At 44.7% G+C, this 72,089-nt stretch overlaps 1 protein-coding gene across 2 annotated transcripts; it reads left to right on the forward strand.

Moving 5' to 3' along the window:
- Positions 1–7,547: 7,547 nt before the first annotated feature.
- On the forward strand, positions 7,548–46,568 carry bcl11ba (BCL11 transcription factor B a). Of its 2 annotated transcripts, XM_072365055.1 has the most exons (4): positions 7,548–8,438; positions 15,009–15,488; positions 42,203–44,062; positions 44,897–46,568. In XM_072365055.1, the coding sequence occupies exons 1-4, from the start codon at positions 8,384–8,386 to the stop codon at positions 44,941–44,943; spliced, it is 2,442 nt and encodes an 813-aa protein (XP_072221156.1). In that variant the 5' UTR covers positions 7,548–8,383; the 3' UTR covers positions 44,944–46,568. The 2 variants fall into 2 exon arrangements, with proteins under 2 accessions (XP_072221156.1, XP_072221155.1); XM_072365054.1 differs by having other exon boundaries at positions 42,203–46,568.
- Positions 46,569–72,089: the final 25,521 nt, after the last annotated feature.

Below are 72,089 nucleotides of genomic sequence, written 5' to 3' on the forward strand. Positions count from 1 at the left end.
GTCTGGAGCTGCCTTCAGGTCTGGAGCTGCCTTCGGGCCTGGAGCTGCCTTCGGGCCTGGAGCTGCCTTCGGGTCTGGAGCTGCCTTCGGGTCTGGAGCTGCCTTCGGGTCTGGAGCTGCCTTCGGGTCTGGAGCTGCCTTCGGGTCTGGAGCTGCCTTCGGGTCTGGAGCTGCCTTCGGGTCTGGAGCTGCCTTCAGATCTGGAGCTGCCTTCGGGTCTGGAGCTGCCTTCGGGTCTGGAGCTGCCTTCGGGTCTGGAGCTGCCTTCGGGTCTGGAGCTGCCTTCGGGTCTGGAGCTGCCTTCGGGTCTGGAGCTGCCTTCAGATCTGGAGCTGCCTTTGGTTCTGGAGCTGCCTTCGGGTCTGGAGCTGCCTTCGGGTCTGGAGCTGCCTTCGGGCCTGGAGCTGCCTTCGGGTCTGGAGCTGCCTTCGGGTCTGGAGCTGCCTTCGGGTCTGGAGCTGCCTTCGGGTCTGGAGCTGCCTTCGGGTCTGGAGCTGCCTTCGGGTCTGGAGCTGCCTTCGGGTCTGGAGCTGCCTTCGGGTCTGGAGCTGCCTTCGGGTCTGGAGCTGCCTTCAGATCTGGAGCTGCCTTTGGTTCTGGAGCTGGTGCTGGAGAAGCTCAGATGAAGCTCAGATGAAGCTCAGATGAACTCAGATGAAGCTCAGATGAAGCTCAGATGAAGCTCAGATGAAGCTCAGATGAACTCAGATGAAGCTCAGATGAAGCTCAGATGAAGCTCAGATGAAGCTCAGATGAAGCTCAGATGATCTCAGGTGAGACGCAGATCTGTTCCTGTGGAGCTGACCCGGCAGACTCTTCAGCCCGAACACTTTGGTTGTGTTCATTCTGCTTCTGATTGCTGAATAAAGTTCCTCAGCTACTTCTGCTTTCGACGCTCTCTCCGTCTCCTTCATCTCATTGATGGAGGGGCTCGGCTCGGCTCGGTCTCCTCCTCCTTACACAGGAGTCGGCCACAGTTCAGCCTGATAAGAGCTGAAGCTCAGAGTCATTTACATGAAGGTTCTGACTGTGTGAGAGACGTGGGTTTAGTCCAGCTCCTTCTCTTTAGCACTGATCATTTCAGCTGAGTCTCACCAGGACTTCCTCCTGCTGTTTTTCTCACTGTCACTTTATTCTAAAATGTCCTTGAATTGTTGAACCGATGCTTTCTTTACCTAAAAGGAGATTTAACATGAAAGAAAATCTGAAACGCTCACAGAGTACAGAGAAGGGAACGGTCCTCTTATCATGAAGAAAGGAGTTCCAGGTTGTGCAGTTTTATTTTAAATATGAGGTGTGATGCACCTGAAACATCATTTCACTGTTTTTTAACAGTCTGCTGCTGTTAAAGTGTTTAAAGTGTTCAGATATTTATTTCAAATTCAACTCCTGAGGTGGGATGATGTGTCACACCCTCTTTATACTTCACAGATGCTGAAAGGGTGAAGGATGCAGCTCCTCTTCCCTCCATATGTTGAAGTGATCGATTTCTGGGTAACAGCAAGGAGAAGAGGCATGAATTAGAGCCCGAATGCATCAGGGAGGGAAGGCAGACAGGTGAAACTGTCAGGGCAGAGCAGCCAATCACGTGGCTGAGAAACACACAAGGAAGACAGGTGAGGAAATGAGAAGAAAACAAATGGAATCTGTGGTGAATTCCTTTCAGTTTTCTTCAGAAACTCGATCACAGCCGTGAGATTCGGCATCTTCAGCGACACATCCTGAGCTCAGGCCTCCTCTCCTCTCTAAGTTTTAAGATTTAAAGTGTCTCGCAGTTGTTGTTTTTTAGCCACAGCAGGATAAAGTGTGGGGTTATGCAGCCAAAAGTCATGTCAGCACTTAAAAAGCAAAGGAACACGAGCGGTTCTTCAGCACAAAAGAGAGGATTTGGCTCGGCACCACTTGGGTTTGGGATGAGTGTCTGAGGACGCAGCTAATTGTGGTGAATACAAAGCGTTGGCAGTCGGGTTCCAGTGCTATCAGATGCCAGCGCCTCTGTGTGTGCATGTGTGTGTGTTCTGGGTCATGCATTCCCTCACTCTTCTGTTGTGCTCACTCTACCAACTCCTGGGATTTTGGTGGAGAAGGTTCTGCCGTCGGCTGCCAGAAAGGACCTGATGTAGTTGTTTTTTCTTGGGTGATTGTGTTTGGACGGCTGAATCCAGATCCAGAGGCGCTGCACGGCTGCAGGGGGACAGCCTGCTTTAGGTCTTATTTAGCCTGCAGTCTGTCCATCGCAGAGGTTTAAAGCTTGGTGTGTTTTCATGTGCTGAACTCCACTGTCTGAGCTGTGCATTTCCTTCATTTAAGAGCCACAAACACACTCAGATTAAGACTTCAAACTCAGCCTCTGGTGCCACTTTACAGAAGATTCATCATATCAGCCTGAACTTTGCTGTTCTTAACATATGGGACAGCAAGTTTTAGACGTAATAAAACAGTCTGGACTTTCACATGTGGAGGTTTCTGGGCTTTAGACTTCATAAAGGATAAACCTGAAATATTCTGAGGTCTGCAGCTACAAAGTTGGGACGATATGGAAAATGCAAAGAGAAAGAAACTTTTATCTCATTGCAATGTGTAGGAAACTAAGATATTTTATGTTCTGTCTTCTCCAGTTAATTAGTTAATTAATACATTCATTTAACCTGTATTTTATATTCAGATTAATATGCATCACTTTTGCATTTCAGTTCTGCAACACAATAAGAAAATAGCTGGTACGGGGACAATTAAGGTGAATATTCTGAGTCTCCAGTAATCAGGATCTGGTCCTAAAGCAGCCTCCATGAAGGCAAAGATGTTCAGAGGAGCTCCAGTTTGTGTTTAAAACAAAGTTCCTCAGAGAAAGACTGGAAGGGATCTGCATATTTCTGCCTCTACAGAGCAGAATATCATTAAAGCATTCAGGGAATCTGGAGGAGTTTCAGTGTAAAGGACGAGGGAGCAAGCCTAAGCTGGACCCCGTGACCTCTGACCCCTCAGACGCTGCATCAAGAACCGTCATTCATCAGCAGCTGATAGAAGCACCTGGACAAGGGATTACTGTGGAAACCTTTGTCCAGCACCACAATACAGAGTTCCATTCACAGGCTTTACTGTGCAGGAAAGAAGCCTGATGTTAACCTCGTCCACTTCTCTGGGCTCGGAGGCGTCTGGGATGGACCGTCACACGGTGGAAACGTGTGCTGTGGTCAGACCCATCAGTATTCCACATCTTTGGTGGAAGAAATGGAGCAAAGAGCAAAAGCAGCATCCAGCCTGCTGTCAGCAACCAGTCCCTGCAGCCAGGCTCTGTGATGGTATGGGGTTGGATCAGGGGGCAAAGCTCATTTCCACTTCTGTGACGGCAGCATTAATGCAGAAAAGCTCACTGAGATTTTACAGCAACATATGCTGCCTTCAAGGCCACATCTTTTCCTGGGACGTCCCAGCATTGTTCAAGCAGACCATGGAAAACCACATTCTGCCACAGTCCAAAGGCCTGGCTGAGGAAGAAGAGGTACGGGTGCTGGACTGGCTGCCTGCAGTCCTGACCTGTCCCCAGCAGAGAAACAACCACCCCCCCGCACTGCTGCACACCTGAAGACCTGTTTAAGGAGGAATGGGACAAAATAACAGCTGGAACTCTGCTGGAAACATGACAAACCTTTTAAAATGCTTGTTTATTAACAGATGAAAACATGGTGGAAATGGCTTCATCCTATCTGCAGTGAAACAAAAATCAAAGTTAATGGAAGAACCGTTGTTCCGCCTCAGCTTTTTCTTCTTTCTTTGTTTACAAGCGTATTTGGATTTTATTCGACAACTGAACCGTTTTACTGCCTTTTGCCTTAAACTCACGTCTGAAAAACCAATATTTTCCTCTGATTGTTTCAGGGTGAACTCAGAGTGAGCCGCCGGACGCTGCTCTGCTGATCTAAAGCTAATTAGGACGCTGCACACTGAGTGGAGAACACATCCCTTTTGCTGGTTTCCTCTCTCTGCCTCATTATATGAGAATGAATAATGACCAACATATATATTAACCACTGCTGTAATTATGGTGGAATTAATGATTCTGAAAATAATTCCCTTTGAAAACAGAGGAGGGAAGGATAAAAGGTCCTGGAGTGTGAGCACACACTTGTTTGTGTTGGGAGAGTTCAGTACTGCCGCCTTAAATAAATCTGCGATTAAATTTTCTCTTTAAACGGAATAATTTCAACTTTGATATCTGTAATTGTGCTTAAGGGCTTCGGCGCTCCTTTGCTGGCCCTTAAACGCTCACTGCTCAGCCCGTGCAGAGACTCTCACAGCAGCTTTTATTCACTTAACACTTCATTCACAACCTATAATAATGATCCACACTGAAGGCTGTTTTAATAAATCGCTGCGGCTCAGAGTCTGCGGTGAGCATCCTTTTCAGGCTGGAACACACTCCCGCCGCCTCGGAGGACCCGGCTATTTGCATGTGGCAGCAGATAACCAACAGAGGGTGGTGTTGCATTGCTGGTCTGAGCTCAGAGGGTCATCACTTTCAGCTGAGCGCAGAGCTCATCACTCCAGCACCAGCCTCGCTGCTCTGCTTTTCATTACTGATGACTGGATAAGAAAAGAAAATTGTCCTTTTAACGGATGAAGCTGACATTAAGACTTGATGGCTGCTGTTAAGAAGGACATCTCAGCTGCTCACTGTGCAAATAAGGCGCCTCTCTTTAACTTTTCTCCGTCTTTGCATCAGTCGTTAATGATTTTTCTGTGTATCTACGTGTTAAATACATTTGATCTGAACAGAATTAAAGCAGAAGATCCAGTTTTCGGGGCCACATTCACAGAAAAAACTCAGCTGAAGAATTTAAATCTGAGCAGATGTAATTCGAGAGTGTCTATCAGCTGCATCTCTCCCTAATAAACAAGCACCTCATTGGCTCATAACTGGTAAAGAAAAAAAGGGAATTCAACATCAAGCATTCTTCTCACAGCTCACATCCTCTTAAAGTCATGCACAAGCCGTGCACATTTGTTTCTCCCCACATTCGGCTTTAATCTGCCAGCCTGCATCTCAACACATAAACATCAATATTAGCAGTTTAGTGGTGAACAGTTGTTGGCAAAGTGATCTTAAAACTCTAAAGGACACCTCCACGTCCCTCTAATTAAAATTTAACCGCCCAGTCGAGGCGACGGCTGATGGGACGGGGGAGGGGGAGAAAAAAAGGATTATTTAGCATTAACATAAAAACAAACAGCCGCATATATATATGCAAATGAAGGAAGGGCAAAAGCAGGATGCCGGGAGCCATCCGCCATAACTCACACTGATGGCCTTTAAGTGAGAAATCGCCTCCAAAAAACGTCCAGTAAGAAAGTGAAATGATGCACCTGTCGCCCATCTGACTAATGAGCCAATCAGGTTGCAAGGACAAGGAGCACATCCAGATAGGGATGTTGGCCTGGAGTGTCACTTCACAACAAAAAGGCACACATGGCTGTGTAAGAGGGAAGATTTCACACACCGAGATGACACCAAATGCTCCAAAAGTCAACATTAGCTGCGATTAGAGATGATGTAGCATCAGCAGAGCTCAAACAAAACCCTGCGATTCAAGGTATCACTCAAGCGTGTGCGCGTGTGTTTGTTCTATAGGAGCAAGAATGGCGGCAGCCTCGGTCCGTCTGTGAGCTGCTCAAAGCAGCTTTAATCCCATATCTTCATTAAAAAAAGACAACGGCAGTGAGTTGTGCCTTAAAACTGACAATGATTTACATTTCAACATAATGCTCTATGTCTCCTGCTTTGGTGACAAAGTGCTGCATGTATCCCTCCCAAATAAAGTGGGTGTTGTGTTGTGTGTGCCACAAAGACAATTGGACAAACCTGCCACCGTCTCCTTTTTCCTGTAAATGAGCATGGGAAATCTATTTATGTCCTCCCACAGCATGCTGGTGAAATAAGGCTTGTTGGGAGACGGCCCGAGCTGCCGGGATGATCCCCATGAAGATATTTTGAAAGGAAGAAGAGGGACAGAGGAGGGAGGCGGCAGCAGCACTCGAGGCTGAGCAGGAGAAGCAGCGAGATGTCCAAACACAAAGCCGGATGGATGAAGAGGAGCCGGGACTGGCCCACAAACAGGTTTGGAGGGACGGGAGGGTGGAAATGAAGCCCAATGCCTGCAACACATGTTCTTACAGACATACAGAAACATGAATAAATTAAAGGTGTTTCTGTGACAGCAGCTAATCCAGCTCTGGGCTGAAGGGATGAAGCGGTTCCTCTTCCTTCCAAGTGGCCACTATTTAAAAAAAACCCACTGATGTTCCTCTAATCTGAGTCTGAGGCTGAGGCGGGTGGAGTTTCTCACACATTCACGCACAAACACGCACTCCAAGTCACCCAGTCTCTCTTTGCAGTGTCCCCGCTCCCTCCCAGAGGGGGGGTGAGGATGCTCCCCACTCTGCCGTTCAGAGTGGCTGCTGCTGGGGAGGCAAAGATGCTGCTTTCTGCCCCCAAACCGTCCACCCATCATCCTCTAACTAACACACACTCCGCGTGCGGGAGGCACACATACGTCACCCGCTCCCGCTCGTGTTCATGGAAAAGCGGTGGAGTTATTAAAGTGTTTTAAGAGTAATTCCATTTGTGGAAATAAAAATAAATAAGATTAAGGTGTGGATAACGGGATGTGCGATCTTCTCACTCACATATTCACACCTCTGCTGTTCATTTTCAGCTGAAGCTGGAGTCAGTCTGACACCGCGAGGTCACAAACCTGCAACATTCAATTAATCCTTCATTCTCTGACGGTCATAACTGATTAATACGATCCCGACAGGATGATGCGTGTATTTAGAAACTGCAACATCCACAGGCGGGTTATTATTAAATGATCCGGATGGGAGCCTAAATTAGTGAAATGTGTGCGTGATCAATATTGCGCGCCGCCAGAAAGGCCACAGCTGACTCCAGACCAGTGCGATATTTTTCAGGACTAAATAACAGTAACATATACGGACTTCTTCTGTGGTAAATGTTTAATACAGATTTAATCAGGCGCTCAATCAATGGTTCGGAATTGTTCAGGGTTAATTGTGTTTTTGCGCATTTAAATGACTAATTTATGTTGTGTCCAAGTGCATTGTGCTTTATAGCATCCCTTTGTTGTGTCTCTGCGCGTGCACATTTAACGCATTGGTTTAAAAGGGTCAAATATTAACGTGCAGATTAAAAATTAGCGAACAATCAGAGAAATGTGAAGATCTCCAGCTCATCCGAGTGGCTTCAGAAACAGCTCATATTGAGACACTACCACCCGTAAACCTTTTTAAACGAGCACGAGCGCGTGCAAATGTGTCCAGCACCGCGTGGAGCAGGTGTGGAGCCCCTCAGGTCACTCACAAACAGAAAGAAATCCCGCTCTAACTGCAACGCTTTGACGGCGGAGATGACTTGAGCGACTCTGACCACTGCTGCCGTGCGCGCCACATGCCCGAGTGTGTGCGAGGGTGTGAGTGTGTGTGTGTGTGTTTGTGTGTGAAAGCTACCACTAGTCGCCCCCAGTGCTCTTCAGTCTCCACTCTCCCTTCTCACCGCAGACTGAACGTCACGTCCGCACTTGAACTTGAGTTTTCTCCCGTCGTAGAAGCCAGAGAGCCGCACAGAGCCGCACACAGCCGCGCGCACACCGGGCATGCGGGACTGCGCTACGAGCACAAAGAGAAAAGAGGGTGACAGACTGTCCTCAGACCAGTACTGGGCTTTGACTGGAAGAGTTAAAGTCTAACCCGCCCGCCCGGCCGGCGCCGTCAGTGCAGCGGCAAAAGTGCCCACGACTCGGCGACATCTCGGGAAGTGCCGAGAAGAAAACTGGATTCCTATTTTACACACGTTCACGAGTTAATTGACGTCCAGTCACCCGCTTTTTCCAGCGCTGGGTGGCCGGACAGTGGACGCTGACACTGAGTGACCATCAGGAGGGGACTCGCCGCGTATCCATCCTCTCCGCTCCGCTCATTTCTTCGCTCTCCTCTGAGGGATGGTGTGAAAGCTGCGGAAGGAAGAGCCGGACTATCCCCCTCCCTCACCCACACCGCGACCGAACAAGTGAAGCGCTCAACCACTTTGGCACCGAGCTCCGAGCGAGCGCCCCGGCGCCCAGCGCTGCGCCACGGTTATCTCAGAGTGCAGCAGCCGCTGCCCACCGCGGAGCGATCCGCCGCGCACGGGTCACTTAGAGGGCCGTATTTTGGGCCAGTGAGTAGCGGTCAGTTTGGGGTGCCCAGCAAATTTTGGGGTCAGTTTGGCCAGTTCCCGGAGCAGCAGCAGGGGGAGGAGGAGGAGGAGAAGGAGAGCCGACCCTTCCAGCGCCGCTCTCCGGGCGATGCCAGTGTAAATGCCAGGGCGATGTCCCGACGCAAGCAGGGGAACCCGCAGCACCTGTCCCAGAGAGAAATTACACGTAAGTATACCTGCAAGAGAACATCTCCACAGCTCTGCAATGTCTCCTCTTTTTCCCTCTCCACTGACATTCTCAGAAGTTGGCTGTTTTTCTTTTCTTTTCCCTTTTCTTTCGGTGCGTAAAACTGAACATTTTCAGAGTTGGAGCAGAGAGTTTGCCGAAGTGTCCCCTGAGGGCCACTTTTCTCCTCTCCTGATTTATTGACAAAAAATTAGACAGATGCTTTAAAATGCTTATCTGATCACCACAGTCCATAAATAACCCGCTATCACTGGAGCAAATTTACGCACAGAGTGAATAAATGTCTGTCCGCGGGTTTGACTTTGACTGGAAGAGCTGCTCACGGAGAGGATCCGTCCCGAGACTCTTTATTGCCCCGCTGCTGATTTAAATTAAAGTTCGCTGGCATTTATGATGGGGAATATACGAATGGATTAACATTTAAAGTAATTTCTTCTTCGTCTAATTTAAATAAATGTATTTCATTAGATTTTTTACGGACTTTAGTGTTGTTTCTTCACGGTGAGCACGAGCAGCTGCTCTGTTTTATTCACTTAAAATTAAAACACAAAAGAAGAGTTGAGTTTTATTCCAGAAATTTAATTCCGATAAAATCTGTTTGTCTTTTTCGCGAATGAAAATGATCAGTCAACCTTTCAGAAAACGATCGAAAAATAGATCAAGCAGCTCCTTTTGTGCGCACGCGGCTGGTCCGGTGGATCTTCCCCCTGAACATCACTGCTCGTGCCAGCCCGTGTGTCCCGTGCACGGTGTTTCTGTAGAGCTTATTTCCCCCTGGTTGTAATATTAATGGAAGGTTTGGGTTATTTAACACCCCGCACGCGCGGACAGGGCAAAAATAAAGGATTTCTCTCACGGCACTTTTCAGAAAGTGACGGCATTTAAAAACGAAATGTTAAAGATTAATTTCATCTTTCCAGGCGTTTCTTTTTCTTCTTTTTTAATTCTTTTACAGAAACTGAGAAAACAGACGTGGAGCGCGGCGGATTTTGTCATTTTAGCAGCGAACAGTTTTCATATTTAAGACAAAAACTCTGGGTCTTTTTGACAGTTTTTGCCTGCAGATTTCTCGGCGGTGAAAATGTTCTTTCTGGCCTCAGATCAGTTTTCGGGCTCATGTGTCCTGACAGACCTTCAGCTGTGCACAACGCAACTAAATACCCGTGAGTGCTCTGAACATTTTCACCGGGGAGGAGGTGTGGATGCAGACTTGGTGATTATTGCTTCTTTTCTTGGGCTTTTTTTGTGGAGACTTGACTTTGTGACGCAGCCAGGTCACGTGACTGACACCACAGCGTGTCCACGCTCACCTCTGCAGCCTGGTGCACCCACATTCACTGTAAAGTGTCCATGCGTGGTTTCTGCTCTGCTGAAGGCCTGCCGGTGTCATCCTTCTGTGTGCACACTCACATAATCACACGCACGAAAAGTCACTGCATGTGTTTGACAAAAAGAGCCACAACTTTGAGGTGTGTTGGGTTGTGAAACGGGTCACTTTGTGCACCCTGCATGCTTCAGAGAGGTGAAAACACACCAAAAGATGAACAGATAGTGAAGCAATCAAAAGCCGAGAGAATCAGAAGATGGAGGCAAATAAGCGAGCTTCCTGTTTGTGGCTCAGTTTGTGTCCACGGTGCAGGTCTGTCTGTCTGTCTGTCTGATTTATCACCTCTCAGGCTGCAGCATGGTGCCGTACATTCCATCATTTATGTCCAAGAGAAGCTCCCCGATTTATGATGCTGGAGAACACGTGCGTGTGTGTGTGGATATCAGCACACACACACATATGCAAATGCACACATGTGAATTCCCCTCCCCAAAATCTACATAATTCTTCTTGAGCTGTCAGGCGATAAAATCCATCTGACCTGGGTTTCAGTGCAGAGGATTTTTCATTTGAAAGTATCGCACACTCACATAAAAACTACATTTGCTGTGCATGAATTCTACACGTTAGGCTCTTTTGTCGCGTGCTTGAGCTGGAGGAGGCATCTGGAAAGGTGAGACTGATTTTTCAAATGCAGTTTGGCAAGGCCTCAGCCAGTCAGCGCTCAGAGTTCAGAGGATGCTCAGAGTTTTCTTAAAGCGGAACAACCATCCTCTAATTCTTCTCTCTCAGAAATCAATAAGGCTTTGGACCTGGAATCAGGTCAATGCTCAGTGCACTCCATGAATACTGAGGAATAATTTGCATGTTTACCGGCGTGTCGGTAGAAATGTAACACCACATCCAGCCCTGTACACTTTCACCTAATTCACACTCATTTCCTGCCACGTTCAGATTAAAAAAATCATTCTGAGTTCGCAGCAGTTTCTCCCCCAGAGACACAAAAGAAACAGTGGAAACCGAGATAGTTTTGTTCATGGTAGAGCGTCACAACGCGGAGACGGTTTACACCCGAAGGTGCAGACGAGCCTTCTGCTTCTCATTCGCTGCAAATAACCCCGGCTTTCCTCCAAGAGGCTGATTTAGTGCGAAGAGACGCAAACAGGACGAGAGCTTTCATTGTAGCCGCACACACACACACACACAGAGAAGCAGAGGGCTGCGTGTAAATTGCAGTCGCCCACTTGAGATGCATGTTTCCCTTTGGCTTGTCAAATAGCCGTGCACCCTGCTGGGTCCAAGTCTTTGTTAGAGGCAGAGAGGAGCCTGCAGACGAGGTGCCTTTAAAATGCCACAGATGAAAACGCATCTCTTCACTGTGTCGCGTTGAGTCACACGTTGGATTGAAACGAACACATCGTGGTCGCATCAGTCTTTGTTTTCATAAATGTGGTCCAGTTTTATGGGCTTAAATGGTTAGTTAAAACAGCTAAATGTGTGTGTGTGTGTGGTGATGTTCCATCCAGTCTGACGAGAAAACACACGTTGCTTTGATTAGTTTAAATGCTATATTTAAGAAAGCAGTCAGCCACAATCTTATTCCTCACCACAGATAATGTTTTATTTCTTCTAATTTGAGCGGACTGATCCTTTAATTGACATCTTGTGCAGTTCTTTCTTTTTTTTGAGAGTTTGAGAGCGTGTGTGTGTGTCCATGAATGCACAGGACAAGTTTCCAGATCCTAAAAAGCATGCCTGAACTCATTTTGTTGATCAGCAGGCTGCACACACCGTTGATGCTGCACGCACACACGCACGCACACGCACACACTCCTGCATACCAGAGTGTCGGTTTGCTCAGCTGAGGCTTTTTGTGAGCTGCCTGTCTGTCGTCGGCTCGTCCTCCTCCTCCTCTCGGTCTGTCTGTCTGCTAGGGGGAGCTCTCAGGCTGTCAGTGCTGCATCGCTCTGCCACTGAGAAGGGCAGCAGTGTGCGTGTGTGTGCGTGTGTGCACGTGTGTGTGTGTTAATCAGATGACATCAGTGCTGGAAGACCACGTTCACCTCTTTAACTGTCAGCAGCTGCACACCGTGTACTTCACTGTCTGTGACACTTCTTATTTACAGTGAATACTGTCAGTTCACAACAGAGTGTGACTGACTGATGCAGCATCTGTGTGTGCGTGTGTGTGCGCGTGTGTGTGTGTGTGCGTGTGTGTGTGTTACTCTGTGCTGGCTGGACTAAAGCTTTACTTTGAGGCTAATTTTGTGATCAGCCTCTGTTTGTAGTGATTTTCTTCTCACACATTACCTTGAGTTTCAAACTGACTCACCTTCTGAATGGCTTTTAAAATGCTGTGTGTGATCATCTGTCATCTATTGAAGCAAATTATATATGTTTTATATAGCTGAAACACTATTTAAATCCTCTCTAAATTCAGGCTGGTTGTTTTTAGAGCTGTTGTATTTCTGAGGAGCGCTTCATTCCCACCACAGCGCCTCCCGAGCAGAGGGGCTCCATGCTCCCTTACAGGTTAATGCTTTATCATCCACACCTGAACCAAATTATTATTTCAGATCCACACGAAGACTTTGGTGATAGAAGCATTTATCCTGGGATAGCCTTGAATTTTCTGTCATTTAACGGGTTTTCGGTGCATATTCATGGATATTAGTGTTGTCTTAAGCACTAAAGTTCGTTGCCTTTCTCTCTGTTGGTGAAACAGAGGTGTTATGTCTGATGAAAAAAGTATTTTGGTTTTGATAGCTGACAGGAAATGAGAGGAAAGCGAGGATGATGGTTTGAACCCGTAAAAACACCTGCCAGCAGAACGCCTCCGTGCACAAGTGTAAATATCTGAAATTTAACTGAAAGCTCAGAGTTTATGAGTCCAGCTCTCCGTGTCTGACTGGCAGCGACCAAACGGTCCAAGAAATAAAGTCCAAAGTTTCAGATACTCAACAAGAGCAACTCAAACCCTTTCTACACCCGGCTGTTTGTGCAGCAGCTGCATCACTTCAGCTGAAATAAGTTTGATAATAAAGAGTAATCTTTGTGTTTGCACTGCAGGCGTGTGTGTGTGCATGTGAGCATATGCAGCGTCACCCACTTTATCTCCAGAGCTCACCTCTTCCAGTCCAGAACTGACCTTTTGCAGGTATTTAGGAGCCATTTTCTTCAGCATAAACAGCAGACTTTCAGCATGTTTTGTGCAGGAATAAAGACAGTTGATCAGATATGAAGCCAAAGCAGAGACTGCAGCCTGCTCAGGCCAAACTTCTCCAAACAGATAAAAAAAACACCTTTCTGGCACCGACAGGAGCTGTTTAATTATGTTGATCTCTATTTTTTGTTCTTCTGGAGATCCTGTTGACTGAAATCTTATTATCCATCCTGCCTGACTCGCACAAACCCTCTTAAATCAGTCCGAAGTGTGGCTTCCTCCTCTGTACCCGTGATCTGCATACGAACTGCACGTGAGCGCACGCTTTGCTTTTTACAGTCTCAGCGGGCAGGTTCCAGCTGGATGTAGCTTCACTTTAAGTAGATTCATAAGATACCTGCAGTTGCGTGTAAATTTGATAGAACTATTTTCTGTGGTCTCGAGTGAATCAGATCCAGTTGATCAGAGCATCTCACCCACAGGAAGACAGCTGCATATTTCATGTCTGTCTCATTTTTTATCATATTACTGCAGCGGCTAATGTCTCCGATGAGCTCGAGTTCACGGTGCGTGTGTGTTGGGGGGGGGGTCAGTGTGACTGTGGGTTGGGTTTCTTCCAGGTCAGTTAACTGGCTTCATTGTCTCTAATGTTTATTAGCGGGGAACACACTCTACTGTACGCATCCGATCATTTCAGCAGAGGACAGATGGCTGCAGCCTGCAGGCCTCACACGCACAAACACAACGATGCACATGTGTGTGCGCACGGGAAACATCGACAGTCGTCATGACACACAGTGGGGGAGCGGTGATGTGCCACACCTGCATGCGCTTCCTGTCGCTGTAGCAACCAAACATAAAGGCAGATGCTTGCACTGGATTTTTCCGCTGATAAATAGAAGGTTCTTGAACACATCCTGCAGATTATATTCCAGGGTTCACGGGTGTGTTTTCACAGTGAAAGTCGATCACCTGTGTGTTTACGAGCCGTCCTGCAGCAGGTAGACACGAGGTGGGCCGCTCCATCTGGAGGCTTCATCTGCATCTGACATCCCAAATCTGTTTGCATTTCTAACATGGAGGCTGAGACAAATGGCCAAGCTGCTGCTAATCCATCATCTATTAGAGGCAGGGAGGCTATGATGAGGAGGAGGACTGCGAGTTCCTTCTTCATCATCATTATTTTTCTGTGTGGATCAGTTGTTTTCTCCACACTCTTCCAGGCCTCTCCGCTCCTCCACTTCAGTGGTCTGTTTCTGTTTGTTCTCCACCATGTGCGCCGTCTGCCTGCTGTTTCCATCAGTTCAAACTGGCCAGAATCAATCTGTTCTGGCACTAAAACTAAATGACTAAAGTGTCACACTTAGATCGATATGTGCAGCCTGGTTAGAAGCTCCACCTCACAGCAGTTCTTTAGATGACCCGACGCCAACCAGCAGACTTTGTTCGGGTGTTTGCGTTAAGCCAGAATTGTTTGGAACCAATCACACGCATGCAGCTCGTTCTTTTAAATCCTCCTTTCCCTCAGAAAAAAAGGGGTTTTGATCGTATTCCGACTGTTGACGTATAAACAGTCGAAGTGGCTGAGATGATGAGAAATTAAACCCGCTGACTGGGTTGTTGGAGCTTCCTGGAGTTCAACAAGTGCTGCAGCAGCGAATCTGCATTTTTAAAACCAGTCCCAGTCCATTTCTGCTCCTCTTCCACCTCCAGGAGATACAGGATCGGTCATTTCTCAGCAGGTGTCTTCTCCGTGTCACTGAATTAAAGTTTGATGCACTGCAGAGCACAAGTCTGTTCAAACTGGAGACACTTAAAGGTTAAAAGCCTCTCGGGTTAGGACGCTGCCCCATGAGTCCCACTAATGGAGCGTTCTCTGGCTTCATTCACGTTGTTATTGCTTCATCTGAACTTTGTGGGGACCCTGCAGAAGCTCGTGGCTGGCAGAATATTTTGTCTTTCGATCTTTCTTAAGTGATGAATCCTTCTGCTTTTGGCTGTTAGAAACTAAACGAGTTCCAGGTTCATGTTAACGTTGTGTTTTCCTTCTTTTCTTTAGCGGAAGTTGAGCATCCAGATGGCGCTCTGCTTTCCGACACGCCCCCCCCCCACCCGCTCGGCCTTGCCTCCCACCCGCTCGGCCTCCCTTCACACCCTTTGGACCCCAGCTTGGCCCACTCGTTGCCGCCCGGCCTCCACGCCGACCACGACCTGCTGACCTGCGGCCAGTGCCAGATGACCTTCCCGCTGGGCGACATCCTCCTCTTCATCGAGCACAAGAAGAAGCAGTGCCAAACGCCGCTGCTGCCCAATGGTTGCTACGACAAGATGAACGACCGAGGAGGAGGAGGGAGTCTGCAGAGCCTTCATCACTACGCCCAGCGGGGGGAGCTAAGGAAGGTGGTGGAGCCGGTGGAGATCGGCATCCAGGTGACACCAGAGGAGGAGGAGGTGGTGGGAGGACGCCGGGAAGGAGGTGGGCGGGGAGAGAAGACGCCCATCAAAGGAATTTGCCCCAAGCAGGAGAACACGCCGACAGGTAGGCACAGCCAGCACTCTCTCATTTTAGGGAAAAGCACTTTCTGTTAAAGAGATAAAACTGATTCACGCGTCTTCAGAGTAAAGACAGCGAGGAAGAAAAGACTGGAACATGAGCAGGTTAGTCTGCTCATGTTCCAGGTCCAGAAATAAAACCACAAACTCAAGTTGTAGTTTTAAAGTTGTGACTCGTAAAGAGAAAAAAGAAAAAGAATATTCCAAATTTAAAGCATCCCCAGAGAAACAGATGGAGCACTAACCCTGCTGGTGGCAGGCAAAGTTTCACCACAGCAATCAGAGAAATGTGCAAAGTTTTGTCAGCACCATGATGCAAAATCTGTTGTCTTTATGAAGAAGAAGTTTGTAGAAAGTTTGTCCTTCTTTCTCTGCTGCTTCACAGCTTTTTATTGCTGTTCTTTGGGAAACATTCGAAGCTTTTAAAAATACCGTCGCACAGATTCAGTTTCCATTTCTCACTTTTTATGATGACTTTTTTACCAGAAATAGTTCCAGTTTGGCCTCTTAAACCCCACAACTTGTAGCTTTTTTAACAGCATTTTGCATTAAACAAACATATTCATCATGGAGCTCTAGAGGAGTGGAAAAGCCACACTGAGACCTCTTCTTCCAGTCTTTAAACTAAGCCAAGTTCAACGTTAGTTATTTATTTAAACATTCATTTATTTATTGCTCGGGAAGATTCTCCACTGAGTGAAATGACCCAGAAGTATCTAAGTAGCAGCCATGATGAGGGCTTTTCGAATTATTTAAATGTAAAAAGGGGGCTTCGGTGCTTCCTTTATTATCTGCTGTAGTGTCCTTTGTTCAATAAGAGATGCAGGAAGGATTCACTCAGACCCTAAAATATTTCCTTCCAGTCTTATTAGCTGTGATTTACTTAGATAAATATATATATGTATCTTTATATCTTTATATCTATGGATAGATGCTCACTGCAGGCTCATCTTTTGGTCATCTTTTCCTAAGTCTGTTTTTCCTTCTTCAGTGAAGGGAAAGTGCGCTTTAATATCCCACCACCCCCTTCTAAAAAGCCCAGTCCGCTCTGATTGGTCAGCTCCCCAGGCCTGAACACATCAACCGTTTGTTGTGATTCGCTGCGACACAAATTAAAGTGAATCGAGCCACTCGGCATCAGCTCTTCTGATTTTTGTGAATTTAAAATCAGGAGGAACAGACGATATAAACCCTGAAATACCTGCAAAATATATATTTTGTTGCTGCCACAGATGCAGGTCTGCAGGTGAGGAGAGGTGCAGGAAATAGGATTTAAACACATCTGTATCAGGACTCATTGTCCAACTGAGGAGCGTCAGTGGAATGCATGAAAATGCATTATTGCTATTTCAGAGGAGCCTGCAGTCTGACCGAATGTCAGTATGTGTGACTGAGATAGAAGTGCATCATTAGTTTAGTTTCATCCCACTGAAACACACACACACACACACGCTTTGTTCAGTTTTTCTGTTTCAGTGTAGCTCATCCTCTCCATCAGAGACAGAGATGTTCATTTCATTAGAGGAGGACAACATGGGGGGAGCGGGAGGAAAAAGAGAGGCACATTACCCACTCAAACCCCCTCAAGGACTCGGCTAGTTGAAACAAATTGTGCAAAACGTGACAGAGACTCACCCCGACTTTCATGGGGAAATCCAGCCTAAGCCATCTGCTTAAAAAGGTGAAAAACTCATTAAAATTCAAATAAGCAAATCCAGGAAAGAAAAACACAAGCAGAGAAGGAGAAGTCAGAGAAAGAGGGATTAAAAAGAGCAAGTTTCTCCACATTCAGTGGGGCAAAGAGCTGGAGAGCAGCTGTGGGGGAAGAGCACCAGCAGTTGTATCTGAAACCAGCCGGATGCTCGTAAGGAGGAGAGGGAGGCAGCATATTCCAGCCTGGGACGAGGTCAGTGTTTGCAAGGCTGAACGTCTGCAGCTTTCTGCTGGACTGCAGGAAACCACCAGGTCAGCGGTTCCAGAGGAACTTCTCAGAGTTCCAGGTTTGGAGGTTAGGATCAGGTTTGGAGGCACCTGTTGATCCGGTCCATAGCTGAAGGTAATGTTTCTGAGACAGACGAGTTGTCCTCAGGGTTATTATAACTAATATTAACAGGACACTGTCTTTGGGATCTGTTAGCAGGTCAGGACTGAGAAGATTCCGCGATAAAACCTTTATCATCTGAGATTCTGCGTTTCATCACCAAAGTGATGATTTCTGCGCTGCTACCAGAGCCAATGTTTGTTTATTGGATCTATTACCAAAGAGAAGTGGTTTTAATTCCCATGAGATGTGATCGTGCAGAAACTCATCTGTGGATGCAGGATGCTGCGGCATTATTAGAAATGATTAGGCAAACATGTCCTCTTTTCAAGGAGCCATAAACTGACAGACAAGCTTCATATCTGCATGAAATTAAAGGGCCTTTGAGCCCGAGCAGGATGCACGGTAGCTTTGGTGCTGTGTAATGATGCCTTTATCACAGTTTCATGCTCTCTTTTGGCCCTGCTGCAGCGTCCTGTCGCAGCTTCGTGTCACAGTTTTATTTTTTCACACGTTTGAAATGAAAAAAACAGCGAAATGATACGAAATACCGCAGTAAACAAAGAAGAAGTTTGAAGGATTTTTCTTTGGTGCAAATCTCAACAAACCAAAGACTCTTAAGACCTTTTTTTGTATAATTTTAAAAGTTTTAATTTTGAGAGAATATTTGATAAATTGAAGGTTAATTATTAATTTTCACTGAACGTGAAATAAAAATCAGGAAGTCTGCTCCCAGGTCAGGACTTTTAACACATTTTAACACATTTAAAGAACTGATTTGCTCATTTTGCCTCAGGTTTGAGTGCACGAAGTTTCCAACGTGGCACTTCTTCATCGGGAAATCTTCCTCTAATTCTGTCACTTATCTGTTTCTGATGCAGTTTAAATGTCTGCTGCTGTAATAATCTGCAGCTTGAATGCGTGAGAACACCATCAGCAGCAGTGAGGAAGCCTTCTCCGAGCCACTCTGAGCATGTCAGGCTGTGGTTTGGCCCCCGCTGTAAACACTGTGTTTGGCCCTTCATCAATATTTGATCAGGCTCTGCCAGGCAGCTGCGGACAGGGCGGCCACCTGTACCTCCGAGAGCTCCATTTCTCTGGAACTCCAAACCGCAGGATGCAAATATCTTCCAGCTAATCCCAGAGTGTGAGCAGAGCTGCTCTCAGGCGTGTGCTAATTGACTGTCGCTGGTCATGTCATTAAGTTGCCATTATTCTTATTTATGTGCATAAATGTATATATTTCCCCCTGTGTTCAAATGCTTGCAATATATCTAACTGCAATCCTCTGGTGAAATCAACCCCACATGAGCTCCGTTGGAAGGCTTGGAATTATAATTGCACAATATTTCTTTATAACAGAAACTGCAATAATTCTCACATTAAAAGCAAAAACATTAGTGGCTCAATTGGACGTGCACTGCGGCAACTGTAAACTATATTGCTCCAATAACATTTTATGTTTGAAAATTACCCTCGCTATTTCACAATTTCCACATGAAATATGTCCAACGAGCACCTTATTAACACAAGGAGGGGACAGAGCGGTTTATTAATCAAGACAGAGTTTAATTTGCAGCGAACACACTCAGCCCTCCTCGGGATCACTGGGGGACTGAAAGCAGAGCAGGAGGAATTTTTCTCTTTGGAACTCGGATTGAGTTTTGCTTCCATTAGATTTTTACACCTTTCATTACCTGCTGAAAGAGGAGAGGACGGAGAAAACTGATCGGGGAGTTTGAACGTCAGCTCAGAACACGACTCACGACAACACTTGGTAATTGGCTCCCAGCAGGTCGAGCTACTGCTGTATTGTGGAGCTTCTTCACACGCTTACATGAGCATCAGGCCAAGTTTTGCCTCTTTTTTTAACCCTGAATTAGAGGAGGTGTTCCTGCTCTGAGAGAGCTGCTGGTTTTCTTTCTGTTCCAGACTGGGAGGCAGAAATAAAGCTCGTTACAGAGGTTTTACGGAGCAGGACGCACGCCATTTCTGCTGGAACACGAGTTCTTCTGCCTCGATTTTCTCCAATTTCATTGAGCCAATTTTAGGAAAATAAAAATCTGAGAAAAGCGTCCGAATCAGAATGAGCTCGTTAGACACTGAAGATGATTTCTGCCTAATTTCTGCTGATTTAAAGTATTTACAGTGAGATCTGGACGGTATCTCAAATAAATAACTCATTTGTACAGGAAAACACCTCAAATATAACACAACATATCTCTTATAATCTAATCTCTTATATCGCTCTTATGTCTTTGAAATATTGAAATTAAACAACATTTAATGATTATAATATGAGAAACTCCACAAAGTCAAATGAGAAACAAAAACACATCAGATTGGATCAATTTAACAAAGAGGTATTAGTGCCATATTTTATATATTTTAGTACCAATTTCCTATACCTATATAGGGTGGAAATATATATACCCTTATAATATATATACCCTAACCCCTAATTTCCTCCACTTCTAACTGCACTGATGTCAGTTTGTAGCTAAAACACAGACAAATAATTTCTGTTTATATGTGTTTTCAAATGCTAAGAAAATTAATATTTGTAATATATATCCATATATATATAGCTATATCTATCTATATATATGGATAGATATATGGTATATATATATATCTATCTATCTATATATATATATATAGATAGATAGATAGATAGATATATCTATGTATATATATATATATATATATATATATACTGTGTATATATGGAGAACAGACATTTGGGGTCACATTTAGGGTATTTTAACCTATAATAACCCAATGCAGCGTATGAATGTATTTATCTTTAAATTCTGAAGTGATATAAATGTGACTCAACATTTATCATCATGAACATTTTTATCTTAAAACATATTAATAAACATAAATACACTAAATGCTTGCATAGTTTCTTCAAATGCTGAAGCTTTTAGTGAAAAATCTAAATTTTTATGAGAAAATCCTGAGATTTTAGATTTTTTTCTGTTTAATTTTAGTCAGAATAGGTGAAAAAAACTCCAAATGATTTGCTTGATAGAACAGTGTAAATTTACCGGGGATTTCTATCAATTAGTGGAAGGGGGCCATCAGTTTGGCCAATTTAATCAGCTACCAACACTGAAGGCAGGGCTCCAGCATCCAGCCTGATGCAGCAGAGCTCCACCTGTTCGGGGATTTGAGCCGGCAACCGTCAGCTCACACACCTCCACCCCCCAGGAAACTGGACATGTTAAAGTCATGTTAACTGGCAGCAGCGCCGAAGTGGAATCCTGCCAGCGTGGATTAGGGAGGAGAAGGAAACACTCATTTTTCCACACTGTGTACACTTCTCACTGAGCAGTGTTTAACAGCACCTGACACGGTGCTCTGCAGCCCTTTAAGTCTTGTCAGCCGGGGTTTAATTCAGACATTTAACTAAGTCCAGTCGGAGGGAAGAGGGACGCACACACAGGCAGGCAGTGGTTTGACAAACTCCGATACGATGACACCTTTTTAATCTGACAGGTTGTGTGTGTGTGCAGCAGCTCTTCCTTTTTTCTTCTGTTTTTCACACTGATTGTCCACGGAGACGAGGTTAATATCTCTCACACACACAGAATTATCAGCCCGAAAGCTGTGATTTAACGGCGGATGTGCAGTTTTACGAGGGAATGAGAGAAAATGATTCTTTATTTCGGCGTTGTGGACACACGTGATGTCAGATCACGCCTGTAATATCCACCATATGTTTATTTATCCCCAAATGAAGCGGCACAAAGACGTAGCAGCGATCCGTGTGTGTGTGTTTGATATAACAGCCTGTACTTTAGAGCATCACGGTGCCCGCTGCTCGTGTTTTTTTGCGTTGTTTCAATAAAGCTGCGAGGCCTCTCGGATGGAGCGACGGCCTTTTTGAAGTGGTAATTACTCTGGTTTGTATCACTCCTCGCTCTGTGTGTGTTGTCGGCGAGTTCGGGTATTTGTGTTGCTGCACGTGTGCGTTTCTCCACATTTTGCAGCCCTGATGCATTTTTTAACAGGCCTGGAAGGGTGTGGACACATGTAGATACATCACAGTGTTTCACATCCAATATCTTCAACTTTCAGGAACATTTGCTGCTTTTTTTTTCCATTTTCACATTTTGTGGCCGTGCAGAAATCCTGAAAAAGTATCGGCAGCATTTGAAAGAATGCTCTGCAGCCTCCAGACCTGCTGAGTGCAGGATTACCATCGACTAACCGGCCGTGAACACGGAGCCCAGCTTCACTCCTGAGATTTCAGATGCAGCACCTTCCTGAACGGAACCATTTCTGTGATGAAAGAGCGTGAAACTGAAAGGAAAGAATGAATGAATTAAAGGAAGTAAAACAGCCTTCTTGCTCAGATAAACACTTCAGGATGATGTTTGCCGTCAGGATGAAACATGAACGGTTTGAAAAGCCCAAAGAGCCCCACCTATCCATGGATGTGGTCCATTTGTAGGGCTGGTTCCGGGTCCTTCAGCTGGACCCTCTGCGGTCCATCCTGCCTTCTTTTATGGATTTTATTCTTTGTTCATCCAGAGCCTCTCAGAACGGGTCTGAATGACCGCTCTGAGCTTTTTTGCAACATTTTTCTGCATCAGTCGGACCATGTTGGTGTGATTTTTCACACGTGCACGCTGCTGCACTCACATGCACAGCAGTGTGTACTAATGCAGGCTTCAGATTAGCTTCAGAGGAATCAGACACATCGAGCTATTAAGATAAATTGAAGACAACGCTTTCCAACCTCCACAGTTCTACCTTCGATGATAATGTCTGAGCTGCAGCTTCTGCTCTGTCTGATGATAAATCCATGTTCAGATGCTGCATCCACCACCATTTTAGCTGCGTGTTTGTTAGCTTGCTGTGCATTTTCATGGTAAAACATGTTAATCTGAGACAGCAGAACCTGTGGAGGGACAGTTGTGGCCCTTCCTCTGATGGTGGAGCCTTCTGTGTTAAACTCTCTGATCAATAAGCCTCAACCTGTAGAAAAGTCAGCATTTCAGCTGCTTCCATCCACCACCTCCGTGTTTAACACTGTGCATGTTATTATGGATGGTATAAATGTTCCTCTGAGAAACCGTGACTCTGAGAGATCGGTGTTCGATCCCGTTATTTACCGCCGGTTCCACACTTTCTGCTGGAGCAGCGCTAAAGTGACCATTGTAGCTTTAACAAACCGATGAAGCTATTAATGTTACGTATCCCGTGTTTGAAAAAGGATTTGTATCTCCTGTGTTAGGTCCTGTCGCCAAAGGACATATTTAGCATAAATCAGCGGTGCCACCTGCCAACAGAGCGCGGTGTTAGAAACGTATCAGGAGGCACAGCGTGACCTGAGCTCCAGAGTGGCTGCGCGCCTTTTTGTTTGTGTAAGAGCCTCGTTTTCTCCTCCTTCTCCTCCCTCCATCCTGCTCTTCTACCTTTCCTCTGTAAATCCAACATCCTGGACACAAACCAGACACCCAGAGCAAAATAAGAGCTGTAAAGGCAGGCAGAGCCGGGGAGGAACACGGAGCTGGGAGGGAAGAGCCTTCACCGCTAATAGAGCATCTCTTGTGCTTCTTTGCATTTTCAAAATCCCTTTTTGTGATTTCGCCCTGTCCCCTCTCTCTGCTGCGTTAATCACTTTGCATGCACTCATTTAAATATTAAAATTTTCTTTAATCATCAAAGCCAGTGAGCATCATGCATATTCATATCGTCTCACCCCCCTCCACCCCCGATGCCTCCATCCCCTGCATCTCAGGTTCATTACTCTGCCGCGCAGCCATTAGCCACTTTCCTAATCACACAGTTTACACACAAAGTAGCCCATCTATGCGCGCGCACGCACGCACACACACACAGCTAGCCAGCAGCACTAACCAGTGCTAATCCAGTAACTAGACTAAAACACACAGGCATCCCTCCAGTCTAAACTGAGTGAGCAGACTTGTCATCCATCCTGGCTGCTAGATGGCTGGAGCTGCGAGTATTTGTCAAGAGGCTCGACGAAACCCTCATTTGCATAATGACTTTGTAGTTCTGCATTAATAAAATTTGCATATGAAGCCGTGTTAATTACTCCTGATCAGCCTTTTTTGCATTCATGCATGGTAATTTTCGGCGACTTGCAAAAATTGATGTCCTGGTGTTAGTGATGAGATTGGTGGAGGAGGCTCTGTGTGAAGGAGGATGAAGAGGGTGGGGATGATGAAGGTGAGCCGTGGAGGGGGGGTGTTTGGGGCTTTATCAGAGATGGCAGATTGGTGTGGTTTGCTTTTCAGGCGGCTCCTTTTCTGTCCATAACTTTCATGAAATCTCCTTTATTTGTGGAGAGTGAAAAGAGAAGCTTTTCAGTGAAATCCTCTAATTTTTTTATCACACACACACTCACACACACACTCTCACACACACTCACACTCAGGCTGGCTGGCAGCCATTTGTGAATCTATTGTTTACTCTCAGTTCTTCGTTTCAATCAGCAAAGATTTCTCAAACTGTGCTGTTTGAAAACATTAATTCTAATAAAACCTAATTTCTCTTATTTCAGATGCCTCTTTTCGTAGCATGTGTTAGCATATGTTAGCATGTTTTTAGCACGTGTTAGCATGTGTTAGCACGTGTTGGCACTGTCTTTTGTTTTTGACAGCTTTATGTGCATTTTGTACATCTGGAAGGAGCCCACTCTGAGATTTTTAACGACTGCGTTTCCGTCGGTAACCGGATCCGTGTTAAAAATAGCATCTGATTGAATGCGAGTTGATTTCAGAAGCGTTCCATTTATTTAAGGCTTTTTATTCCAGGACGAGCTCATTTGAATTCTCCACAGGACTGATCAGGTTCAATAAACCTCCTACTAAACCAGTTTTTGGGATTTTGGGAGCCTTTTGTACATATTTTCAGCACTGGTGTTTTAAAGTACAGAATGCGTTTTCTTTTAGATGTGCAAAAATCTAATGAAATGAAGAGAAAAGGAAGAGGGGAAAATTCTTGCTGCTGTGTGATTCATTCTGAAGCAGCAACAGAAATAAAGCCAGAGGCTGTTGGGAGCATGGAGAGTCTGGGGCAGCGGCCAACACATCAACAGGATGGACATGAATCACAGGGCAGCCACAGTTAAAGGTTTTTAAGCGCTAATACTGAAGATTCCTACTTTTAATTCTCCTCCAGTCGTGAGAGTTCAGGATAGGTCTCTGTTTTTTGCAAACTTTTTCTCGTAGCTTTAGCAGGGGGCTTTCCCTGTGGATCTCTTAAAGACAGCTGCTGTGAACCATTCTTCCCGCTAAACTGTGGAGTTAAATTTGAAAAGAACCTAAGTCTTCAAATGGATAATACATCAGGAGAGAAAAAGGAAAACTGTGAAAGTGTAGTCAGAGAAAACTCTGTAAAATGACAGTTAAACCTGTGAAGGACTCAGGCTTGTTGGACTTATTAGCACATTAAATATGTTAAATATGTCAGATATTTAGCTTTTTAAATGACTGCCTTATGCCTACATATGAGAAGTTCCTGAAACTCACATTAATATCCAATATATGAGATACAGTTTTAAAGAATTTGTGAAAATAATGTGAAATTTTACTTCTTACTGTTCAGTATAATTGAATTGAATTGAATTGAATAATCTTTAAAGTTTCTTGAGATGACTTTTGGGTTGAAATGACATTATATAAATAAAACTGAATCAGGTTTATTCATTAAAGCCACTTAGTGAAAGGTTCTGCATTCCTTTTACTGGGTAATGAGTCCAACCACCTTTTCAAAGAGAAGAAAACCAGCAAAAATGTAAATATTTAGCTTAATTTCATGTTTAGCATCAGATCAGATGGATGAAGTTTGCTCTTGTTTTCAGTCAGTTTTGTCCTTGTTTGGTTTAGTTTAAGAACCTAAAATACATGGTTAGGTTTCGGCATTAAAACCACATGTTTAAGTTTAGGAAACCACCATGGCTTGCTTTAAGATAAACCTTCTGTGTTGACTGGATTCCCTTTTTTCTTCAGTCTGGCCCCATCTTCTGAAGCTATAACTGTGCTGCAGGCAGGAAAGAAAACTGTCTGTGAACCGAATTAACCTAAAAAACAAAAAAACCCTAAACAACCAGCACAATTACAGTGATTTTTGGCACATATTGTCTTGCTTTACAACGAATATCAGTGTGATTTTGTGTAAACTGCCGTTTTATTTGTTCAACGCTCCTCTTTTCTCTCTCTGAGGGATTAACAGCAGCAGACATAATCACTTTAATGTTAAAATTAATGAACAAATATATAAATTATTTACATCCACCCGCAGTTTTGGGGCTAAACTCCGGGATCATCAGGAGGATGCGAACGCCAGTCATCTGTCATCAGAGCAGTCACCTCACGGGGAACGTATTGTCCGTGTAAAATAGAGCTTCCTGTGAGAATAATCCTTCTGTTGACAGGAGAGGCTTTTATACGGCTTTTCTAACACAGATCAGATGGGGCGATAAGGCACTTGGTGCAGTTTGTTTCCTGTTGTGTTTGTGAGCGTGGAGCCGATGTCAGGCAGGTACAGCGATGTGAGCGTGAATAGAGGCAGAGGAAAGGTGAGGGATGCTGATGGGGAAGCTTTGTGGCGGCGACAATGGCTGCATGCAAAACTATGCTTCTGTCTGCCTTCGTTTCCAGCCGCTGCTGCTGATATTTCAGGCCCTCCAGGAACGGCAGGATGCGCTCTGAATGCCATCCTGCACTGTGCTGCATTGTGTGTTTACAGAGAAACTGCGCCCAAAGCTCCCAGTGTGCTGTGTGCGTGCGTGCACGTGCGTGCACGTGCATGTGCGTGCACGTGCGTGTGTGTAATGAAAACCTCTATTTTTGGGACATGTGCGTGCCTGTATTTAACTGCAGTTTTTCTCTGTGTAAATCTGTCATGTTTGTGTTCACGCTGTGTCTTTGGGTGCGTTTGGACTGCAGTGAAGGAGAAATGTTAGATCCAGTGATCCTGATCCTGATCCAGATATCCTGATCCTGATCCTGATCCAGATCCAGATCCAGATATCCTGATCCTGATCCTGATCCTGATCCTGATCCAGATCCAGATCCAGATCCAGATCCAGATCCAGATCCAGTAATCCTGATCCTGATCCTGATCCAGATCCAGATCCAGATCCAGATCCAGATCCTGATCCTGATCCAGATCCAGATCCTGATCCAGATCAAGATCCAGATCCAGATCCAGTGATCCTGATCCAGGTCCAGATCCAGATCCAGATCCTGATCCAGATCCAGATCCTGATCCAGATCCATTCCATCTATTCTTACAGGGACCTGACACATCTAACCAGTCACCCTAAACTAGCATTTTCCAACACCCTCCGGGTTTATATTTATACAAAGTGACAGAATGAAGGTGGGTGTTACATCCTGGCATATCTGGCAAACATTTCATATTCACGTTGCTTCTGAATAAATGAATGTTTCCCTGCTTATCTAAAAAAAAAAATCTGACACATGCAACACAACCAAAACTATCAAAGCCTGTTTCATTTCCAGTGCTGTGGAAAAGTCTTGAGACACTTAAGGTTGGATCAAGTCTTTTGCACTGTGCTGTAGGCTGGAATTTCTTCTGAAACTGCTGATTTATTCAGAGAGTTATGGGTTGTTACAATGCTAAAGCTGACAGCTGATAATGCAAAGCATGCATTAGAAGAATCTAAACTCTAAATTTAGCTTTTTACAGACCTGTCAGCTGCATCCCATGGTTCTCATTAAAGGAAAACATGAGTGAAACGGGGCACTGGTTCCGAGCCTGATGGTCAGGACCCCCACAGGGCACTGCCAGATTAAACTGGAGGGGTTGCTAAATGATTAACAGAAGAGGAAAACATATCTGTGCTACATAAGCGTCTGCTTGTTTAGTCGGACTTTCTTTTTTCTGGGTAATGTCTTCCTAAAAAGTACTTAGATTAAACAGAAACGCTGCTTTGTTTTCAGGAGGTTACATCAGATAAAACATTGGGGAGCACTTAGATAGAGGAGCCATCATTAAAATTTAAATATGGCAAAGCGGAGTGCATGTCGGAGCAGTGGCTGTGCACGGTGAAAGCGCTTTTTCAAGCTCAGCTCCTGATGTCTGGAAGCTGTTTTTTTAGAGTTCCATCTAGGTTAAAATAAATAAAACGGCTTATCCACAACCAGCCTGATGACCAAAGAGGAGGAGGGAAATAAAGGAATAAATCAACACACTGCGTTCCGTATGAATCAGGGTTCAAAGCGCTGTGGTGTTCTGCAGAAAGACAACAACCCCTTTGTCCTCCCAGCACACTGGTGAATAAACTTAACGCTCGTCTGGTCTGAAGTCGCTCATAAAATAAGAAAAGTTTGGCACGCTGGTCATCAGCAGTTTTCTCTCCAACAGTTCATTGATCTTCTTCTTTCATTGTCTGGATATCTCTTGCCTTCTAGCTATGTCACAGCATCCTGCAACTGCAAACTCGGAATTAACTCCTGAATTTTGTTCAGCCTGAAACGGAGTCACAGAGGCTTTCTGTGGCAGATTCCTCCCTGCTGAGCCTCAGAGGCGACGCTGTGCTTTGTCTTGTCTCCTCCTGCTACAACAGCCTGCTCTTTCTCAGCGGCTTTGAGGGTCTGAATCTGCAGCCCTTCCTCGTGTCGTCTATCAGCCTGACACGCTGCAGCTTGCATACATGATCTGATTTCATAAAGTCAGAAATGGCAGCAGAAGAGGAAAAAGTCAGGAGGGGATTTGGAGGCATGTACAGCCTGCGAAACAGACACAACACATCTGAAGAAGGTTATACAAACAGGCCTTTGATGCTTTAAAAAGATTTTTGGACCAAACAGAGGAAGACGTAGATCTCAGCTAAGAGTAATTTGACAGCGCTGCCATTGCACAACGGCAGGCAGCAGTAGATCCAGGCCAAGCACACATGCAGGATGGGATTATTACGTATTTTGCTGAGTTTGGGCGACTCACGGCTGCCCCTCTCCTCTACAGTCGTCTGCTGGCGTTTAGCACCGGCCAAATCACCACTTAACAAAAGCTAATTTCTCACTTGGTTAAACTGGGAGGGATTAGGGGCCCTGTGTTGGCGCAATCCATGTTTGGTGAAGAGTGAGGGATGGAAGGATGTTAGGAAAGGATTTAAACCTCAATTACAAGGGACTGAGGGCTTTTGTGCGTCCGTGGTGAAGGTGGGACGCTGAGGTTTAGTGACTTCACTGGAAATGTTTGCTGCCTTGTTGTGCATGCGTGGAGGAGTGTGTGTATGTATGTGCAAGTAGCTGAGGGTGACATAGCCTGACAAATACATGTTGATCCCCTTGTTTAGGAGGGTTTAAATCTCACCACTTACTACCCGGCTATACACACAGGGGGAGGGAGCAACATAAAATCAAACTTTATGACAAAACAGTAATTTAAACCCTTCCGGTTGATTTGTTGCAGGTCCCCGTTATTAAACCTCCTTGCAGACACTTTATCCACCTCAGACAGGCTCAGCTACACCTTCAGGACCTTCATGCAGCCCTGAGCACCTTTGTTTAGGACGCAAAACGTTTCTTTCAGGCTGAATTCACCTCAGAATGTGGCAGTTTGGGCAGTTTTCCCTGACTTGACAACTAGTTTGTTTTAAGATTACCCAAAGCCTGTTTGTCTCCATCTCTTTGGGCACCTGCAGAAGCCCCAGAAGAAACTCCTGCAGCATTTCCACGTCCTTTCCCATCGGTTTCTGCACCGCTGTAGCTGAGGGACATTGTTGGTGTTGCAGAACCAAAGCAGCATCTCCTTGAGACTTTTGGGGGAAAAACACTGAGATAAAGAGGGAGTTAGATCCACCCCCCCCCTCCACTGTGAACACCAAACCCTTTCGTTTGTATCAAAGCTTTGCCTCACCCCTGCTGACACCCTTGAATTATTCACTTAGAGGAAAAGATAAACAAAGCTTGCTAGCTACAGTTGTTCTATTGATTTCTCTGGGCAACATCACAGATAACAAAAAGAGGGCTGGAGGAGAGGAACAGGGATGCTGCCGCCTCTCTTTTTTTCATCTGTAAATAAATCAATAACATGTGTAGTTTTTCTCCTGAGAAAGCAGTCCTTGTCCTGTTTTCCAGGACAGCCAGTAATGAATTTATATGATATTTTTTAGGCTGTGAGAGCATGTGTTCATACTCAGGCCCTCCCATGTGGGAACGTTTTTTCCTACCTGTTGGTGAGGCTAAAATTGCCCATTGCTGGGATAATTTACAATTCAGAGCGCGGCTGGGGGTTGGCCAAGTAAACAATGCTGGCTGAGGGCCAATAACTGGCAGTACCCGTCTGATTAGAAACAGGCAGACCCTCCCCGTTCTGTCTTTTTCTGTCTTTATGCACTTAGAGAGCTGCTTTTCCAGGAAAGCTGGAGTGCTGCGTTTTTTGTCGGAGCATTTTTGTGTCTAAGATGCTGAATGCACACGTTCCTGCTTGTGTAGGAACCTCCTAACTGCCCCTGTGGCACCACTTGTAGGCTTGCAAATAAAAGGCATACCTGGAAGAAAATTGCAGGTTGGCGGGTGCAGTATTTTCTCACTCGCTGCGGCTGCTTAATCACCACAGGGCTTCTGTTGTTTTTGCTCTCACTGCCTCTCAGCATACTGTCGTATCGTCTCGATGCTTTGCTTCGCTGCAGCACCGTACGGCCACCCATGCAGGCATTCACTGCGACTGCGGGATCCCAGCCATTTTCTTCCAGCTGTGATTGGTCAGTGGATAAAGTAGGGCCGACCACCAGCAGGCCTCCACCCTCCGAGGGCTTCCCGTCATGCTTTTGCGAGCACAGCAGCACCATCTGCCTGGCTGTGGTGAGGGAAATCAGATCAGTGCATCCACATTCGCCTGATGTGAGCCTGTGTTCAGCGGCTGGACGGAGCATTCACGTGCACAGAATTCAGCTCCAGCAGTGGATGTTTTGACCTAAATGGTCAGCTCTTGGCTGGCTGACTGGCCCTCTGTGTGTCTGTGTGACACATCTCTGAGTTAGTTGAAGGGCCAGTTCAGAACTTTAAAACGGCAGCTACTTTCAACACGTTTTTAAAAAGTAAGCAGAGTTCCTCAGCCCCTAAAAGAAAAAGAAGAAGTGTTTGCAGTGAAAACTATTTGAGCGATAACCCCACAAATCAGGCAGGCCTATTTTTGCAGCCAAAGATCTGCGTACATGTGATAGATGAGCTAACAGCATTCTTTCTTCTTCCTCTGTTGTGTTTGGCGGCTGAACTGTCTCACAGTTGTCTCCTCGCACTAAACCTCCTCCTTGCTTTTGTGGAGCTCACTTTTTCCTCATTATGACTCAACCTGGGACTGCGGGAAGCGTCCAGGTCGTGACGCAGTGTGTCGTAGGATGGCGTGCTTCTGTGCCACGGTTAGCTTCACGATTCCAGCTGCACACTGCAACATGTGGCAGGATGTGGTTGCATGTTTTCTCTTTATGGTGCAGCTCTTCTGCCTGTAACATCGATCTATAAACTCCGTCAGGTTCAGCTCAGGTGATTTTCTGGCTGACTAGCTGCTTTACATCTTAGCTTTGTGACTGCAGCAGAGATGAAAGCGGAGCGTTTCTCCTTTAAGAGATGAAGACGGCCCTTCAGACGTGCATCTGTGTGTTTTGGTATGAGCAAATGAAAACAGACTGGATTGGTTATGGGAGTCGGCCTGCTTCCAGTTAGTGTGGAGACGGCAGGAGGATGGAGGAGCTCCTCCCTCAACCTAAACAAAAAAAAAGGAGGCTTTCAGATTCCATCCACAGTGTTTCACCCTCTAAGCATGACTGAGAATTAACAGTAGCAGCAGAAGCATAAAGTGCAGGGGGATTAATAGAAATAAATCTCTTCTTCTGAAGCAGAAACATGGAAACTGTGCGTGTGGTTTGGCTTTATGCCAGTTCTGCTGATAGAACTGTTGACCACAGCAGCACTTTTTAAATGTTTTTAACGAAACTGATCTGTCGACAGATAATCGACTCGTTCAGTGTGTGGCTGTCTGGATCCTGAGTTATTTTTGATTAATCTGACGTAGAAACACGTTTGCTTCTTCAGCAAATCTCATGCAACCAGAGGGGTTGTTTATTTATATTTTTATATTCTTTATACGTTACTAATAGAGTGCTGTTCAAAAAGTGTCTGAGCAGATCTTTTAAAGTGGGAAAACAGATGATCCAATGAGAACAAAGCTTTAAATTAGGTCTAATTTATCGTTTGATGTTGATGTGAGCTGCTTTAAAAATGCATATTTAATATAAATCCAGCATTAGTCGGCTCTCCGCGGCTCAGTTTTATTCTACAGTGACTCTGCTTCATGGACAGAGCTCTGCAGTCATCCAGGCCTTATAAGGACCTGCGGCACAGACCTGTCCCCTCTTCCCTCGCTCCATCCCTCCATCCATGCCCTCCTCTAACCCCTCTCTGGTCTGCATCTCCTCCACCTGCACTACTTCCCTCCCTGCTCCTACGTCTCGCTGCTATTTCTGTATAAACAAGTCGAGTCTGACCAAAACACTCAGACCCCAGGCTTCAGTCTTTCATTGTCAGGTGCTCCCCTCCCTGCTGAACCTCCTCTGCCACCTCACACCAAATCATCCTGCTTCTCTGCCTGTGGAGGAAGTTTGTTCAGTCAAATATGAACTTTTTGTCTGACAAGCATTCAAACATTCAACCAGAATCCTGTCAGAAGCAACCAAACATTAGATGTGCTCTGGGAGAGAGAAATCAATATAGATAGATGGATAAAAGCAAATTCTCTCGAAGAACAATCAAAGAAATCAGCGAAAACCTGACGTTTCCATGACATTCTCGTCCATGATGAGTGTGTGCAAACGTCCAGCTACAACTGCAACTATTTAAAGAGTTAAAAAAGGTTAAATTCACCCGAAAAATGTGTGCTGAAAAGGTGAAGCGCTGAATTCATGAAGCTGGGACTGCGTTCAGCTGCCTGCTTCAGCAGTGAAGCCCAGGCGAGCAGTGAGAACAACACCGGCAGAAAGAGATTTTCCTTTTGATGCCGGTGTCAGACAAAGCTGTAATGTGTCTTATTCAGACAGAAGAGGCACTGCTACATCATAGTCTTGGATGGAGCTGCAGAGTGTGTGTGTGTGGGGGAGTGATGTGTTCCAGGAGACTCCCAGTTGGCAGCGTGCTACTTGGCCGGGCTTCATGTGCAGGGAGGGCAGGCGGGAGAAGATTTGGATGGGACAGGTGACGGGGAGACATAGAGGAGAGTGTGAGGGATCCAAAAATGTGCTGGACCGCTGTCCCAGGCACATCAAGCCTGTGGCAGGGCTTCTCTATTGTGGCCACGCCAGCTCTTCACCTGACAAGATGTCAATGACTTAACCTCAAGAGACAAAAGTACTCTGAAAACAGTCTGCCCCACGCCGAAATGTAAGCGTGAATATTCCTGATCAGCTCGACCCTTTATACAGGCAGCAGAGCTAAGCTAAGTTGCTGTGCATGGAAGAATGATTCGGCGCTGGGGGGGGACTCGTTTAGGGGGGGATTTTATTAGTAAAACTTTAGAAGCAACACTGAACCCTCTGAGCTTCCACCAGAGGAGACGGTTAGGCTGTAAACCCATGGAGGGATAGGTTGCTATCTATGTAGCTATTGTGCATTTTCTGTTAACACTTTAATGCCAACGGACTGCCGTGGGGGGGGGTTCGAGAGCTGGGCTGGGACCAGAAGTGATGGGATAGATCCTCAGTTTGATTTATCCATGTTCAGGCAAGCAAGTTTCCTTTCTCGTCCAAAGCCAAGGCTTAAGACTTTAGCTTTTATTCAGCGCTCAACATTCAGCACATGCACACTTAATCATGAAAAAGTTTACTCCTGGTCTATCATTTCATGGTGTTACCAATGTGCAGATATTGTGACAGAGCTTGTTATCAGAGTCTGGATCCCTGATGCGACTGTTAAAGCAGAGGAGCCTCCACAAACAGCAGCAGATGTTGAACCTGGACGCTGAGACTCAGCCTGATGTTGGTGTTGACATCTTTGTCACAGTCACTATTTCACTTCATCCTGCAGGTGTTGATGGGACTGAGGTCAGGCGTCTGTGCAGCTCAGGGAAAAACCCCGCATGCAACTGGCTTTTTATGCATATCTATTGATAATAACACAAAGGATTAATTTTGCATCACATTGCATCATTTTTAAAAAGGGATTGTTTCTGATCCGGCAGCAGCTGTGGAATATCTCACTGACTTTTCTATTTATATTTGCCAGTTAGACGCCATGACAGCCAGAGAGAGAACAGGACCTGTTCATCCACTTCATTAGCACCATCATCAGCATGCAAAGTATTCCAACTACTTTGCAATTAACACATCAGCTGAGGCGGCAGTCAAAGGCCCCCCAGCCGTCGCTCCGGCCCCTGTAACACACTGTAAGAGTTTCAGGTGTGTTTCTGCGTGTATGTGTGGGATTACGAAGACATTTCTGTCGCCACACCCACACACACAGTGTCACACATGCTCCCCAGGTGCAGTGGTGCAGGCCAGTGTGCGGGATTAGCTGGTATGCTCTGGCACTCTCTTCTGGTAATCCTTCTAATTTGTTAACAGGGCACAGAGACAGGGACACACACACTCGCTGCGGCAGTTTGTTTTGGATGGCTCTCATTTTGACGACAGGACTTGTCGTGTGGCGTGAGGGATGGAGGAGCTCTCCTTGCCCTCCTCTTCCTCTTCCTGCTGCTGCGCCTCTCCTCTAATGAGCTAAATGCGTTCTGATTCGGTTCTGATCAGCTAAACTTTGCCACGGCCCTCCCCCGCTCACGTCCTCGCCATCAGAGTGGCGCTTGTCATCACACTCGTGCACACATACCTTGCACCATGATGATCCTTTGTTGGCCGGATAACATGCAGAGAAGCCGGAGTAAAGCTAAAGTTCAGCGCCTGCTGGGATGAAAGAAGGACGGAGTTCCAGCAAAAGAGGAAAGAAAATGTTGATTTTTTAAATCTGGATTAGTCGGGGTGAGATCAGCCCGCTCTGCTGGACACCAGCATTTGCTTTGTTCCCACCACCTGTTTATTCCACGAAGACTTAAAAAATGTTGAGTTAAGTGTGTGGGGGTGGGGCTGAAACAGATAAATTCCTGAAAGTGATCCAGTAATTGTACCCAGGATGGAACTCTCTGCCATTTGAATGATGTCAGTACCTGTAGCATACGATAAGATGTCATCTTCCTGTTCTGTAGCCATTAACTGACTGAAATATGACTGCAAAACAGTCTTTAATTAGCAGAATGCACAAATATTAGAAGGATTTACTTTGAAACAGCCTCTGGAAGTGAATATATGGTCCAAACTATGCATTAATTTAGTCTCTTATCTGTGAGCTGATTAAAACAACCACATTTCTGCTGGGAGCAGGTCTCTCAGATTTATTTATTCACTCATGGCTACTTTAAGCTCCTTCAAACACTGAACTTTGCACTCGGTGTTTTCGTTGAAAGAAGGGAAAAACCTGTTGGACGGGGACCAGCTTGTGGCATGCAGGCTGACAGTAACAGCCTATGTAGCAGGAGGAGTTTGGGGTTTGCCTCTTGGTTTTTAGCCAGCAGCATCTGCGGTGAGCTGAGCCCAGAGATGACTCACATCTCCCACCAGGACTTTTGAGTCTGGCTGGCCAGAGCCTTGAGAGCTGTGTGGAAGCAGAGTGAATCAGCGACTTAGACCAGGAAAAGAGCGAGATCTTCACGTCCATTCAGTGTGAGCAATTTAATTAAAGCTGCTCCTCTATGTGGTCCTGTAATGATTTTAGTTGTGAGCTGTTAAATCCAATTTTAAATGCATGTTGGGTGACTTTAAAAGCCTGCACCCAAACCACTTCATTCAAAACTAACAGACTACTTAAAGAATACTGGCAACGCGGCGCCAAGTGAGCCCTGCTTTAGAAACGATCTCATTAGGTGGAGAGACGCATGAAATAAACACCTCTTAATTCCCCGCAAGCAGCAGCGTTTGGTCCTCTTCTCGCTGCGGCGGCGCTGCACGCACACGCGAGACAGTGGAAACACACGTGCACGTGCCTGATGTGCGTGGACGTGTGGCCGTGCACTAACACGGGGTGAGGATCTGTGTCTGTGTGTGTTTCTGTGGGGTGAGGGCACTTTAAGATCTTAACACCACTTAAGTATGCAAGAAAAGTTTTTACAAGTGGAATGAAAGGCCGAGAGCAGCCAGTGTCTCGTGCACGTAGCTCACAGCACTCGTGCACCCTGGAATACTTCCTATTTGCAGTTAAACTCGTGTATTAATGAGCGCTCCAACCAAAGGGATGAGTGTGACAGACAGGAGCTGCGTTGTGTGATCAAATCTGTCCTGGATGTTTTCATAAAAGCATTAATCCAGCTGAAATCCCCATAAAGCTGCTCTTATTCCCATATTTTTCTGTTTCTTTTGTCAGAAACTGGGACTGAAAATCAGCCCATTAAGACTACGCGCCAAGCGACGGTCACTTAAATCATTTCCAGACTGTCGCTCTGCTCTTAAAGAATTCATCTGTACCTACTTCTGAAGCATTATCCCCACAGAGGAAGTTAGGAGCAGCAGGAAGGTTTTCTCTCACAGTCCACGGGTGTGTTCAGGACTGGTCCAGTAGCCGCAGCCTGTGAGCTACAACGTGACGGGATGATCCTGCAAATGGTAAAATGAAAAAAGTCTCTGTTAGTCAGCTTTATGGTCAGTAAACATGCTTCAGTGAGGAAAAGGGGAGCAGTGGCAGCCTCCACTGCAGCACCCTCAGTAAAAACGAGGCTGTTGTGTTTCCATCAATGCCGATTGGAACTGGAGACGATAGATATCTGCAACTACTGCAGTGTGATGCTGGACTGAATGCCAATTCCAACACTTTCCCACCGCACTCACAAGCCAAATGTTAGTGGATGTTAATGAGCGATTTGGCCAGATTATAGACACGGCTGCGGGGGGGTTGGAGTTTTAACTCTATTCCGGTTTTAGCTTTCACTTCCTACCTGGAAAACGTCACAGTTTCTCCTTTCTGCACGTTTTCTGGCTCAGCGAGTGTAAAACAAATGAAATATCTTATTTTGGAAGCCGTGGAAATGATATAGAATTTGATTCCATCTACGTTTTTATTCTATTCTATAATCTTTTGCAGTTTTAGGACCTGGTTGTGAGTCACCTGAAACTATAATCCAGCTTCTGAGTCTCACTAATGATTCAAACCGCCTGTCGTGGCGCTCTGGAGAATCACATCAAGCCATCGTGGAAAAGAATACGAAGTATGATGAAGGTTTATTTCTGATTATTGATTATTTTCACCAACTTTGGAGCTGACACATGGAGCAGTGACCTGACCTTTTCCTGCAGGAGAAAGGCTCTGGAAAAAAGGCCTAAATGAAGGCTGGGTTCGCCCTCTGAGCCTAAAAGCCTGCTTTGATGGAATAATTATGATATTAAACTATTTGGGATGCACACTTCCATCAGGACAGCAGGAGCATTTAAAAATCTGTTTGCACTGATTGGGTGCAGTAGAAGCAGGTGTTTCCACAGTGTGGGACAACGTGAAATATACATAAAACTGTCAGAAACAACGTGAAATATCCATAAAACCTCCATCTTTGAACCTTTGTCCCAAGTTTGAAGGAAGTCATCTTGTTTGGCGTTTACTGGAGACGGCGGCAGAATAGTGCAAAAGACCCCGTGAACATCAGCCATGACTGTGGGGGTGAGGATGACACACGGGTCCGCTTGACTCTGTTTGGGCTCCTTTTCGGCCTCTGGCCGCACAGAACGAGGATCTGTGTGATAATTGGATGCAATAATCCGACGGCGCTCTGCTGATACTTGCTGCATTAATCGCACACTTCCCCAGTAATTGTACATATCTGACTCCCGCTCTGCTCCTCTCTTCCTCCCTCCTTCATCTGTAATAGCTGTGATTTAATTTAGCTATTTAACCTGTAATTCCAGCAATATTTATTGAGGACTGAGGGGGAGAAAATTGGACCATTAGCCGCCCCAGATGAATACACTGAGATGAAAATGAACGCTGCTAACTGCCAGTTGACCTCTGCACCTTTGCTTTTCTAGCCTCTCTTCCCTTTTTTATTAGCGGCAGCAGCAGTAATTACGGCAAATTGAATCCTAGTGAAAAGTGGAATCAGCAGGTAATGAGAGTTTGATACTGTGTGGAAGTGAAGCAGGAGGAGGAGGAGCAGAGGGATCACCTGAAGCAGGGATAGAAGGATGAGGGAGGGACGGATGTTCCTCCTCGTGTGTCACACACACCGAGATGCAGACTCGACCTGTTTGGACGAGTCGATAGAAAAGAAAATTCTGAGAATTTAGCTTTTTTTTCCTCTTTCTTAAAACGGTTTGATCATTTTTTAGCTCTTAAATCTTGACAGCTGATTTTGTATCACTGCAAGGACGGAAATGTGTGTGTGTGTGTGTGTGTGTGAGCCAAACAAAACACAGGCAGAGCGCCAGGCTGCACTTCCACTGGCACAGACTCGCACTGTTGGATGAAGTCAGCTGAATGTGGTTTCGTCTGAAGTCTCCTCGAGCTTCATTTTATCAGCACATGTTCCTTTTATACGAGCCTTTCTTCGCATCACGTGAGCGTTTGTGTTTGTTTTATTTAGAAAGAAAAACCTCGTCTCATTTCTACCAAATGTGTGTGTTTTCTGAACCTCATCTTTAGCCATTCAAAGACCATCATTTGCTTCGTCTTTCAGCAACTTTCTGCCGTTTAGAATTAAACCCTGTAGTTTATTTTCATATTGTGTGAAAAGTAGAGATTATATTTAAAGTAGTGTAGGATTGTGCTCCATCGTGCACATTAAAACTAACCAGAGGAACAGTTTCTGTCAGGAATGACACTAAAAAAGAGTCCAGGCTGTTGTGGCCACCTCTGAAAACTGTAAGTAGTTTCATGACTGAAACCAAAGGCAGTGTGCACACTCTTTTCATCAGATTCATAACGGCGTGCCGTGCATATGTTTGCTTAACTCTTATAGATCTCAATCATCGTGACACAAGCTCAAACCTGATTTCCACTTTCATTTGTAGCCATGAATGGCTGCCAAGGCTCCCTTAATTAATCATTTGCATATGTAAACAGTGTCTGCACCACAGTGGTAAATGGACTGTTTTTACTGCACTTTTTAAGCTGCAGGTTCGGCATCCAGAGCAGGGTTCGAACCTCCTGAATATAGAACTGAGACGTGTCATTAAAGCAGAGAAAACAGACGAGACAAACTCATTCAGGTGAGAATTAGAAACAAAAGAGGACATCTTTACAGTCCTATGGAACCCGAAAGGAGGCATGAGCATCACACTAGAATTCCAGATTTTCCAAATACTTGTTTTCTTCTTAAAGTCTCATTAGCGAGGTCTTTCAACAACACCGGCGCCGTCATCCGAAAACACACCCGTTACACACAGCTGCCGTTAATAATAGCACCCACGGTTAAACGAGTATATTATAAAACTAATGATAAGAAAGAAAATTGCTATCATACTAAGGAGCAAGCGCCATGAAATTGTCTGTTTTGTTTTATTCTAATTATTTATATTTCTGTTTTTTTTTCTCCATCCTTTTGTGTTTTTCTTTCCATTTCCACTTCACCACTTTCCATTTTACATCATGGTGGGTTTAAATTGCTTCAGGAACGTGCACGTGTGGTCTGAAACATGCACGTTTTTACACTTTGAGGGTTTTTTCTGGCTGTTGTTTTATGCTTCTGATTTAGACTTCGTCTCCTCTTTAAACCCATAAAATCAAATTCCATGTTTTTAAATCGTCCGTCGGTCATCGTCCACAAAAAGCCACACGTCCGATGCCCTGTGACGGCGGGCCGTGTCGGTGCTGGTGGAGCAGAGCGCACCGGATGAGGCTGCATCCCATAAAACATCAACACACTCCACAGGTCATTAGATGGGAACATTTACTTCTGTTTGTCTTCTATCGAAGCTCCACTTCCTTTAAGAATTAGCTTAAATGTATTTTATCCCAGTCTTTCCAGCACATCCTAACATTTATAACAGCTGCCCCCCGTTTTACGCTGGACGCTGGACGCATCATTAAGCTAAACTTCACTGATCTGGAGTCAGAGGAGTCACAGATGGACTTTAAATAGTGAGGTTGGAGAAAAGCACAAAACGCAACAAACAGAAAGCTTCACGTTTACGTCTGTTTATCTGTCAGGGAACATTTAGCCTGCGAGCCTTTCTGCAAAGAGACGTCATAATAAACCCGTGTAACCTTTACAGACACACTTACTGTAAATACTCATACAGTGGGTCGTAACTCAAAGCGTGCGTGAATGTGAGAAGACTCCGACAGAGGAGCGGAGGGCAGGAAGTATCCGTGCAGATGCTGAGGAGGGAGTGTTTTCTCCTTCACTCCATAAAGCACGGCGCTCTGCCTTCTACCAAATAAAGTGATGAGCAGCTCGCTCTGCCTGTTTTTTCATATGGAAATAGGAAATAATGGGGTGATTAAATAGAGTCGTATATTAAAGTACAGCTGACATTAGAATTAGCATAATGTGCTCTCGCCTCAGGCTGCATACTTTATTTGCCATCTGCGTTAGACTCCCTTCCCCCGGGAGGGCGCTCTCACGTGCACGCTCACACACACACACACACACACACTGCAAACAAATAGCAAATAGCATGACCCACTCCCTCCAGTGTGGCCACAGAGAAATAGCATCTCAGTGCGTTATCTCACACACACATTGTTGTAATTATCAAACAGAAATGAACATCACCCCCCCCCCCCCCCCCCCCACGACTCCATCAGCAGAGGAGAAGTTTGCAGGAACAGAGGATGGAGGCAGCAGCAGAGGGAGGGAATGTTTCTTTTTCTGGAGTGTTAACGGTGTTAAGATTCAGCACTAAAGCAGCTTGTGTGTGTGTGTCAGAGAGAGTGAGAAACATGCAGACAAAAGCTGAGACACGGGGAGCTGTTATTTTCATTGTGCGCATGTTTGTGTACGTGTGTGTGTGTGTGTGCTGTCCGCTATAATTAAGTCTAAAGGCTTTACAGGACTGTGGAGGTGAACAGCTGTTCTCGCTGCTCCTCCTTAGCGAGCGCACACTCCAGTGACTGTGGAGGCTTTAGCCATAAATAATACATATTTATTAAAAAAATGAATAATTTAATTATTCTGCAGGTTTCCATCCAAAAAGATTCAATATTATTCCTACCTGATGTAAACTCATTCGGTTATATTTTGGATTTTTTTTGCCTGCAATTAATTTCACTTTAAACAAATTTGTTTTTTTTTTATTTTTCTTTACTGTAAAAAAAACATGAAATTATCCACATCTTTTCCTTTAAAACCAGGACTTGTGCATAAATTCATGGCTGTGTTTGTCTTTGTGTGAGTCGCAGCCACACACACACACTCACACACACACACAGAAGAATAAGGGAAACAATTAGAGCAGCATATGCTTTGCTTGCTATCTGAAATTAGTGTACTAGGTCAAGAATATGAGCTTTCATTGAATTAATACAAGAGAGAGCAAGAGCACAATTAGCTTTATCTGTGTGCTGTTTATATTCATGTGTTAAGTGTGTGTATGAGTGCTGTTTCATGTCCTTTACTTATATCTACATGGTTATTTACTATGTTCAAGCACTTGCACTCGAGTCATATTATTTCTATTAAATTCACACAAATTTTTGAGACCGTCCTTAACTTATTAAACTTGACAGATTCCACTGAGGAAAGCTTTAAAAACGCGGGCTTTGTGGCAGGTTAATGGATAAATGAAGTTTTCCTCCCACATTACTCAGATTGGTTTGTTCAGATTAGCCCAGAAATACACAAATCTGTATTTTCTGACATGTAATCAGGCCAATTTCCCCTTCTGGCAACATGGCTTTATTTTGCAGGGGCAAGGTGCCCTTTTTGTTTGGGGCATCATGGAGTAGTCATCATCTTGCATTACCGAGGCTTTGAAGGACGTTTGGATGGTTGAATTATCACTGCTCCTTAATCCCCAAAAGAACACCTTTGCAAAAAAAAAGGAAACGCTTAAGGTCAAGGAGAGGAACAGAGATGGGCCTAAAACCCTCCTCTGCACATCTGCCAACATCACATTTATGAGTTTAACATCTGCAACTCCACAGTTTTACAATCAATTGTTCAGCAAACGCTTGAATGCACACTTCCATACATACATATTTACGCTTACTCTACAGCACGGTCTTATCTTACCGGCTTAAGTGCCCTCAGATGACTAATGCGGGATGTAGTATAAATAAGGCTGAATTGAACTAACCTGAATGAATATGTCATCCAGTCACACTTTAATAATTTGGCAGTTTTTAGAGACATCTTCTCTCTGTGCTACTTGAGAGATTAAGGACCTCTTAAAACGTGGATTTTGTTGGCCAATCCAGCATGACTGTGAAAATGCACTTGTCAAATTCACGATAAGTACGTCATATTTATATGGCAACATGATGAAAAAAGGCCTTTCCAGCGAGTATCTGGCAGGATGAAAAGCACTTATCGTGTTCTAATGCTTCTCAGCTAAAAAAAGTTCACACCTTGTAAATGAGCTGTTATTAAAACCTATCTGCAGTTTGAATCTTGAATAAAGACACAGTTACTTACCTGATCTGCTGAGAAAAGCCAGATATTGAACCTGTTCTTTCTATCTGCAGGTGGCAGAGACGAGCCCTCCAACTACATATGTACCACCTGTAAGCAGCCCTTTCCCAGTGCCTGGTTCCTGCTGCAGCATGCCCAGAACACCCATGGCATCCGCATTTATCTGGAGTCCAACCCCTCCAGCACGGCCCTCACCCCCCGTCTCACTATGCCTCCACCCATGGGCAACGACATCCCACCATCCCCACTCAACTTTCTGGGGGAAAACAATCCCTTCCACCTCCTGAGGATGACGGGGCCCCTGCTTCGGGAACCACCCCCAGGCTTTGTGGAGAACCGGATCCCCAACACGCCTCCGTTTGTCAGTCCGCCTCCTCGCCATCACCTGGACCCCCATCGGCTGGAGCGCCTAAGTGCAGAGGAAATGGGCCTCATCTCGCAGCACCCCAGTGCCTTTGAGAGGGTGATGCGGCTCACGCCTATGGCCATGGAGTCCCAGTCCATGGACTTCTCCAGGCGGTTACGTGAGCTGGCAGGGAACACTAACAGCAGTACACCACCGCTGTCACCGAGCCGGCCCAACCCTATGCACCGACTACTAAACCCCAATCCATTCCAAGCAGGGCCTAAATCGCCCTTTCTGAGCACCCCTCCCCTGCCGCCGATGCCCCCAAGCAGCACTACCCCTCCCCAGACACAGAACAAGGTCAAGTCCTGTGAGTTCTGCGGCAAGACGTTCAAGTTCCAGAGCAATTTGGTGGTGCATCGACGCAGCCATACAGGGGAAAAACCATACAAGTGCCAGCTGTGCGATCACGCCTGCTCCCAGGCAAGCAAGCTGAAGCGCCACATGAAGACCCACATGCACAAGGCTGGATCCATGACGGGACGCTCTGATGACGGTCTGTCCACCACAAGCTCCCCAGAACCAGGCACAAGTGATGTGACCGGAGAGGGAATCAAAAACCGCGATGGGGACTTCCACGGGGAAGGGAATGAGGAGGAAGAAGAGGAGGAGGAGGAAGAGGAACTTGAGAATGAGAGCCGGCCAGAATCAAACTTCAGCATGGAGTCTGAGTTCTACCGGAACAGAGAGAATGGATCCAAGCCTCCTTTAGAGGAGAAGTCATCGCTTGCCCTTGAGAAGATGGTGGACGGCGGGGGCCTCAACTCTATACAACAGTATAATAATTTGATAGTTGACAATCGTAAAAGGATGCCCTTCTCCAAGAGGGTCTCAGATGGCCAGCGGGACATTAGAGATGAGGATTCAGTGGTGGGGGAGATGGGTCACCACCAGCAGGAAGAGAGGACAACCATTAATGGCCGGAACTGTGGCTCCGGGGACTCTTTCTCAGGCCTGTTTCCCCGTAAGCCCACCCCCATCACCAGCCCCGCTCTGTCCAACTCCTCAAACAAGAGGATCAAGATTGAGAAGGACTTGGACATTCCCCCGGCGCCCCACATCCCTTCTGAGAACGTGTACTCCCAGTGGCTGGTGGGCTACGCTGCCTCCCGCCACTTCATCAAAGACCCTTTCTTAGGCTTCACTGACTCCAGACAATCGCCTTTCGCCACCTCCTCTGAGCACTCATCAGAGAATGGCAGCCTGCGGTTCTCAACGCCTCCAGGAGACCTGCTGGATGGCGGCCTATCTGGCCGCAGCGGCACCGCCAGCGGGGGCAGCACGCCTCATCTAGGCGGAGGCCCTGGTCCAGGTCGACCGAGCTCCAAGGACAGCAGGAGGTGTGACACGTGCGAATTCTGTGGCAAGGTGTTCAAGAACTGTAGCAACCTGACGGTGCACCGGCGCAGCCACACTGGAGAGCGGCCCTACAAGTGTGAGCTGTGCAACTACGCGTGCGCCCAGAGCTCGAAGCTCACCCGCCACATGAAGACGCACGGCCAGCTCGGTAAGGAAGTCTACCGCTGTGACATTTGCCAAATGCCCTTCAGTGTGTACAGCACGCTGGAGAAACATATGAAAAAGTGGCACGGAGAACATTTGATGACCAGTGAGGTCAAAATTGAACAAGCAGAGAGGGCCTGAAGCCAGTTTCCACACTCTGCGCCACACTCGGACTTAAAAAACAAACATAAGGGGGTAGCTGGATACTTTTATATTCATTTTGGGTTAATTTTTGTGTTTTTGATTAAAAAAAAAAACTGCCAACTGAGAAAATAAGTCAAATCAGAGATCTTAACAACAACTGAAGCTGTCTAAACTGCCTCATTTGGCATTCATTTTTAAACAATCAGTCCATTGAGTTATAAGATATGTGGAGCCTTTAACTGTGCAATAATTTCTGTATTTATTGGATTTTGTATTTTGGCATGTGCAGGTACATTTTTATTAGGCATTTTCTTTATGGTTTACTTTGATTTAGCATTTTTTTTCAGCCCACATGCTATCCTGAGAGTTTGTTAGAGGACAGAAATCCATTTTAACTCTTTTATTTTCGGCCACTGCTTGTAGGAAATTGTATATTAAGCTAACTGTGTAATGTCTTGAAAAGATGCTGAATTCAATCTTCAATTTGAAAGCGGCGTTAACTGAGAATGCTAGAATTAGTTTATTTTGTGTGATGACGATACGCGGACAACAATCCTTTGGCATTGTAGCATGAACTGACTCTAAAATATGTCAATATAATTGGATATGTAGCACTGAGTGTCATAATTGACAGTAAATATCAAATGAAAGAGGATCCCAAGGTTCATAAACCCTTTTTCCTTGTTCTAACCAGCCAGAAGAAACGGACTCTCCACTAGGCAGCTGCTGACTGGTACATAGTGCCAAGCTCTGACAACGCTACGACAACCACCCTTCATTTCTCCTGCTTTCCACCCCCCCCCCCCCTCCTCTTACTACATTTATATACACATGTATTGTTTTGCATGAACCCACATTGTCTTTAGGCTTTATTATTTATTACAAGTAAGTGAGCATGAAGCCATGATGAGTTTGCATAAAGAGAGATGGAAGACGGAGACACAGAGAGCACAGAGACATCTCAGGGTAAATTATACTACTTTCTTTTATTTACCCATTCATTCCTATGCTGCAGGTTTCCATTTCTTCGCAGGTTGTCGTGTTTAGTGTTGATATTAATATCTGAAATCACCTATTTCCTATTGCAACATGTTTTAGAGGGTTGTGTGCATGCATGGAACAGATTTCTGCAGATAATTGAACTGATTCGTAGTTGAAAAATATTGTAAAATCAACATTTCTATGCATTTTGTGCTGAACTATATTACCATTAACAGCAGTGGTAAATTTTGACCGGCGATGTTGGTTTATGAACATTTACGTCATCACATTGTTTCCTTTAAGCCCTTCCTTCCTCATCATGGGAACTTTAATGAATTAATCCCGTTTATTTTGGATGCTGATAAGGTTTAAACTCGCAGCAAGCCGGTGTTTTATGCTTTCTCCATCCGACACACAGGCGGCGGCGGCACAGAAAAGGGTGTGGAGCTTGGGATCTCCTGATGCTGAAGTGCCAGGATTGTTAGGCTTAGCTCTCCCAATGCTGGCACTATAAAATTGAATAAATAAATAATAATTTATTGGGGACAGTTTTTGTACTGCCATTCAATTTGACATGAGTGTGCCTTGAATAATGATCTTCCTATTTATTGTCTCCGACAAATGCAACACTTTTTATGAAGCATCAAATTGAACATGAGAAAAATGTGTAATTTGACACCTCAACAGAATAAATGAATTTACAAAAATGCTGAGTTTAGGTTTAGAATTACCCAGCACAACATTGATGTGTCTGTGTGTGTATATATGTATGCATATGTACATTTAAAGGCACAAACCTATATATAGATCTATAATAAATTCACACAATCCTGTTCCTTAACAGAAAATTCCAGGAGTGGACAAAAGCCACACAAAAAGTCAAGGAAGAGACTGGACAAAAATCAGGAAAAGCAGAAACTAGAAAGGAATTTAGTGCACTCTGTCTTAAATAAGTTTACAGTATTGATACAAGTACAAAGGGTGAAAATAATATTTGTGTGTATGTGTGTACATTTCTTTCAGGTTTGCTTCTGAACTTTCTCTGAGTGCCGAAGTGGCAGCGTGTATATTGTTTCTTTTTTTTATTTCACTGTTTTATTTTGTGACGGGTTTTAGTATATATATAAATATATATGAATATATATTACATTTTTCTTGTTTACTGTAAAAGTATACCAGTATTTGTAATATTGGAAAATGCCTGGGCATTTCACGAAAATATAAAAAATGCTGTTTTTTTATCTTTTATTTTGCAGTCCAATCTGAATTGTGAGTCTCTTAAAAACTGTTTTTCGTCATTGTAACTGTAAAAGTCTTAAGTTTTAGTAACTTTTCTTCTGCCTTGGGTGTAACGAAATAAAAAATAAACGAGCTGAAAAAAATGACTGAGCTGTAACAACCTTGGATTGGGCGGTTGGGGGGTTTTGGGCGGGGCTGGGGGGCAGCAGAAGGAGGATTTCTCCCTCCAAACATACCGGAACGATGGTTCTGCTTTTCAGGAAATCACACTCCTGACTTGTATCTATTTTTCTTCTTCTGGAATGGATTATTCTTCATGGATGGTTTGAATTACATGTGTAGACATTTGCTGTCTTTCCTACAGAGCTTGTCTTTTTTAACTTGTAGGCTGTGTGCATCCTTTGTGAATCGGGTACTCTGAGTACCTCATTGCTCTTATATTGGGTGCAGGGGGATGGTGACTTTGTTCCGATCCAACTCACCGGCTGCCACAATCTGTTTGTCCGAACAGAACCTGATCACTTTGTACTGTTGTAATGAATCATGCTGTACAGAATGGGATTAAATAAAGGTTGTTAAACAGCCTTTTAATGACAAAACCACAACTTGATGTTTTGTTTACCTCTCTGTAGGTTGTACATAGTTTTCTATGATTCCATTGTTTTCATTCTGTTTGTTTGTGATTTCTAACTGGCAGGGACGGGGTGGGGGGGGGTGTTCTGTTTTGTGACCTCCATGTCAGTTTTCAAGCCTCACCTGCATGAGAACAGAGCACAAATACAAGCTGTTATAAATGCCCACGGTCTGCTTGTTTGTCTCATTTTGCTCCTCGAGCTGGTTTCACACAAAGGGACCACGGAAACCCAAACTTAGAATATCTCTCACGCACTCTTGGGTAATTTGTAAAGTTCTGAGAAGATACAAGCAAACACATTTACTGCTGCTGGACTGGACCACAGAAACCACACCTACCAGAAGAGAGCTGGGGCTGCGATAAAACTCCCGTCTTTACACTGAAAGCCACCTCCTCGTATTTCTAGGATGCAGTTTTTTTTTGGGAACCATCAGATCCGTCCGAACACGTTCCACACTGCCGGCTTTCCTCGTGTTTGTGCAGGCATGAAAGTGCAGTGCAGCATTGGGAGGAAGCAGATACAAATGTCACTTTTGTTATGTAATAATGTTTAGATGCAGAGGGGGGGGATGGGGGCTGGGGGCGGGGCTTTTTGGAGTCGGGATGTGATGCTGTTTGTGATGTGGCTTTATGGAAATACATTGAAGAACTCTCTTAGGCTGCAGCTTGTGTTCTCTATGATGTCACTGAGGTACAGCCGCTGGATTTCATTGGCTGGTTCCAGTAAACATGACGTTCAGACTCACACTGTCTGCCTCTTCTTTTTTATGCTGCATGACACACACACCAATAAATCACATTCAGAACATTTGTTTCTGTTATACTAATAATTTACATGTAGTTTACACATATTCTGAGGCTCCAAATGAATGTAAAACGTTCCTGAATGAATGTTTTAACTGCCTGGATGAATATAAACTCATCCACAAGATTATTTCTGTAACCGTTTTACCTGTTTTAAAGTGAGTACACTATACACTCTATATCTGACACAGCTTTAAAACATTCAGCAGATACATTCAGTCCCTGAAACACAGCAGAAGGCAAGATAGCTTCAATCATTTTTACATACGTCACGATTTCCCCGGGTCTACTTCTTCATAATCTGCAGCCTTTTCACAGAACAAAACAGCTTGATGTCCACGAACATCTTCTTTCTGTCGACATCTTGAAATGTTTCCAGGTTTATTCAGTTAATTTCATCTAATCACCAGGCACAATGAGTGTCTTTACCTCGTCTCCCTGCTCTGGCACAGAGGTGCTTCTGCTGCTTGTTAAAATGTTGAACCTCAGCATCAGTCAGCGACACTCACTTCACTATTTCCCAAAGACTGCGATGAATAAATGACACGTTGCGATAATTAGACGATTCAAAGAAACAGAAAGAAAGGACATATTGTTTTTATCTCACTGAGCTCTGCAGTGTTCTGACTCTGAATGACAGCATTTACAACGACAATAAGAAAATCCACATAATGTAGGACAGTCGCTAAGAAGACGATTCTTTGCCTCTCCTCAGAAATGCGGCACCCTGAAATAAGGCCTTTCATCACCTGCTTCAGCATTTCATTCCTCCTATTTTCATTGAATTTAATATTTCTATTTCCACAGCAAAGAGAGGAGAAGAAGAAAAAAGAGAGAAAGAAATCCAGACCCACAATTAGTGAGAGGGAGGCATGAGTGCGGAGTTGGACGGACCCGGGCGAGTTGTGATTTGGCTTGAGTTTCAAGGCAAATGGGTAATTAAGGCTTTTCCCTGGCCGGCCCGTACTTTGAAGTCCCCTACAGGGGGGATTATCCCAGCCAAGAGAAAGACAGTGGAAGCGAAGTAATGAGACCCAGTAAGAGGGGGAGAAACCGAGAGAAGCAGGGAGCGGATCCTCGATGAGGAAACAGATTAAAAATCAAATCATTTATTTGGAAAAAGCAGATTTATGATGCAGGCACAGCACAACACAAACAAACCACACATTAGTAATACACCGATGCTAATGTTAGACATTAAACTGCTGAACAACTGATACCAAATCATTATCAAATCAACATAATTGATTAAAGATTAAAGTTCCAGTGTGGGTGGCTGCCAGCCGGGGAAACTGTGACAAACATTTTCCTGTTTTCACACCAAACAAACCATAAATGAGTCATTTGTTGCCACCCTCCATAATGCCATTGTGGTTTCCATTAATATTCAATAGTAAGTTATCTTAAAAGCTCTACAGAGCTGCACTAATTCCCCAGTTTGAATTGTCTTTAATCACTTTAGTTATTTGTCGGAAGCCAGCTGGACAATAGTCTCTCTGCCATTATCGTCCCTGCAACCTGCTTTTATAGCCGACTTTAAATGTGTGCCCTTGTGTGAGTGTTTGGGGGGAGGATTAAGTCAGACAGACACCTCTGGTTATTCAGAGGGATGGAATTATTTCAAGACCCTGACTGGCTGTCAGCGCTCACTGCGCCTCCTCCCCTCCTCGTTAAAAAAAGGCAACTTCAAATGACTTAAGCTGCTGGTCGTCAGAAGCCAAAGCCACACTGTTGACAGGTACAGTAGGGTCTTAAGCCTTCCAGATCAACACCGCTATTCTCCCTGACAAAATCCCCCCACAGGGCTCCTCCCTCATTGGATGGCAGAGGAATGAAGGAGGGAGGCGGAGGGCTTTGGCGGAGGAAGAGAGAAAGGGTCACATGAGGAGGTGTCGCCGTGTTCGGAGGTGAAGCCGAGAGGGAGGGGACAGGAAGGTTGGCTCCGGCCATTTAATTATGGGAGAGCTTTCACGGCCAATCACAGAGGGGTCCCCGAGCGCGGTGGGTAATTATTAACATTATCATTCTCCAGTCTTGTCCCTGTCCAATTGATTGGCATGCCTGTTTCATGGCTCTTTCCCGAAAAAGCAGCCATCCTGCCCCTCAGCCTCTGCCTCAGCAGCTTCTTCTGCAGAAGAAGCCTCTTCAGACTCCCGCTGAAGCACAAACGTCCTGCTGTACATGAAGGTGGCTGATTATTGGTGAAATGCTCCATACATGAAGTGACTCAGAGTGTTGCAGCAGCCCTTTTTCAGCCTGTATATTGCCTCATATTCATCTTTCTGCAAAGCACAGGCTATCGATTGATTCCATCTGAAAATCATAACCACTTTTCCCAAATATAGTTTGTCCTTCTGAAAGAGAGAATCAAAAGCCTCTCATGTAGGGGAAAATGAGGATTTCTGCCCTGCAACAAACTTGGGACTGAGGCATGGAATGGGTTTTATTCCCTGTTTTGAATGCAAGCAAAGTGACAAGCAGGGAGAGTTCTTTAAAAGAAGCAGGAAAAGGAGGAGAGAGAAGTCCTGAAGGCGCTGCATAAGAGGTGTGCAGCGTCTTTTTGATATTCAGATTTGCCTGCCTACACACGGCATTATGACACATTTGGATGATCGCATTGTAGGATTAACGGGCCTGCCTTGTCATTTTCAACAACAATGCCACGATTTAGGGATGCTATTTCTCACACGGCGCTCCGCATTAACGCCGGCCCAAAGATTTACATAAATCTTTGTCTTAAGATGAAAGCGGAGAGGGGCTTGAGACAATGAAGTTAAGCTTTGGAAATGAGAGAGGAGAGGAAGGAGAGCCGTCACCGGGCGTTGGTGGTGGAGGGATGAAGAGGAGGAGGGAGGGAGCGAGGAAAGTTTTGGGATAAATCAACCGGTAGTCATGCTGATTTGAAGAAACACTGCCTCCTCCCATCCTCCTTAGCGTCCATATGGTAGGAATAATTTTAAGAAAAGGGAAGGAGGAGTGAAATTTGCATTTCCGTAGCTGCGAGCTGTTGGGGAGGTTAGACAAATGGAAGTAAAGGTGATGAATACATGTGTGATTTAGTGCTGCATCGCTGAATGAAAGGCCTCTTCTTCACCATAGAAACTCTGGCTTTCTAACCCCTCCTCCCCATCTCTCTCTCTCTCTTTCTGTCCTCTAATCTCCTGGCCTGCAGCAGTCATTGGGAAAAGTGCCCTAGATTGTTGCGCCTCCCCCTTCGCCGTGATTGGATTCATCCTGGCTGATTGAGAATCTGCTTACATTAAAGCCAGCGAGAACAGAGATGAGATCAGATAGATCTGACCACTGAAGGCAAATCTTTTTTCACTTTGAAATACAGAGGAGGTTACAGGGGGAAACTGAGATTATAGGCCAGGAGAGGCAGAGAGAGAGAGGTGAGGCGTGATTGACACTATCAGCGCCATTATCGCTCCGCTCCAGCCTTGTTTCATAGCCTTTATTTCAGCCCTGATTACAAAGAGGAAGCCTTTTAGTAAAAAGCAAACTGGGCGACAGCCAGGAGGTGAGACGTGTGCTTTGTGAGGTTTAATGTTTCACTGAAAGCAAAAACAATGTTTAAACTAACAAGAACAACTGAACCAGATACTTTACAGCCTTTTCAAACAAGGAACAAAGTAATGCAGCAACCCACGCAGCACGCTTTAATCCATCCACAGAGCGTTGAGTTATGGGGGAATAAACACCAGACACCCCCAGGTAAACACTTACGGATGTGCTATTTTACATAAAACTGCACGTTTGCCTTTACTTTTCCCATATTAATGTCCTGAGGAATCCTGTTGCAGAATGTCAGACCTCCTGGAAGAGAAATCCCCTTTTTAGGATGTATAAAATGTAACGTAACACAGTGCTGTCACTGTTTGGGAACTCCTTGATCTGAAAGTATGTGACCTGCAGATTTTCTGCATAATGTTGCAGCTCAGAAGTATTCAATTCAATTCAATTCAATTCAATTTTATTTATATAGCACCAAATTACAACAATTGTCATCTCAAGGCACTTAAGTAATAAAGTCCAATTCAAGCCAATTGGAATTCAATTCATTGTAATCAGAATCCAATTAATCCTAGCTAAGGAAACCAACAGATTGCACCGAAACTTTCTGCCTCCACATCTCTATCTCCACCCACAGCTTCACATCATTCTGCACTCACTAACCCTAAACCGCTCACTGTAAAGAACGTTTTTTAAGGTAAAAGCCCAAAAATCTGAAATAACATAGTTTAATGTTCATTTAAATCCATCCGGCATGTGTCTGTGTCCTGTTCTAAACTCCAGTTTGAAGGAAATAGGTAAAAATGGAGCCTTTAGCTTGTGTTTGACGCCTAACTTGAACAGATCGGAGCCCGAAGAAAAGGACGAAGGCCCAGTCGGACTCTTTCAAAAGCAGCCATTTGTTGCCTGATTCATCAAGCAGCCAATGAAACCTCAAGGATTTTATTGTCATGTCACAACATGCATGAGCAGGAGCAGAATGGAGCGCTGAGGTCCATGTCCATGCTGCACTGTAAGGTAAGGGAGGAGCTCTACCTCCCGCCCATCAGCCTCTGTGGCTTCATTCATCCTGAAACATTAACTGTCGATTTAACCAGAACCTGATGCTGATTTTAAAGGGGAAACTCTGTCAAAAAGCAGAACAAAATCCACCGCAGACCTCATACAGTAGAGCAGGAGCCACAGGAAGGAGTCTCTGAACGAGAAGCTCATACATGAGCACTTTGACATGTGACACGCAGGTGATCCATCAGCTGAAAGAGGCTGTGAGACTCTGTGAGAACAGCTGAGAGCGATGAATTATTCCATCCTGCAGCTCTGCTTTCTCTGCTGCTTCGGTTCTTTTCCAGGGATCTCTGCAGTTTACAGGAAGTGCAGGTGTAGCGTCAGCTGTCACCTTCCTTTGTCTTTCCTCAGCCACATCTGTCTCAGTTAGATTGCTTCTTTCTATCATTCTGCAATAATTCTCTCTCACTCCTCCTCTGTCGCTCCTAATCTCTCTCGCCCATCTCAGTCCCTCCTGCCTCAGTGTAGGAGACCCCCCCACAGGACCTTCATTTTCCTTCAGGCTCCCAGTCCTGCAGCCTGCTCATCCCGGACCCAGCTCCAGCCTTTCCGTGGTAATAAAATAAACTAATGGAGTTGAATTGACACCCCACCTTGAACCATTGGGGAGGTTATTTACATCGGGTGGGTTGGGCGATGACGATTGGCTGCTTCGATCAGTCAGCCATGACAGGCTGAGTGAGACTCATCAGATAACGGAGAGCGAAGGAGGTGATGATGCTCACCTGTTTCTGGTTCAGCTCAATCCTCTCCTCTCCTCTCCTTTACTGCCCTTTTGTCCCGACTCGCTGTCTTTTACACGCTTTCCACGCAGAGTTGCTCTTCTCCTTCTCCGCCTATGACACTGAAATATGATGCAGACAGTGAGCTCCATAATGAACAGAGAAGACAGCTTCCGGGTGGCTTCTCTCCTGCTCCCGTGGGAGAAATCTACCCTCGTTACTCTTTTCCAGGACATGCAACAAAGGAAGGAGGAGAGTCTCATGAACACCGTCGACCAAAAACCCTGAAACTAATTCAGCTCCTCTCTGCCACAGTTGAATATTTTAGATTCATAAATAAAAAAACGCAATTATGAGATTAATAAGCAACAAGCCTCCCCTCCAATGGAGCCTTGATTCACAGCAGGTGATGAGCTAAACTGAGGGATACAATGAGCTTAAAGTGTCTGAAACAAAGCAGAAACAGGTTCATATGTACGTCACAACCCTGAAGAACTGACTCCACTGGTGTTTTCTTCACTGCCACAGATCCACGGATCCACAGATCAACAGATCCACAGATCCACAGATCCACAGATCCACAGATCAACAGATTCACAGATTCACAGATCCACAGATCAACAGATCAACAGATCCACAGATCAACAGATCCACAGATCCACAGATCCACAGATCCACAGATCAACAGATCAACAGATCAACGGATCCACAGATCAACAGATCAACAGATCAACGGATCCACAGATCCACAGATCCACAGATCAACGGATCCACAGATCCACAGATCCACGGATCAACGGATCCACAGATCCACAGATCCACAGATCCACGGATCCACAGATCCACGGATCAACGGATCAACGGATCCACAGATCCACAGATCCACAGATCCACGGATCAACGGATCCACAGATCAACAGATCAACAGATCCACAGATCCACATATCCACAGATCAACAGATCCACAGATCCACGGATCAACGGATCAACGGATCAACGGATCCACAGATCCACAGATCCACAGATCCACGGATCCACGGATCCACGGATCAACGGATCAACGGATCCACAGATCCACAGATCCACAGATCCACGGATCAACGGATCCACAGATCAACAGATCAACAGATCCACAGATCCACAGATCCACAGATCAACAGATCCACAGATCAACAGATCCACAGATCCACAGATCACACAGAAAGGTCAGCTGGGATTCACACCACAAACCCTCCAGAGTTGAGGCGATGGTGCTAATCACCCCAAACTTTGACAGAATACTGCACAGATTAACTCAGTGGAGCTCTTTGAAAGGCTGTGAGTTTGGTGAAATAAAAACGCTCTCCTGCTTAAAACCTGCACTGATTGACCAATGAGGGCGCTCTGATTAAATGTCACTGCTTTTTATCTTGGTCTGCTGCTAGCTTGATGCTATGTTTTGCTCTGCCATGTCACACATTCCACTGATTGCCCTGGCGGGAGGTGTCTGAGTTAAAGGTCAAAATTTCAAACTTGAGGCCAGAAAGGTCCGATCTCCAGACATTTAACTTAGAAGATGTATCCTGTTACTGATTGGCCCGCGGGGCGTCCGCATTGTCAAGCAAAATCAAGGCATTTAAACTGCAAATATGATGTGTTTTGAGGATGTATGGCTCTCAGCAAGAATTACAAAGAAAGATAAGTAAGCCAACATTTTGAGTGAGGTCTTTGCTCGCTCTGAGCTACATGCAGTGAAATAAAAGAGGCAAACTAAAGTTGCTTATGAAACACAATGGGACACTGACCTACAAGACAAAGAGCGCTGTTTATTCCTGCAGAGAGATAAGGAAGCCTGTGGATTTCAGAACTTGCTCATAATCCACTTTACCTGCTTGCCCATAGAGACGCTCACTGTCACTGGATAATCCCAGTCAGCAGACTGCTGCTGCTGGCAGCTTTAATTACTGTTTTTAAACTTTATATTGGACAATTCTGCCTGATTAAGTCACTTCATCTCCAGGTATTTATTTGAAGGGAACCCAAACTTTTACTTTTGCCAGACAGTCTCAGTATATAGATCATTAAACACGTCTAAATCTGAATGCACACAGTGAGAAAAATGTCAAATTTCTACATATTATCATTTATTCTAAACTGATTAGATGTTGAGACATTAAAAGCAAAGAAAAACTGTCTTGAAGTGGTCCCAGTAGAGTGCCTGTGTAGAAATCCCTCCGTTAGCTCTCCTATAGCTGCAAGTAGCCACATAACAGCAGCTATGAGCTAACAGCAGCTATGAGCTAACGGAGCTATGAGCTAACAGCAGCTATGAGCTAACAGCAGCTATGAGCTAACAGCAGCTTTGAGCTAACAGCAGCTATGAGCTAACAGCAGCTATGAGCTAACAGCAGCTTTGAGCTAACGGAGCTATGAGCTAACAGCAGCTATGAGCTAACAGCAGCTATGAGCTAACGGAGCTATGAGCTAACAGCAGCTATGAGCTAACAGCAGCTATGAGCTAACAGCAGCTTTGAGCTAACAGCAGCTATGAGCTAACAGCAGCTATGAGCTAACAGAGCTATGAGCTAACAGCAGCTATGAGCTAACAGAGCTATAGCACACGTTCATTCATTCATTCTTCTTAAAGTATTGGTGAAATAAAGACAGATAATGCCTTATTTAGAGGCTGCATCCTCTAAGCCCCGTTCACTCCGTTATATGGATCTCCAGTTATCTAAATATCTTCTGAAGGACGCCGACTTTCACCAAACTGTTCTCAGTGAGCAGATGAACGTATTTCATGCCAGAAATAAGGTTTAAAAACACCGGAGTTCCCCTTTAAAGTGACCAATGTGTGTTTAACCTTAATGACAGAATTCAGTTAACCAAATGAAAACCACAGAGAATCATGCTAAAGACAAAAATGATCATTTAATTTCTACAGACTTACGTTAAAGTAAGCAGAGGTGGAGATAAAGTGTATTATGGACGTTTATGTACTGATTGTGTTGAAAAATACTAAAACTGTAAGTCCTCTGCGGCTCTTCCTCCTTATTGTAATTTGTTGATGTATTTTTCATCTGCAGTCTTTCTGGAAGATGATGAGCACCTTCTAATTAGTTGCTAATTTACAGCCGAATGGATCTGCGTCCAAGAGGTTAATGCTGCCTGATTCCACAGGAAATAACTGGCCCGGCTCCAAATAGGAGCGCTGGCCGAGGCATCACATCTTTCCTCCCCAAGGAAGGAGCAGCAACATTAGTAATTACCTCCTGGACTACAAGGCCAGATATCTGTCCACCTTTTGTAAGAAGTCCACAAATTGAGGTCAGTCAGAGAGGGAGAAACGCTACAAGGTGCACGTCACTGGTTACAGGAGGTTTATTGTTGAAAATGCAGATGCGCCCAGTAAATGTCCTCAATTAAAATATTGCATTTCAATCTCCCCCTCCCTCTGTTTGTAATCTTGGAAATATTTGTGGTGAAACGGCTGCAATTATCCAGAGGAGGCCTGAGGGTTGGAGGCGTGTCTCGGGATCACTTGGCCTGATGGGAGAAACGCAGCTTTATAAATCAAGCTTCATGATACCTTTTGCTTCAGGTCTGCTGTTGAAAAGCCTTAAACACCATGTTAAGCAGCACCAGCCATCGAGACAATACAGCAAACATCTTCCCGTCAGGCCCCTGGTAACACATGCTAAATTAGACATTTAAAAGATCTCAGTCGTCTCCCTGAAAGCTGGAATCTGTGATTTACTACAGAGGGTCAGACCAGAAAAACATGCTTGTAGAAAACTAGGGACACCTTCTATTCCTTCTTTATCCTTCAGCAAACAGAACTTTATCCAGCTGCATCTCACCGGCAACCAGCCAGAACTGGAGGACAAGCTAACAGAGAATAAGCAGGTCGCAGCAAGAGAAAATGGATATTAAGATTATTTTAGTATCTTTCTAAGATGATCATGAGACTTTGGGGGAGAAAGTGCCCTGCAGGGTTACTCTTGTACAAGAAAAGAGTGAATCTTTGGGTTTTTGGACCAATCTTTTATATCTACAGATGACCTCTCTCACACTGTTTCTACGGCAGTTTATAAAGAACAAACACGCTCTTACTTTCTCTTGAAATCCAAGTAAAACAGTCATAAAGTTTCTGAATCTTCATGCCACGATTCCCTCAGTCAGCAGAGCATTTATTGCACTTTGGTAGGCGGTAACTGAGGAACTAAAAAGTGTATTTTAGCCTTGAAAACTGTTATAGAACTTCTATTTTTATATTTGAAGTGTTGGTAAAGTATCAGGAGGGCGAGCACTTGTTAAGCAAAGTCTATATCTGTTCTGCAAAGCTGCAAAGTTTTAATAGAAGACAGGCAGCAATGTTGCAACCGCAGGTCAAACAGCATATCTGCATAACATAGGCATGTAAATGCATGGGGCACGTAAAGGGATGGAAATGATGGAACAGATCCAGTGCAAGACACCGCTAATCAGAGACATACCAGATTATGTACACCCAGAAAGAGACTGCATCAATTTGACTCGCATGGGAGACAAGCTGTATATGTAGACTGTATTATTTTCTACTCTGGCTGTCTCGTTCCATCTCCCTCCCTTCACTCACAGATGAGTTGACCTTTAGGAAATCTGGGCTGGTGATCGTTTTAAGCGCCTATTTCAATATGCAAGATTAAAGGAAAAAGGGCATTTTGGTGAATGCTTTGTGGTATTTGTACAAACTGGACATGTTATCAGATGGAAATTTCCCTTGAGCACAGTTCTTTCTCTCTTTGAGAACGCTGCCTGCCATCAGGTTGCTGTTACTGCCACGTTTCAGCACATTACGATCAAACACTTTTCAGATAGATTTAAGGGCAGCTTTCGTGTTTGAAAGGGAAATTATTTTCCATTATCAGCATTTTTACATACATCCTTATGACCATCCATCTAATATTGAGTAGTTCAACCTTTTACCACTGAAAGACCCCTGAACTGTCAAGGCGTGCACTCCACTGAACCTCTCGCCGTCTGCTGTGATATCTGGCATCAAGCCTTCAAAAGCAGACCTTTTAAGTTGTTTTATGAAGCAAGGTGGGGCCTCCATGCCGGGTTTGTTTGTGCTGAACATCCCAGAGATGTCAGACTGGACTGAGATATGGAGAATTTGAAGCTAAGGCAGCACCTCAAACCATTCTGGAGGCATTTTTACAGTCTGGCAGAGTGCAGAAGCCATCGGGGAATAGTTTCCACGAAGAGGTGCAGCTTTAGGAAGGAGGTGCGTGTCAAAGTAAGATCCACCTGGATGACAGAACCCGATGTTCTCCAGTAGAACACGGTCCAAAGCCTGCTGGCTTGCTTTGTTCCCACATCTTCCCCAGGTTAGAGAGACACTGTAAGTGTCACAGTTTATGTTTAATCATGTTACGTCCCGTTCGGTTCACTCACGTCACCTGGCTCATTTTTTCACAGCTGCACCTCATTCACTCATCACTCCCTCCACAGTATTTAGCCTCCTGGTTTCCTTTCAGTCACTGCAGAATCCTCACTATCTGTCTGGTTATGCCTTGTAGTCATAGTATTTATTCATAGTCTTGATTTTTGTTTCATAGTTAAGTATTTTTGATCCGGCTTTGTTTTTGCCTTTGCTCCCTGTTCTTGTTTTGTTGGAATAAACCTTGTTTTTGAACTAAAGAGCTGCATCTGGGTCCTACATGACACTAAGAAAGGAGGACTGATCAGAACAGCTTTCCTCTGTGGTTTGGTTGGGATTCCCACGTGCACGTTTATAGGTGCTTTTGGCTGTGGACATGAGCCATAACTGCCAAGCTGACCAAACTGCAACAAACTGGGAGGCACTGTGTTCTGACAGATTTCTGCTTTTTCAGCTATTTGAGCTGGAGTTGCTCTTCAATTAGACCTGGATCACCGCTTTCCCTTAATTGGACCACTTTGTTTGGTCCTGACCCTACAGAAAAGCTGCAGTTGTGGAGACGTTATGGCCCTGCTGTCAAGCCAAGTGTACAAATGCTTAGAGTTGCCCATTTTTTCAGCTATAAACTATAAACTTTAAGGACAGAACACTGACTTTCTGCCTTAAAATAATAATAATAGTGACAATAAAAACTTCATAAAAGTCCAAAATACAGAAACAATTATTCTGCATATGGCTGTTATTATTACTCAGATGTGCATTAGACCGCAGGAATCATTATTCAAACTGGGTCCAGCCCCCAGTTTTGCCCCATATTTTCCTCTCTGGTGTATTCTGGGTTAAGATCTGGTGTCTCATATTGAAATGTGAGAAGGTCGGTCCAGCTTCTCTGAGAGCTGCTCTGTTCAGAAGAGGCCACCGAGATGAGAGAGGTCAGAGCTACCCAGATATTAGAAAAGAGGTTTACTCACATCCACCATTAGTCTCTCTAATAAAATGCTTTCCCCCCCCCCCTTCTCTCCTCTTTCTATTAATATTCAGCGTGACCGGCTGGAGTCTTTTTCCTGACTCAGACCATCCTGCTATGCACTGGGGCTTCTGATCTGTCTCTCATAATTAGACTGATAAATAGGCCTCCTTCTCTTCTCATCTTTTTTCCATCCTGTTTTTGTTTTTTCACTTTTTTATTCTTGCCTTATGCTCTCTGAGTGTATCTGCTTGGTATCCCTCAGAGTGTAAGATGTCTGCCACTTATCGGGTTAATCCACACGGTTCAGCTTAATGAATACAGTTTAGCCGGTCAAGAAGCCCGACTTCCAAACTAAAAATACAGACAATATCCTGATAGTATTCAAGATCCAAAGATTTATGATCCAAAATTCAGTTGAACTATCATTACATAACAAGGCTTGTGGAATTAAATCAGTTGTCCCGTCATTCTTTCTCACAGAAAGACATAAAAGTATTTTTTCGGTGAAGTTTGGATAAGTTCCTTCGTCCAGAAGCTGTTCCAGAGTCTGATATTTTGGCACCGAACACATACAGGATATTAGTCAAATATCAGGAGACTGTCCTCACTCTCAAAACATGCCCATGAGGCATTTGTTCATTCAGGTAGATGCAGGCAATAACAATGTCATTCACAGAATATGGGACCTCTAGTGGTCATGAGAGAGCATGAAAATGGCATCTGTGACAGTAGAGAAGTGTTTCAATCCCAGCTCTTAAAGGTAGCTTTGATTTCTAACCTTAACCAACTGATGTCACGGCCTAAAATCAACCAGAAAGTGACCGTTATGTTGCATCATGCTGTGTTTACACATGACCAGTGGAACCAGTGAAACGCACCCACTGCAGTGGTGGCCATGTTGGAAAATCACAACAACCAGGTGACGTTATTCTCTAAAGTCCCTCAAAAGTGACACATTTTCATTGTAATGTTGTGTTTACATGTATTAGGAAAATGGCATCCATGTGGAGGATGGTTGTGTTAAAAAAAACAACGTTTTTCATCCCTAACCAAGCAACGTTAATGGTTGCTATGTTTTATCTCTTAGCAACCATTGCATGAACCTTCAGTTTTAATTACATTCTGTGAAGGGAGAAATGATACAATCAGGGGTAAAAATAAGAATAAACTGAACAATGACAATTATGCTATTTCTCGAAGCCTTAGAACAAAAATGTTAATATCAAAGTCATTGTTTCTGGTCTAACGGACAACCTCGTTGACCCCAGTTTTAAGGGATTTTTTTTACTGATCCTGTCCTTAATCAAAGTTCACAGTTGGAGGTTTGAAGTAGCTCTGAAAATATTAAAGGGAAGTTTAAAGGAAGATAGCTTGCATATTCTAGCAGCTGATTGAGTGTTCAAAAACCCAAGTAATGTCCTGAATAAGACTCCAAATCCCGATGAGTTGAAGAGTAGACATCTAGAATTTAAGGCGGGAACAGAAAAGCAAGAAAAAGGAGGAAGTTTAAAGCATTTCTTCCTTTAATCATCAGGGGAAATGTGAGATCTCTGGTGGATAAAACGGACGAGCTTGGAGCCCTGATGAGGACACGGCAGGAATATCAGGCAGAGACCTGGCTGCAGGAACAGCTCTAACAGCTCTCTGCTCAGCTTTAAGACTATCCGGGCAGACAGAGACTGCAGACAGAGTGCTAACAGTAAAGGAGGAGGATCACAGAGCTGGTTAACAACAGATGGTGGAATCCTGGACCTGGCTGCAGGAACAACTCTAACAGCTCTCTGCTCAGCTTTAAGACTATCCAGGCAGACAGAGACTGCAGACAGAGCGCTAACAGTAAAGGAGGAGGATCACAGAGCTGGTTAACAACAGATGGTGGAATCCTGGACCTGGCTGCAGGAACAGCTCTAACAGCTCTCTGCTCAGCTTTAAGACTATCCGGGCAGACAGAGACTGCAGACAGAGCGCTAACAGTAAAGGAGGAGGATCACGGAGCTGGTTAACAACAGATGGTGGAATCCTGGACCTGGCTGCAGGAACAACTCTAACAGCTCTCTGCTCAGCTTTAAGACTATCCGGGCAGACAGAGACTGCAGACAGAGCGCTAACAGTAAAGGAGGAGGATCACAGAGCTGGTTAACAACAGATGGTGGAATCCTGGACCTGGCTGCAGGAACAACTCTAACAGCTCTCTGCTCAGCTTTAAGACTATCCGGGCAGACAGAGACTGCAGACAGAGCGCTAACAGTAAAGGAGGAGGATCACAGAGCTGGTTAACAACAGATGGTGGAATCCTGGACCTGGCTGCAGGAACAACTCTAACAGCTCTCTGCTCAGCTTTAAGACTATCCGGGCAGACAGAGACTGCAGACAGAGCGCTAACAGTAAAGGAGGAGGATCACAGGGCTGGTTAACAACAGATGGTGGAATCCTGGAGCGTCTCTGCAGCCCAGATGTTGAGCTGCTGGCTGTGAGTTTCTGTCCATGTTGTCTGCTGAGAGTTCACCTGAGTTACCTGCTGACGCTGTGTGTGACATCATCAGCTGAGTTGTTGCTAAGCTACAGAAACAACAGCCCAACCCACTGATGGAGACCTCTGAAGGTTCACACCTTCCTCTCTGCTGCACTTCAACTTTCCAAAGTCAACTGATTTTTGTCTTTTTGTTATCTGTTTATTTATTTATTTTCCCTCAATAATCTATATATTTATCAATATAAATTCCCTCAGAAAATAAACCGGATTTAGCTCAATTTAAATGAACTCAATCAAACTGAATTAAATGACAGGATGTCCTCTATCATCTCCTCAGACCCAAAGCTCTCTAAAGGTACTTTTAGTGGATTAAACACTCACACAAAACTAAAATAACTTCATTTTTTTTCTGGAATAAGTTCATATCTAACTCCAGCTCTGTCCATCCAACAGGAAAACCAACTAACTCGAAGTCTCCTCTGTAACTTTAGCAGAGGACTTCACACTTTCATCCGTTAATTTGGCGCTCCTCACTGACTGAAGGGCCTTTGTAGCAGCTGCTCAAATTGTTTTTGCCCTGGGCATTCGGGCTCTTGCACTGTTTTTATAAGATTATCTGATTCAGTGTAATGGAATATGGTTTCGATCCAGTGCAAACTGGTTTGATCAGCGCTCTAAATCTGTGACGCTATATTGTTTGAGGAAAATGTGTGTAATGAATGGATGGAGAGAGAAAAAAAGCTTCTCTGTCACAGGATTGAGCTGCATGAAGGGGAGGTGACCCAAAAGAAAGTGTGGATGGGGGGCTTTCACATTGATGCATGTCTTCAGTCGGAGTGCTTATTCAGCAGTGTTATACTCACCTTGCCTCCACACAGTCCTGGGCAGCCAGATGGTTTCCCTCCGTTCCTCGCTCCAGCAAACCCAGTTTGGGAAGCCTCACTTTCTCTGCAGCAGATCTGATAACAACCACGCTGGATAACATCTAGCTGCACCCGTCTCTAAGAAGTCCTTCCCCAGGGTACAACTGCCAGTGCCGATCTCAGCATTAAAGTAAAACTTTGATGGTCATTATTAAGATAAGCATCATATTCATCTGGCAGAAGATTACACTGATAGCGTCAGAGCTCAGAACAACTGTCCTTTCGAGGGAGTCTCAAAAGGACAGCAAAGATAAAAGAGGCCCCTTTTGGCCAATCGCAGGGCTTGTTAGTCAGCTGTGGGACGCTGAGGCAGCTCAGTTCCAACTGTCTTTAGCACCACTTGCTCATTGTTTTCTGCACCTGTGATATTTCACCAGAGAGGTCCTTTTTTTCCACTTTGACACCGTTTGTTGTAAATAAAAACCTTCTTGTCTGTACAGTTGAAATGAGGAAACGTTCCTGGAGGCTCATTTTACTGAAGGTTAGAGCAGCAGACACAACATAACAGCTCATCTTCTTGTTATAACTTCTGTTATCCGGTCAGTTATGATAAGATCGAACTCCCCACAGCTGCAGCGGCCTGAAAAAGGTTTGATAGGTCAAGAAACACGAGGAGGTCTTTGAAGTCAGAAACCCATGAAAAGGGGCGCAGTGGGGCGACCCCAGCAGCTCGGAGGGCTGGAGCTGACCTCTGACCTCTCAGTGGAAGACAGTTTCTCTGCAGGGTTATGTCTGGAAACAAAGCGCACCACGCTTTATTCTTCATGGTGTGGCTTCAAAAAGGTGCTGAACTTCAACATTCTGCTCCATATTGACCTGATAATCAGTAATCAATTAGATTAGGAAGCTGTTTCAGTCCAATGAACTCACTCTAAAGTTCAGCAAACCAGAGGGTAATGATCTGAGATTTGGAACATGAGGCAATGTAAGAGGACCAGAAATGGACCGACACAGCATCAGCACTCAGGTGTGTTGCACTGCTGCCACAGGAAAGAGTAAAGTCTTATATTTACAGCAGAAATCAAACAACTAGGACATTTTCTCATGCAGCTCTTTGGTGGGATTCTCTGCTTCAAGGAGCCTGGTCGCAGAGAAACATGTGAAACATATGAACTGACTCTTAAATCTCAGTCAAGTTGCAGATGCATTGGTTAAAGTGTTAAAATTCCCTGCTGGCACTATGAAAAGACACCCGCCCTGTACTGCCCACAGAGGTGGTGACACCACCAGTTCTCTGAGAGCATCAAAGATGATTTCATTCATCATTAAAACCCAAAGCTTTGGTGCCAAAAGCTAACGACGGAAAATCACAGTAAGAATCGCGTAAAAACAACTAAAAACAGCAGAAAAGAAACCAACCAGACTCTTGAGTATCCATTGTTTATTCAATGCATTCATTCCAGAGCACTGGGAGGCGTTAGCTCAGGAGCTCAAATGGTTTTCCACCAACTGGGAGGTCAGTGGTTCGTTCCTTACTTTGGCAAGATGATGGACCTTGTGCTCACGTGTTCCTTTATGTGTAAATGTGTATAAAATATGTGCCGTTATGAGTTGGGTTGATGTGGCTTGTACTGAAAAGTGCTTTCAGTGAACAACAAAACCAGACGAGCACAAAAGGAATGCAGTCCATTCACCAGCATCCACTCCAAGTCCTCCAAAAGTGCTTCAAGGTTCGATCAGATGCTCAGAGGACACAGCAAACGGCTTGTTTCCCAATGACCGAAAATAATTGTTTTCTGACAGCATGTTTCAAGCTTTTCAATAATTATTTAAGCTCTGTGACTTTTTTTGTTATATATATATATATATATCATATGTTTCCCGTTTCTCCTTTTTTTATTGGTCATCTGGAAACGGCTTGTTCAAAAGGAAGATACACATATATACTGTTGATTTTTGGTAATTTGATTGGCTGATTTTAGATCTGCCCCAACTTGCAATTCACCAAGTTTAGTTGTTCTTCTCAGATGGTGACAAAGCTGTCAAACTCTGTTCTGTTATTGTGAATATTAACATAATGCATTATGTCATGTGTTGCTCATTTGAGGCTGTATTTACATAATTTAAAGACCTGATCTGGGTATCATGTCCTGATATTAAAAACCAAAGACGGTTCCTTTCATATGACTACGTAGCTTTAGATTATCTTGGCTTCAGATTGGCTCTCAGGGTGTGAGAATGCAGCAGGAAGTGGCCCAAACGGGTACAAAGACAGAAAATTGGTCACATAAGTGAGCGACTTGGTGACTGTGTGATGTAGATGTTAACATGCATGAACCATGGCACCGAGCTCCTGCTGTATGAGTCATCATGTGGAGCCAGGTGCCATTTAAAGGGTCTCAAACCTCTCAAAACTGAACACAAGTTAGCATGCTAGCAGAGCAGAGCTGTCTCTTTCAGCTCTCCTCATAATTGATTAGTAGCAGCTCTGTATTAGATGTACATTGTGCCAACATGCAGGGATTTAAAAGTCTTGTTTCTGCAGATCCACATTAATGTTGCATGAGTGCGAACTGCATGGAATTTGCTCGCACCATTTGCTCACTCAACCCTATTAACTCCAGTGGTAATTGACAGCCCCATTCCCCATGAATCCACATCTCATCAAATCACTCTTAATACATGTTAACACACCATAGGGGGAGTAATAGTCAGAGGCAGCATTATCCAAATCGCTTTCATGAATAATGTAGATACATAAGGGTGCTTGGTTACCATGCTAAAAGGTTCCTTTTTATGGCATGCGGCAGCATTTGCTCCGATTAATCTACGTTGCATTTGAATGAATTCTCAATGCAAATTCACCACGATGCTTTGTCAGAGAAGGAATGAGAGCGCATGTCATTTGAATACCACTGACACTTGATACACTATTATGCTTTTTAAATTGCAATTAAATCAATGATTCCCCCAGGTTTCTTTGGTCAGTTCACACATGGCGCTTAATGGATCTGAGCCATGTGATCCCCACAGAAGTAATCTGATCATGAAAGTATGTATTTAATGTAACTGCACAAGAAGGAACATGAGAGACGGTTCAGTATGAACTGAGACACCTGTTAATGTTCAGGTGATTTTAGCTGCTGAAAAACGTCTGTCAGAATTAAACCGCACGAAGGAAACAAGTCTTTTTGTCCTTTAAATTATTCACAATTCCATTCAAACAGAACAGGTTTAAACGTCTTTTGTCTCCACACACACACACACTTTGGTCATGAAACAAGAGAAAGAAAGCACTTAACCCCCCACACCCAGCATTTAGGCAAATATGGTAAATAGAGAAGAAATAAGAGGCAGCAAGAAAAAATGAAGAAAGTGGGGGTTGCTTTGGAGCCGTGTCAGTGTGTGTGGAGAAGGGGGCGGGGGCCTAATTGGCCTTTTCCCGGTCCTCAGGTTCACTCTAATTAAGGCCCTGAGAGCTGGGGTCTGGGCATCTGGACACCAGCGTTTTGCCACCACTGCCGCCGCAGCGCTGGGGGAAGACAATGATAGCCAATTATCCCTTTTTATGCAGCCAAAGAAGGCCTTAGCAGGTCATCATTAAGGCATATGGAGGGGGGAGGCAGGGCTTTCTGTGTACAGGGGAATGCCGGGGGGCCATGCAGGTGCTGAAGCTGTATTTCGGTGTTGTGTGTGCGGTGTTGTCTTAATAATGGTGGACAGTAGAGCCTGAGGGTGGCTGCGTGAGTCTCAGGAAATCTAATACTGTCAACACCATCAGAAGAAACTGATGGTGCGAAGATTAGAGACATGCAGTCACGTTTTGTTTTTAATTTAGCTTCATTACATCGAGTGATGCTCTCACATCATGAGAAGCATCAACCGCGGTGGGCGCAAAGCCCCCGAGGACAATATACAAACTTTCTCTTCTTTTTCATCACTTCTTGACTCCCTGGTTTCCTCTTAAAGGGGGCATCAAAGAGTAGAAGGGGTGCACAAAGTTTCAGAGTGAGATACACAGAAGAAGAACCTTTAGTTTTCAATGAGGCCATCAAGTTCAATTCAATTCAATTTTATTTATAAAGCGCCAGATTACAACAATTGTCATCTCAAGGCACTTAAATAATATAGTCCAATTCAAGCCAATTGGAATTCAATTCATTGTAATCATGATCCAATTAATTCATATGGAGCCAAATACATCTTCAGTCATGATGCTCACGACGGTTGTTTCATGTAGCTACTGGTTTCCTAACTGGTCTCCTAACTGGTCTCCTAACTGGTTTCCTAACTGGTTTCCTAACTGGTCTCCTAACTGGTTTCCTAACTGGTCTCCTAACTGGTTTCCTAACTGGTCTCCAGCCTGTGAAACCTCTGCAGATGGTCCAGAACGCGGCGGTGCGTCTGGTCTTGGATCAGCCTAAAAGAACACGTCCCCCCTCTGTTCATTGAGCTCCTCTGGCTGCCCTTAGCCGCCCGCATCAGATCCAAGTCCCTGATGTTAGCTACAAAGAGCTTAATGGAACGGCTCCATCTACTTGAATGCTCTTGCAAAGGCTTCTGTCCCAACTGGGTCCCTCCGTTGGTCCCAGGATTGTCGTCTAGCAGCTCCTACACCACGCCTAAGACAATCCAAACTCTGTTCATGTGTCGTCCCACGATGGTGGAATGACCTACCGAGCGCTACCAGAACAGGGGCGTCCCTGTCTATCTTCAAGAAGCTCCTGAAAACCCAGCTCTTCAGAGAGCATCTCCTATCCCAGCACTTACCTTGTACTTCCCTCCCCCCTCTATCTCTGCACTTTATCTTTCTGCACTTCCTTCTATGCCTGCACCCTATCGCTACTCTGTCCCCTCTGACAGAGTCGGACTCCTGGGTTCCTTCTATGGAGCTTATTGTTAGCTTTTATATAGCTGTTATATCTTCATTTGTTTTGGATAAAAGCGTCTGATAAATACAGAAACATAAACATTAAAAAAAAAAAGAATTGAGCAGTTCTTTTCATTCATTTATCCTAAACATCTGAAATGTACAGTTGGAGCTGCCTTAATGTCATTTGTGCAACAGTTTAACTCGTTTTAAATCTTTTAAAAGCTTATTTTTCACTATATTGTATCTTATCATAAATGTATGAAAGTAAATCAGCGTGAACCATCTTTGCCTCATGCTAACAGAAAGTACCTCATGCTAACAGAAAGTACCTCATGCTAACATAAAGTTTCTCATGCTAACAGAAAGTACCTCGTGCTAACAGAAAGTACCTCATGCTAACAGAAAGTATCTCATGCTAACAGAAAGTTTCTCATGCTAACAGAAAGTTTCTCATGCTAACAGAAAGTTTCTCATGCTAACAGAAAGTACCTCATGCTAACAGAAAGTACCTCATGCTAACAGAAAGTACCTCATGCTAACAGAAAGTACCTCATGCTAACAGAAACTACTCGCTATACTGTTTCTTTACAGGATTTAAACCAACCAGCATGAAACTGACCATAAACATGTGTAGCTGCAAAAATGAACGATTTCCACAGCAGATGAAGTAGTTCATTGGCTCAACACATTAACATGTCGGGACGGAATGATCCTTTATCTTTACCAGTCAGAGGAATCAGGAGCATCCGACCTCTATGTCTCTGGGTTTGGGGACGTGGAATACCTGAGTAGTGATGATGATGTCACAGAAAACTCAAACAAAAAGTTTCACACTGTTGCACCCAGACAGACATGCAACAGCAAACTGATTCCACTGCTGTTTTTACATGTTTAATGAGAAGTTTAACCCTTAACTGAGAGCAGCTGAGGCGTAAAACCTCATTCACTCATCTTTCAGCGACTGTTACAAAATATTTTCTCTCCGGAGGTTTTTAAAGTTCTACTTATTCGTGATTTCTTCACACAAGTAAGAATCATTTTTATGTTGGAATAGTTTTCTCCAAAACTGGTGTGAAAAATAAATTGCTACATGCCATGAGCCCAAAGCTGATAAAGTGGATGGTTTCAGAGGAAGAGCTGGGTCAACCTCCAGCTCTCAACTGTCTGTTAGCTGCCTCTGATTCCTTTGATATGAAGAGATGTCAAACCAGAGGACAGAGATGGACGGTCCTTTCACCTCCTGCAAAGATGAGAAATCTCATTCATGCATCAGTCCAAATGGATCAACTGAAGGGGGAAGAGTGCATCATTTGCCTCCCATCAGAGCCACTGGTCACACTCACACTCTCCAGTCAGAGTCTAAGAAGTGTCAAAGCATTCGAGTGCTAGCATGCAGAGACCTCATGCAACCCTGGAGCCCAGCGCATGCACATGAAGGCATCTTCAGAGTTCTCACTCAGACACAGGATGCGGCTTATCAACCCATATCTGCATGTGTTTTGCTGGTAGACTGGATGCATGCAGTCGTCTTTTGAGTTGTTTGAACCCAACTTCTCGTGTTGACAAACCACAACTCATGGCACCAGGTTGCTCGGGCAGCACCTGTGCTAACGGTTCATTCCTGGAACAGCTTGGCTCTGACTTTGTAACTGTTATTTTCAGGTTGACTGTTATAATGCTGCACATTTCCACACAAGAAGAACCCCCTCACATCAGAAACATTCAGAGAAACTTTCTCTTTTCACGTCTCCACAACATCTCTGCACACCCATGATGGGATGGAAAGTATCCCTGAACTGTGGCTTTGAGCTTCTGCCTTAACCGTTCGCAACAGATAGCGAATGGAGCCATTAAAGGGAGCGATGAACGACCGTTACAGGAACTTATTCTAAGCAACAGCAACATTTTGACACAAGTATAATATGCCAGAAACTCTGATAGTTGCCTTAAAGCTGAGCTGACTGCCTCCATTGTCCACCAGCTGTCAGAAACCACAACATTATCAGTTACCTCTCACACTACAGGTGGTGTTCAGCACTTAAATACAGATCTGCTCTTCAGCAGAAGTGGCCGGGCGGATTTTAGCTGTGCATCCTGACACTGATGGGTGTTAAAAGCTGCTCATGTTACAGCTCATTATGATCTGGATCACTGGACACTTTGCATTGTTAATTCATGTGAGTATGTTTCTGGATATTTCTGTGATTTAACTTGGTGTAAAACTCCCAGCCGTCCCTTCTCAGCGTGTCAGATACCGACATTTGATCAAACCTGGTTCGTTCTCTGAGGTCTGCACAGAGCATCTCTGTCTGCACAGAGCATCTCTGAGGTCTGCACAGAGCATCTCTGTCTGCACAGAGCATCTCTGAAGTCTGCACAGAGCATCTCTGAAGTCTGCACAGAGCATCTCTGTCTGCACAGAGCATCTCTGAGGTGTGCACAGAGCATCTCTGTCTGCACAGAGCATCTCTGAGGTCTGCACAGAGCATCTCTGTCTGCACAGAGCATCTCTGTCTGCACAGAGCATCTCTGTCTGCACAGAGCATCTCTGAGGTTTGCACAGAGCATCTCTGAGGTCTGCACAGAGCATCTCTGAGGTCTGCAGAGAGCATCTCTGTCTGCACAGAGCATCTCTGTCTGCACAGAGCATCTCTGAGATCTGCACAGAGCATCTCTGAGGTCTGCACAGAGCATCTCTGAGGTCTGCACAGAGCATCTCTGAGGTCTGCACAGAGCATCTCTGAGGTCTGCACAGAGCATCTCTGGTGGTTGGTGCTGAACCTGAACACCACAGTTTGTCTCTTTTTTAACAGCGTTTGTAATCGGTTTGAAAAAAGTTTGTCTAAGAACGCATCCTTTGACAATGTTTACCCAGAATGTCAAAAGAAAGGAGACTCTGTAAGTCTTCCCGTTACCTCAGGAGCTTTACGGCTGACATATAATGATAATGAATAAAAGAAAAGAAAATAAAGAAAGAATTAGAATGAAATGTTGTGCTTCTTGTTGCTGATGTGGAACATGAGCTTGTATCTGTGACAGTGTCCCCACAACAGAAGGTGTTTTCTCACGTCCTGCAGCAGCTTCTTCTGGATGCTCAGTGGAACAGGAGCGTGCACTGCACACCAAACACGCTCTGGTGCACACAACCTTCACAACTGCCACCTGTGAGAGTGTGTGTGTGTGTGTGCATTTTGACCAAACCCACAACAATATCCTGGCTGTTATGACACACTTTTAAATTCAGTTTTCAAACAGCAGCCGACTGACAGAAAATCCTCCTCCTTCCTGTCACACTCCACCAAATTGTGTTTGCTGAAAACAGGATCATAGAGGTTTTCATTTAACGTGCATTAGAGCCGAGCACAGCTCCGAGTGTGTGTCTGCATTCCAGCAAAAAGAAATTTAAAAATGACTTTAATTAAAACAAAGACTTTTTATTGCACTTTTAAACTGTGGAAGTCATTTTGAACACTAAAGAGTAATATTGAAATAAAAACATGTGTTTTCAGTCCTTTGTTCAGTGTGCAGTACATCCTTCAACAGCCCGCTCTGCAGGAACAGGTGGGTGTGGTGCTTTGGAAAATGCTTTTGCATGTGTGCATCACAAAATCAGAAGGCTGGACTTTAGCTGTTCCCAAAACCTCAGCTTGGCTTTCGACATATGAGCATTTACCTCATTTTAACACCTATTAAAGACCAGGAAACTTTTCAAAAATGTGCTGATGTGTAAAATCTAAGAGCCGAAACTTTCCTTTTCATGATTGGAGATGTTGGGAGGAAGGGGCTGCTGCTTTTGCTAATAAGTAAATCCATAAATTTCCAATGAATCCACCATGATTTATACCGACTGGCTGTTTTCCTGGAGCATTCGGCTTTGAGCTTCAGTTTTCGTTCCTCTGCAAAACTTTGCTCAAGTGTTACACGGAGAAGGAAGCAAACTGGCTGCTGGGGGGATTTGAATGAATATCTTGATAAAGCCTCACTAATCTTCCATTCCAATCTGATTCTCAGTGGGACATATCTCTTATGTCTATACTTAGGTGACCCACGCAGCTTCTTTTGTGCATGTTCGGTTCCACGGGATCAGTGGGAAATTGGAAAGAGATGTAGTGTGCTCGTGCCACCTCAAATTGGATTGCATGGCTTCTTAAATGAAAGCAAATAATTTCATGGCTAATGGGCTTAATTTCAGGAAATAATTCAACATTTCCACAGTTTGCTATTTTGCATATGATTTCTGCAGAAGCCGTGCCACTTTTGGAGATGTTGTTTTTGCATCTGTACCAAAATTAGAGAGCAGAATGATGCTGTTTAGGCGACCTTTTAGTGCATCCAAAATTGATCAA

Source organism: Leuresthes tenuis, unplaced genomic scaffold (assembly GCF_036924035.1).
Source record: "Leuresthes tenuis unplaced genomic scaffold, fLeuTen1.0.hap1 SCAF_15, whole genome shotgun sequence".
Lineage (NCBI taxonomy): Eukaryota > Metazoa > Chordata > Actinopteri > Atheriniformes > Atherinopsidae > Leuresthes > Leuresthes tenuis.

Bases quoted from the DNA above. Each gene is read 5' to 3' on its own strand.
- bcl11ba (XM_072365054.1), top strand. From the start codon at position 8,384: ATGTCCCGACGCAAGCAGGGGAACCCGCAGCACCTGTCCCAGAGAGAA. The intron at 8,439-15,008 runs GTAAGTATACCT...TCTTTTCTTTAG, and splicing joins GTCCCAGAGAGAAATTACAC to CGGAAGTTGAGCATCCAGAT. The intron at 15,489-42,202 runs GTAGGCACAGCC...TTCTATCTGCAG, and splicing joins GCAGGAGAACACGCCGACAG to GTGGCAGAGACGAGCCCTCC.